The sequence below is a fragment of the Medicago sativa genome, chromosome 1 (assembly GCF_051527215.1).
Source record: "Medicago sativa cultivar Bolivia chromosome 1, Bolivia_mono, whole genome shotgun sequence".
NCBI lineage: Eukaryota > Viridiplantae > Streptophyta > Magnoliopsida > Fabales > Fabaceae > Medicago > Medicago sativa.
In genome coordinates, this window is record NC_140749.1 from 68,593,027 (window position 1) to 68,653,974 (window position 60,948).

Sequence of the window (60,948 nt, forward strand, 5' to 3'; positions counted from 1 at the left end):
CTGTGCTTGAATCGGAGATCGTCGTTCTGAAGACGGGAAGCTTCGAATCCACTTCGTCCTCCTTCGAATTCGGTTCTGGCTTGTTTGTGCCGCGCTTGCGTTCCTGTCATGAATCGAACCAGCAACGTTGTTGTTTCTTGCAACTTCAAATCCTTTCCTTCTCTGTTCTGTACTATCCCGATCTGCAAGTTCGCGGTGGTTATTGACCTGTGCTCGGTTTCCTCCTCCTTACAATCTTCAGATTGGTTCGGTTATGATTATTGCCGCAGGGATTTGGAGCTTTTGAAATTGGTATTGAGGTGAACCGTTTCTCGAAATGATGTACGGATTGAAATTCTGTTGATACGTGTTTGTGAGTTTTTTGAGAATGAGGATGATGATTGCGGTAATGAGATGAATCCAGACGAATTTGGGATTGGATTTGGTTATGAATTGCTGGAATTTTGGTTGAATTCGAGAGGTTGATGGTGGAGGAAGTTGGTGGTTATGGGAGTTGAAAGATGAAGATGATGGTGGTTTGTGGTGGTTAGAGAGGTTGTTAGGGATGAAAGTGGAGGTGGAAAAAGTTTGTTAGGGTGGTGATGGAGGTGGAAAAAGTTTGTTAGGGTGGTGGAAAGTTGGTTAGAAGAGAGGGAAAATTGAGAGAGAATAATTATGAAGTTTATGATTTTTTTGTGGAGTTTTTGTGAAAATGATTGAATGTGAAATTTTGACTAAGGGTTTGACTTATATAGGTGATGTGGTGAGCCTTGGACCAATTGGAGTGGGACATGTGGCACTTGACTTATAACAAACTTTTGTGGACTAATAACATTTGGACACGTGGCACTTGGACTCTAACAAACTTAAAAGGGATTAAAACGTAAATAACAAAAGTGCGCGGACTAAAATGAAAATTAAAACTGAAATTGAATTGAAAAAGTAAATTGAAAATTAACGTAAAATGAGACGATTAAAAACAACAAAGCAGATTAAAACGAAACAGAGATATTATGTGAAATGGCCAAAATGCCCCTAGGGGCTAAAATGACTCGAAACGACTCAAATGCAATTTTAAAATGGTTTTTCTAACAAGGGACTTAAAGCAAGAGTTTATACAAGCGAATTAAAAGACTCAGAGACAATTTTTAGAATTTAAACAGGGTTTTGACACATGAAAAGACTAAAATGCCCCTAGGGGCAAAATTGACTCAAAATGACTTCAAATGCAATTTAAAAATGGATTTTGACATAGAATTGAAATGAAGACTTATTCAAACTATTTGAGAGGACTCAAACAATTTTTAAAGATTGAAAGAGATTTTATCATAGGAAATGACTAAAATGCCCCCTAGGGGCTAAACTGACTGAAAAAATGACTCAACTGATATTTTCTGAAATGAATTTAGACATGATATTAAAACAAGGATTTATACAAACCAATTTAAAAGACTCAAACAATTTTCAAGGATTAAAATGAGTTGAATGCAGGAAATGACTAAAATACCCTTTTTCATGAATTTTTGCAAATAACATTGAAATAAAATGCAGAGGAAAATGTAATTGACCAGAGACATATCAAATGACTTGTAATGCAAGAAAAGAAGAATTGAACAAGTATTTTTAGGTCCAAAATTAGGGTATAACAGCTGCCCCTATTTAAGTTTCTTTGTCCGGAGAGTCAAGAGACGAAGTCTTAGAATTGACGGGACGAAGATACTTAAATATTAACATTTGCACTGCTTTTGGACATAAAAATACGCTTTCAGATTTTCAAAAACATGAATGCCATGCAACATTTCATTTATGAATGCAAGACAATCGAACCGGAATCTACGGGCTGTGTCACACCACCAAGGGATTCATAGACATCAAGGTAGAAAGAACGGGCAAAAAATAGACAGGTACAAGCTGTTCTTTGGATCGAACTTGCCACTTGACCGAGAGATACAAACAAGAGACGGGTACAAGCTGTTCTTTGGATCGAACTTGCCACTTGACCGAGAGATACAAACAAGAGACGGGTACAAGCTGTTCTTTGGATCGAACTTGCCACTTGACCGAGGAAATACAAACAAGAAACGGGTACAAGCTGTTCTTTGGATCGAACTTGCCACTTGACCGAGAGAATACAAACAAAAGATAGGTACAAGCTGTTCTTTGGATCGAACTTGCCACTTGACCGGAAATATAGACAAAAGGTAGATACAAGCTGTTCTTTGGATCGAACTTGCCGCTTGATCAATATCACAACATGTAAGTTGGTGCAAACTGTTCTTTGGATCGAACTTGCCGTTTGACCGGAAACATAGACATATAAGCAGGTACCAGTGGTTCTTTTTGGATTGAACCTTGCACTTGACCAGTAACAAGATACAAATTGAAAGTCTGGTTTAACAAGATACCAATTGAGGGTAAATTGTCATTGACTTGATTTGAAAATAGACATGACCATTTTTGTTGGCCCAAAAGTAAATTGAGAGTGAATTGACATTGAATTGACATTGACATTTGACATTGACATTGACATTGGCTTGGAAATTGAAATTGACATTGACATTGACATTGGCATTGACATTGACATTGACATTGACATTGGCATTGGATATTGAAATTGACATTGCCATTGACATTGGATTGGCATTGACATTGACATTGACATTGGCATTTGACATTAACATTGACATTGACATTGACATTGACATTGGCATTTGACATTAACATTGACATTGACATTGACATTGGCATTTGACATTAACATTGACATTGGCATTTGACATTTGACATTGACATTTGATATTGGCATTTGACATTTGACATTGACATTGACAGTTGGATATGCAACATGTATGTATGGTATAGCAAGATTATTGGACGTGTGAGCACATAAAATGCATGACTATGCATGTATGAATGCTTGAAATGCATGATTGGTTGACAATTTGGCAGAGAAATTTCACAAAGGCAGACAAGACATTGGAAGATTGGGCACGTAGTGGCTCGTGCTGCGACATATTCACAGGGGAAAAAAACCTCTTTGGAGAGACCGTCGTTGCGAGACGTATCGAAACCATGGCTGAGGGCAGTAAACTTGTAGAGGAGGACCCTTGGAAAGTTCTTGGATACAGGTCGCCGTTGCTAGGCGTGTCAGTGCTGGGTAAACATTGGATGTTCGCGTCTGTGGTCAATGCTTTTCAATATTCTTTTCATTTTTCATTTTCAAATCCCACTTTTGCCTGAACCGCCCTTTCGGGTTTTCGATTCACCGGGGAATAATATTCTTTTCATTGCCCCATTTTTGCCTGAATTGCCTTCATAGGTTGTCATTCAGCGGGGTGCTCATTTTTGCCTAAGCCGCCCTTTCGGGTTTTCAACTTAGCGAGCTTTTCATTTTCATTTTTCAATTTTTCTTTTCATTTTCATTCTGTTTTTCATTCTTGCTATTGACCACAGATCATCCTGGGGGGTATCCTGCTTGTAGCATGTATTGAAATAGACATTGACACTCATTCATTCATGCATGTTTCATTGAAATGCACCCTATTGCTCAGGTTTGCTTTCAAAATAGACAGAAAAAGATTTTTCAATTTTCAAAAATGTTTGTTTCAGACATTGACATCATCAAATAGGAATAAAATGTTTTGTATATATAGCATTGAAAGTAGAAAGAAAGATAGAGTTTCAAACAATAGAAAGGCTCAAATTGATGTAAAAGAGTGAGAGTCAGCCAAAGGCATGACTTCACGGATTTACAAAGCTTGGAAAATGGTAATTTTATTGGTTGGTGATACATTGATCACGATGACCGCTACATTTCATAGAAATTTTGAATTCACAAGTACAAAAGCCTCTGATGAAGACGATCATTGACAGTTGCAGATGCCCCAAGGGGTGATGGTGATTTGCCAGATATAGTTACTTGTCTTTCATCAACCTCATTTTTGCATGAACCGCCCTTTCGGGTTTTCGGCTCATCGAGGCGCTCATTCTTGTCTGAGTTGCGTACAATCTCAGCGAGCTTTTTCATTTTCATTTTTTTTTGTCCCTAACTTTTGCCTGGATCGCCCTTTCGGGTTTTCGATCCACCGGGAAGCGCATTCTTGCCTAGGCCGCCCTTTCGGGTTTTCGACCTACCACGCTGTTCTTTTCTTTCTAGACAAAGTATTTCTTGACTATATCGGCATTAACAGGATTTGGAAGCTCAACACCATCCATGTGTGTAAGAATCAAAGCACCACCAGAGAAGGCCTTCTTGACAACATAAGGACCTTCATAGTTAGGTGTCCACTTGCCCCTGGGGTCGGGTTGCTGACTTATCCTTCTTTTCAGTACAAGTTCGCCTTCCTTGAATTCTCGAGGTCGGACTTTCTTGTCAAAAGCATTCTTCATTCGCACTTGATACAACTGTCCACGAGTCATAGCATCCATACGTTTCTCTTCAATCAGATTCAATTGATCATACCTACTTTGACACCATTCAGCCTCAGTTAATTTTGCTTCCATGATCACTCGAAGAGATGGAATCTCCACTTCCAGAGGGAGGACTGCTTCCATGCCATACACCAAAGAAAAAGGAGTTGCCCCGGTTGAACTGCGCACCGTAGTACGGTAACCATGCAAGGCAAAAGGTAGTATTTCATGCCAGTCTTTGTAGGTAGTGACCATCTTCTGAACAATCTTCTTGATGTTCTTGTTAGCGGCCTCAACTGCACCATTCATCTGAGGCCTATAAGGAGAAGAGTTGTGATGTTCAATTTTGAATTCTTCACATAAAGCTTGCATCATGCTATTGTTCAGATTGGAACCATTGTCAGTGATGATCTTGTTGGGAACACCATAACGACAGATGATGTTATTCTTGATAAACTTGACAACCACTTGCTTGGTCACATTTGCATAGGAAGCAGCTTCAACCCACTTGGTGAAATAGTCAATTGCCACTAGAATGAAACGATGTCCATTGGAAGCCTTTGGTTCAATCCTTCCGATCATATCAATGCCCCACATGGAGAAAGGCCATGGGGAAGATATAACATTGAGAGCATGTGGAGGCACATGAATCTTGTCAGCATAGATTTGACACTTGTGGCATCTTTTAGCATGTTTGTGGCAATCACGCTCCATAGTTATCCAGTAATAGCCGGCTCTTAACAGTTTCCTTGACATGGCATGGCCCGAAGCATGGGTCCCAAAGGTACCGTCATGCACATCATGCATCAACTTCTCAGCTTCTTGTTTATCAACACATCTCAACAAGACCATGTCATAGTTCCTCTTGTATAGGATTTCTCCGTCCGGAAGGAATCTGCTAGCCCATCGTCTCAAGGTCTTTTTATCCCTGTTGGAAGCACCAGGTGGATATTCACGATTCTGCAAGAATTGCTTGATGTTATAATACCAAGGCTTTTTATCATTCACATCTTCATCAGCTTGATCAGGCATGTTTTCAATAGTAAACACATGAGCGGGTCTATCAAGACGCTGCACTTTGATTACAGGCACATCGTTCCAGTGATTGACACGAAACATAGAAGACAAAGTAGCAAGGGCGTCAGCCATCTGATTTTCATCCCGAGGGATATGGTGTAGCTCGACCTTGGTAAAGTATGTCAACAGACGTCTTGCATAGTCACGGTATGGGATCAGCTTCTCATGATGAGTCTCCCATTCACCTTTTATCTGATTAATAACAAGTGCAGAATCTCCATAGATATCAAGGTGCTTAATTCTCAGGTCAAGAGCTTCTTCAATGCCCAAGATGCATGCTTCATATTCAGCTATGTTGTTTGTGCATTCAAAAGTTATTCGAGCGGTGAAAGGAATGTGGTGCCCCTGCGGAGTTACAATGATGGCTCCAATTCCTTTACCATAAACATTAACAGCACCATCAAACACCAATCCCCATTTGCTATTGGGATCTGGCCCTTCATTGATCAGTGGTTCTTCACAGTCTTTCGCTTTCAAATACATGATCTCTTCATCAGGGAAATCAAACTTAATTGGCTGGTAATCATCAAGAGGTTGACAAGCAAGATGCTCAGCAAGGATGCTTCCTTTGATTGCTTTCTGAGCTTTGTACACAATATCATATTCAGACAACAACATTTGCCAACGTGCGATCTTTCCAGTAACAGCAGGCTTTTCAAAGATGTACTTGATTGGATCCATTCGGGATATCAACCAAGTTGTATGATTCACCATATAATGACGCAGGCGTTTGGCGGCCCAAGCTAAAGCACAACAAGTCTTTTCAAGCATTGTATACCGAGTCTCACAGTCGGTGAATTTCTTGCTCAGATAGTAGATAGCATGCTCTTTCTTACCAGTCTCATCTTGTTGTCCGAGAACACAACCCACTGAATCATCTAACACTGACAGATACATAATCAATGGCCTTCCTTCCACTGGCGGGACAAGGATAGGTGGTTCCAACAGGTATTCTTTAATGCTATCAAAAGCTTCCTGACATTCATCATTCCATACAACAGGCTGATTCTTTCTGAGTAATTTGAAAATTGGACCAGTCATGTGAGATATGAATCTTGAAATATAATTCAGACGTCCGAGGAAACCTCTGACTTGCTTCTCAGTTTGAGGGGCTGGCATCTCTCTGATGGCTCGGACTTTGTTAGGATCAACTTCAATGCCTCTTTGACTGACAATGAAGCCTAGCAACTTTCCAGATCGTACACCGAATGTGCACTTGTTAGGATTCAACCGCAGCTTATACTTTCTCAATCTTTCAAACATCTTTTTCAAATACACAACATGCTGCTCTTCATCACTTGACTTCACAATCATATCATCAACATATACTTCAATCTCTTTGTGGATCATATCATGAAACAGAGTTGTCATACCCCTTTGATAGGTAGCACCGGCATTTATCAAGCCAAACGGCATTACTTTATAACAGAACGTTCCCCATGGAGTGATGAAGGACGTCTTTTCTCTATCCTCAGGAGACATTCGTATCTGATTATAACCAGAGAAACCATCCATGAAGGAGAACACTTTGGATTGAGCCGTACTGTCAACAAGCACATCTATATGAGGCAAAGGGAAGTTATCTTTTGGACTGGCTTTATTCAAATCTCTGTAATCAACACACATTCGAACTTTCCCATCTTTCTTTGGTACTGGTACGATGTTGGCAATCCACTCAGGATATTCAGCTGTCATGAGGAAACCCGCATCAATTTGCTTTTGTACTTCAGCCTTGATCTTAAGAGCCATGTCTGGACGAGACCTTCTCAATTTCTGTTTGACAGGAGGACATTCAGGCCTTGTCGGTATCCGATGCTCCACAATATTGGGATCTAGACCCGGCATATCTTCATAAGACCATGCAAAGATATCTGGATAATCGTGGAGAAGCTGAGTGATCTTCTTTTTCACTTCTGGCTCAAGTGCAGCACCAATCTTGATCTCTCGTTTGTTCTCTTCAGTACCCAGGTTGATGAGCTCAATCTCTTCCTGGTGAGGCTGAATGGCTCTTCTTTCTTGCTCAAGCAGTCGAGTGATCTCATACGGTATCTCTTCATTATCATCCTCATCCTCAGCTTCATATACAGGGAATTCAAAATTTGGAGGAACCATAGGGTCACTGTGTTCAACGGGTTTATTATGGTTCAATCTGCATAATATGATTGGGATGATTTTAGAAAAAGTTTTCTATGCAGATTTTTGAAATTAATAAGAAAAATACAGATGTTTTGGTTTTTTCTGGCATTACCCTTATTTCCAAGAAAAAGGCACTAAAAAGTAAAAAAACAAAGAGTCGTGAGAAAAACGACAACTTTGATTGATAACGGCAATGCCGAAACAAACACACCCTTACAATGATATCACTTTCGCCTTGGGCAGAGCGAAAGGATTGTTATTTTGAAAACAAAAAACATGAGCAACAAAACACATTACATGGAAGCATGCATGACTAAGGGAACATCAACGGCTTCCCAATTTCTCACAGTGCCTCCTGGTGTAACAAACGTAGGCACATGGCTTCTTTCAGCGGCATCTTCAGTAATAGCATTGATGAACCCAACACTGTAGAAGGTTCCCTTTGAAACAGCAGATGTCGGGGAGAATCCAAGGCCCTCTTTACGCTTGTTTTCCAGAATCTGAATTACCTTGCCCCAGCCAGCAGCTTGTCCTGCTTGAACAGCCTTCTGGGCGTCTTTCAATGAAGTCATGCTAGCACCAGCCCTCCGGGGTTCCGCACCCTCAACAGTCAATCCTTGAAATGATGTCCCTTCAGCGGACCCTGCTTCAACACAAGAGAACGATGATACTTGGCTAACTAGATATGCTTCCTCACCATGCACAGTGACAATCTTACCATTCCCCATGAACTTGAGCTTCTGATGCAAAGTGGACGTGACTGCTCCAGCGTCATGAATCCATGATCTTCCGAGGAGACAGCTGTAGGAAGCATTGATGTCCATGACTTGGAAGGTAATCTGAAATGTTTCGGGACCAATGGTAATTGGCAAGTCCACTTCCCCGAGAACATCTTTGCGGGATCCATCAAAAGCTTTAACCAGATAGCTGCTACCCCTCAGAGAAATACCATGATGACTCAATTGCCTTAGTGTGGACTCAGGCATTACATTCAATGATGATCCGGTGTCCACCAACACATTGGATATCATGTCGGACTTGCAGTGTACTGAGATATGCAGAGCCAAATTGTGGTGTTTCCCTGCTTCGGGGAGTTCATCATCACCAAACCCCAAGTTGTTGCAAGCAGTAGTGTTACCCACTATTCCGTTAAACTGATCCACAGAGACTTCATGATCAACATAAGCTTGCTCAAGTATCTTCATTAACACCTTCCTGTGAGCTTCTGAGCTCATGAGCAAAGACAAGATGGATATCTTTGACGGAGTCTGCAGCAGCTGGTCAACAATCTTATAATTGCTCTTCTTGATAAGCCTCAGAATTTCGTCCAGGTTAGATTCTTCGATGGGCTGGCCCGAGGGGCTGGCATTCTCTTCCTCAAGGTTAGCCATGTTTCTTCTCTTGTACCATCTTGTCTGATGAACTCTATCTGGTTGGTGAATCTTGCGAGCACGAGCCACTTTTCAGACTGCGGCAGAAGAACCAGAAGACAATGAGCACGGGAAGCCATTTGTGACCGATGAATGATGCATATGATGCATGATATGCAAATGCAAAAAGACTCTTTTTTTGTCAGAGGACTTGTCAAAGTGGTTGTGAACATCACAGAGAAACGCGGTTTTATTTGAAAATCTTGAGCAAAACTAAAAGTTTAGTTGAGATGATATCACTTGGCGTTCACATCCGTGATGTTCAAAAATGACTTGTCTAAGTCCTCCGATAACAATGCATGGAAAAGAGGTTTATGCATGTATGCATGTATGCATGAATGCATGATTATGTTCAAGTTCGGAGAAAACATGGTGGGTTTGAAGTTCAAAGTCGAGGAGTCATGGGTGGACACGGTGTCCGGTGAAACTAGGGCTTTAGGAAATAGTAACCGGGTTCTAAAAAAGGTTCCCAAGTTGCAACCTCTCCGACGTATATCACGGTGTCACGAGACAACACTCGCTCCATGATTATCCGTGGAAGGTCTAGCTTGAGTGTAGTATCGCGTGACGACTAAAACTCGAGACAACACTCGGTTTAGCCTCCGCACTACGTCCTAGAAAATGGCCATGGATGGGTTCGGTTATCTACGGTTCATAGCGTCATAGCACAATTAGAAGTAAAGTGCCTAAACGCGACAACACGCGCCGACAACATCACCCCCAAAATGCCTCAGCTATGTGGGATTGATCGCATAATCCAAAACACGAGGCAACCCCCGGAATGAATTGTCGATTATATCCCTCCTAAATCCTAAGTTCACTCAGCCCGGGTGCAGGACTTTTGATATTCTCACCCCACACGTTTGTAAAAGATTAAACATTTATTCACATAGGAAAGCAAGTAAAAGAAACAAGTAAAAACGAAGCGCAAGCGTGGAAATAAAGACTAGGCGTAACTCTCGAATCTCCCCAGTGAAGTCGCCAGCTGTTTTATCTTGGTTTTCGGGTGTCAAACATTGATTACGTTTGAACCTTTTAACCGGTGATATCTTATTTTTTTCTTGGGAAGGGAAAAAGTAAGCAAAACCCTTGAGAATCGAGGTCCGGGAGTTGTTTTCGCTACGGGAAGGTGTTAGGCACCCATAACGACTATAGTATCCTATAGGAACCGTCTTTAATTTCTACGCGCGCACTCTATTTTTAAATGCTATTTTGAAAGATGATATTAAACCTAAGAATTTTCTAAGTGAAGAATTGGAGGGAGAAAATGTTTTTTGGATTTTTATTTTAGTTGAATTGAAGGAATTTTGTTCCTTGCCTACGTACCCGTTTAAGGGATCAAATCCACCGTAGTTCTCTTTCAAAAAATGTTTTTGTTTTTGTTGGTTGATTTTAAGTTTGAAAATGGAATTTGAAGAATAGAAAGGGGCCTCAAGGGCATGAGATTATGAAATGGTGAGGTGGAATTAGTCATTTGCAAAATATGGTCTAAGTATGATTATTTTCATTGGATTTTTGATTAAGAAAATAAAAGGCAAATTCAATGGGGTTTTGGACCCCAAGGTTTATTAAGAAAATGATTTTGAGTGATGTTGTTCACGTTTGTTTGGAAAATTGATTTTTTCTAACTATAAATCCTAGGCATTCATCTAAACATACAATCCTAAACATACATCTAAACATGCATATTCTAGCTATTTATCTAAAGTGGAGTGTGTGCATGTGTCGGTGCTTGTGTCGGTGTACATCATTAGAGTCCATTGTCCTTTACATCATTGGCCTAGATACATTCTATGGCCTCTTTGCCAAGAAATTAAAATTGCATAAGAAAAAATATTACAAAATTTCCTAAGTTTTACATTCTAAATCTTTGTACAAATTAAATTGCAAGAAAGTAAGGACTAAGAATATAAGAGGGAGATGAAATGCTCATGGATGAATGAAACATGAAATGAAAGAGTTAATAGCACAAATGATATAGAAACTAGTATTGAAAAGCATAGTAAAGCTATTTGTAATTTGCAAGAAAAGTAAACTAGCAATCTTAGCAAAAAAAGTGATAAAAGGACTTGAAATTCAATATAATCCTAAAGCAAACTCAAGCCCTAGATTCTCACAACATTGGAAATTTTAGGTGACTTATTTCAAGGAAAGAAATATGAGAATCAAGGAAAACCGACATGCCAAAGATTATAAAATTTTCAAATCCTTTATGCACTTTATTTCACAAGAGCATTTCACATTATTTACAACACAAAGTCCACAAAAATCTAACTCAAAACAGCAAGCATATACCACATTTAATAGACAAATTCACTCCAAGAAATCACATGTTCAAAGCCACAATTATGTAACAAAATTTCAAGTTCAAAATCACATCAAAACTTCACAAAAATGTTAATAAAAAAGTGAGCAACAAGAATATATCCTACATGTTTTTTGAAATGAATTTTTTTACATGTAATTTTATTCCAAAGGGCAGTCCTCAAACACCAAAATTGTTTACAAGAAAAGTCCACAAGGTCTTCGAGGATTTTTACAAGTTTTTTACAAGACTTTAACAAGAATTGAAAGGAAATGAATTCACAATCAAACAAATATTTTTCATACATTTTTCATAGTCTTTAATCATGCAATGAACCTCAAAAATATAGGGGAAAAAGTTGAAGCACATGTAGAAAATTATTTGAGACTTTTATCGTGAAAATATAGCACAGCAGGGGGTACGAACAGCAAAAATAGCAAGAAACACGCAGGGATGGGGGGCGCAAAGAGCAGCAGAAGACACAAAGAAAACAATTGGTTGGGCTTGGGTTAAAGGATTAGACATGGAGCGGTTCATGGGTCATGGATATGTTGAAATGGGTTAAGAGGAATAAAATTGAAGGAAGTATATACGTGTTTCTTCAAGGGAACAAACACATAATTGCTCCTTCTTCATTTTTCCAAAAAATTTAGCAGCGCCCCCATGCCCTTCTCCTCCGACCGGTTTCTGCTTTCCGGCACGGTGGCCGGTGATGCACCACCGTGCCGGAGTTCTAAAACTCCACCAAATCGAAACACCTTTACATCTTTAACCATCGTTTCCTTTCCTTAATCCAAATCTCAACTCAAAAATCTCAACTGACAAACACAGAAGCCCAAATCTGCGTATTTCTACTCGAAATTTTTCAGAAGAAAGAAAGAAAACGAAAGAAACAGAACGACAGAGAAATTACACCTGTGCTTGAATCGGAGATCGTCGTTCTGAAGACGGGAAGCTTCGAATCCACTTCGTCCTCCTTCGAATTCGGTTCTGGCTTGTTTGTGCCGCGCTTGCGTTCCTGTCATGAATCGAACCAGCAACGTTGTTGTTTCTTGCAACTTCAAATCCTTTCCTTCTCTGTTCTGTACTATCCCGATCTGCAAGTTCGCGGTGGTTATTGACCTGTGCTCGGTTTCCTCCTCCTTACAATCTTCAGATTGGTTCGGTTATGATTATTGCCGCAGGGATTTGGAGCTTTTGAAATTGGTATTGAGGTGAACCGTTTCTCGAAATGATGTACGGATTGAAATTCTGTTGATACGTGTTTGTGAGTTTTTTGAGAATGAGGATGATGATTGCGGTAATGAGATGAATCCAGACGAATTTGGGATTGGATTTGGTTATGAATTGCTGGAATTTTGGTTGAATTCGAGAGGTTGATGGTGGAGGAAGTTGGTGGTTATGGGAGTTGAAAGATGAAGATGATGGTGGTTTGTGGTGGTTAGAGAGGTTGTTAGGGATGAAAGTGGAGGTGGAAAAAGTTTGTTAGGGTGGTGATGGAGGTGGAAAAAGTTTGTTAGGGTGGTGGAAAGTTGGTTAGAAGAGAGGGAAAATTGAGAGAGAATAATTATGAAGTTTATGATTTTTTTGTGGAGTTTTTGTGAAAATGATTGAATGTGAAATTTTGACTAAGGGTTTGACTTATATAGGTGATGTGGTGAGCCTTGGACCAATTGGAGTGGGACATGTGGCACTTGACTTATAACAAACTTTTGTGGACTAATAACATTTGGACACGTGGCACTTGGACTCTAACAAACTTAAAAGGGATTAAAACGTAAATAACAAAAGTGCGCGGACTAAAATGAAAATTAAAACTGAAATTGAATTGAAAAAGTAAATTGAAAATTAACGTAAAATGAGACGATTAAAAACAACAAAGCAGATTAAAACGAAACAGAGATATTATGTGAAATGGCCAAAATGCCCCTAGGGGCTAAAATGACTCGAAACGACTCAAATGCAATTTTAAAATGGTTTTTCTAACAAGGGACTTAAAGCAAGAGTTTATACAAGCGAATTAAAAGACTCAGAGACAATTTTTAGAATTTAAACAGGGTTTTGACACATGAAAAGACTAAAATGCCCCTAGGGGCAAAATTGACTCAAAATGACTTCAAATGCAATTTAAAAATGGATTTTGACATAGAATTGAAATGAAGACTTATTCAAACTATTTGAGAGGACTCAAACAATTTTTAAAGATTGAAAGAGATTTTATCATAGGAAATGACTAAAATGCCCCCTAGGGGCTAAACTGACTGAAAAAATGACTCAACTGATATTTTCTGAAATGAATTTAGACATGATATTAAAACAAGGATTTATACAAACCAATTTAAAAGACTCAAACAATTTTCAAGGATTAAAATGAGTTGAATGCAGGAAATGACTAAAATACCCTTTTTCATGAATTTTTGCAAATAACATTGAAATAAAATGCAGAGGAAAATGTAATTGACCAGAGACATATCAAATGACTTGTAATGCAAGAAAAGAAGAATTGAACAAGTATTTTTAGGTCCAAAATTAGGGTATAACAGCTGCCCCTATTTAAGTTTCTTTGTCCGGAGAGTCAAGAGACGAAGTCTTAGAATTGACGGGACGAAGATACTTAAATATTAACATTTGCACTGCTTTTGGACATAAAAATACGCTTTCAGATTTTCAAAAACATGAATGCCATGCAACATTTCATTTATGAATGCAAGACAATCGAACCGGAATCTACGGGCTGTGTCACACCACCAAGGGATTCATAGACATCAAGGTAGAAAGAACGGGCAAAAAATAGACAGGTACAAGCTGTTCTTTGGATCGAACTTGCCACTTGACCGAGAGATACAAACAAGAGACGGGTACAAGCTGTTCTTTGGATCGAACTTGCCACTTGACCGAGAGATACAAACAAGAGACGGGTACAAGCTGTTCTTTGGATCGAACTTGCCACTTGACCGAGGAAATACAAACAAGAAACGGGTACAAGCTGTTCTTTGGATCGAACTTGCCACTTGACCGAGAGAATACAAACAAAAGATAGGTACAAGCTGTTCTTTGGATCGAACTTGCCACTTGACCGGAAATATAGACAAAAGGTAGATACAAGCTGTTCTTTGGATCGAACTTGCCGCTTGATCAATATCACAACATGTAAGTTGGTGCAAACTGTTCTTTGGATCGAACTTGCCGTTTGACCGGAAACATAGACATATAAGCAGGTACCAGTGGTTCTTTTTGGATTGAACCTTGCACTTGACCAGTAACAAGATACAAATTGAAAGTCTGGTTTAACAAGATACCAATTGAGGGTAAATTGTCATTGACTTGATTTGAAAATAGACATGACCATTTTTGTTGGCCCAAAAGTAAATTGAGAGTGAATTGACATTGAATTGACATTGACATTTGACATTGACATTGACATTGGCTTGGAAATTGAAATTGACATTGACATTGACATTGGCATTGACATTGACATTGACATTGACATTGGCATTGGATATTGAAATTGACATTGCCATTGACATTGGATTGGCATTGACATTGACATTGACATTGGCATTTGACATTAACATTGACATTGACATTGACATTGACATTGGCATTTGACATTAACATTGACATTGACATTGACATTGGCATTTGACATTAACATTGACATTGGCATTTGACATTTGACATTGACATTTGATATTGGCATTTGACATTTGACATTGACATTGACAGTTGGATATGCAACATGTATGTATGGTATAGCAAGATTATTGGACGTGTGAGCACATAAAATGCATGACTATGCATGTATGAATGCTTGAAATGCATGATTGGTTGACAATTTGGCAGAGAAATTTCACAAAGGCAGACAAGACATTGGAAGATTGGGCACGTAGTGGCTCGTGCTGCGACATATTCACAGGGGAAAAAAACCTCTTTGGAGAGACCGTCGTTGCGAGACGTATCGAAACCATGGCTGAGGGCAGTAAACTTGTAGAGGAGGACCCTTGGAAAGTTCTTGGATACAGGTCGCCGTTGCTAGGCGTGTCAGTGCTGGGTAAACATTGGATGTTCGCGTCTGTGGTCAATGCTTTTCAATATTCTTTTCATTTTTCATTTTCAAATCCCACTTTTGCCTGAACCGCCCTTTCGGGTTTTCGATTCACCGGGGAATAATATTCTTTTCATTGCCCCATTTTTGCCTGAATTGCCTTCATAGGTTGTCATTCAGCGGGGTGCTCATTTTTGCCTAAGCCGCCCTTTCGGGTTTTCAACTTAGCGAGCTTTTCATTTTCATTTTTCAATTTTTCTTTTCATTTTCATTCTGTTTTTCATTCTTGCTATTGACCACAGATCATCCTGGGGGGTATCCTGCTTGTAGCATGTATTGAAATAGACATTGACACTCATTCATTCATGCATGTTTCATTGAAATGCACCCTATTGCTCAGGTTTGCTTTCAAAATAGACAGAAAAAGATTTTTCAATTTTCAAAAATGTTTGTTTCAGACATTGACATCATCAAATAGGAATAAAATGTTTTGTATATATAGCATTGAAAGTAGAAAGAAAGATAGAGTTTCAAACAATAGAAAGGCTCAAATTGATGTAAAAGAGTGAGAGTCAGCCAAAGGCATGACTTCACGGATTTACAAAGCTTGGAAAATGGTAATTTTATTGGTTGGTGATACATTGATCACGATGACCGCTACATTTCATAGAAATTTTGAATTCACAAGTACAAAAGCCTCTGATGAAGACGATCATTGACAGTTGCAGATGCCCCAAGGGGTGATGGTGATTTGCCAGATATAGTTACTTGTCTTTCATCAACCTCATTTTTGCATGAACCGCCCTTTCGGGTTTTCGGCTCATCGAGGCGCTCATTCTTGTCTGAGTTGCGTACAATCTCAGCGAGCTTTTTCATTTTCATTTTTTTTTTGTCCCTAACTTTTGCCTGGATCGCCCTTTCGGGTTTTCGATCCACCGGGAAGCGCATTCTTGCCTAGGCCGCCCTTTCGGGTTTTCGACCTACCACGCTGTTCTTTTCTTTCTAGACAAAGTATTTCTTGACTATATCGGCATTAACAGGATTTGGAAGCTCAACACCATCCATGTGTGTAAGAATCAAAGCACCACCAGAGAAGGCCTTCTTGACAACATAAGGACCTTCATAGTTAGGTGTCCACTTGCCCCTGGGGTCGGGTTGCTGACTTATCCTTCTTTTCAGTACAAGTTCGCCTTCCTTGAATTCTCGAGGTCGGACTTTCTTGTCAAAAGCATTCTTCATTCGCACTTGATACAACTGTCCACGAGTCATAGCATCCATACGTTTCTCTTCAATCAGATTCAATTGATCATACCTACTTTGACACCATTCAGCCTCAGTTAATTTTGCTTCCATGATCACTCGAAGAGATGGAATCTCCACTTCCAGAGGGAGGACTGCTTCCATGCCATACACCAAAGAAAAAGGAGTTGCCCCGGTTGAACTGCGCACCGTAGTACGGTAACCATGCAAGGCAAAAGGTAGTATTTCATGCCAGTCTTTGTAGGTAGTGACCATCTTCTGAACAATCTTCTTGATGTTCTTGTTAGCGGCCTCAACTGCACCATTCATCTGAGGCCTATAAGGAGAAGAGTTGTGATGTTCAATTTTGAATTCTTCACATAAAGCTTGCATCATGCTATTGTTCAGATTGGAACCATTGTCAGTGATGATCTTGTTGGGAACACCATAACGACAGATGATGTTATTCTTGATAAACTTGACAACCACTTGCTTGGTCACATTTGCATAGGAAGCAGCTTCAACCCACTTGGTGAAATAGTCAATTGCCACTAGAATGAAACGATGTCCATTGGAAGCCTTTGGTTCAATCCTTCCGATCATATCAATGCCCCACATGGAGAAAGGCCATGGGGAAGATATAACATTGAGAGCATGTGGAGGCACATGAATCTTGTCAGCATAGATTTGACACTTGTGGCATCTTTTAGCATGTTTGTGGCAATCACGCTCCATAGTTATCCAGTAATAGCCGGCTCTTAACAGTTTCCTTGACATGGCATGGCCCGAAGCATGGGTCCCAAAGGTACCGTCATGCACATCATGCATCAACTTCTCAGCTTCTTGTTTATCAACACATCTCAACAAGACCATGTCATAGTTCCTCTTGTATAGGATTTCTCCGTCCGGAAGGAATCTGCTAGCCCATCGTCTCAAGGTCTTTTTATCCCTGTTGGAAGCACCAGGTGGATATTCACGATTCTGCAAGAATTGCTTGATGTTATAATACCAAGGCTTTTTATCATTCACATCTTCATCAGCTTGATCAGGCATGTTTTCAATAGTAAACACATGAGCGGGTCTATCAAGACGCTGCACTTTGATTACAGGCACATCGTTCCAGTGATTGACACGAAACATAGAAGACAAAGTAGCAAGGGCGTCAGCCATCTGATTTTCATCCCGAGGGATATGGTGTAGCTCGACCTTGGTAAAGTATGTCAACAGACGTCTTGCATAGTCACGGTATGGGATCAGCTTCTCATGATGAGTCTCCCATTCACCTTTTATCTGATTAATAACAAGTGCAGAATCTCCATAGATATCAAGGTGCTTAATTCTCAGGTCAAGAGCTTCTTCAATGCCCAAGATGCATGCTTCATATTCAGCTATGTTGTTTGTGCATTCAAAAGTTATTCGAGCGGTGAAAGGAATGTGGTGCCCCTGCGGAGTTACAATGATGGCTCCAATTCCTTTACCATAAACATTAACAGCACCATCAAACACCAATCCCCATTTGCTATTGGGATCTGGCCCTTCATTGATCAGTGGTTCTTCACAGTCTTTCGCTTTCAAATACATGATCTCTTCATCAGGGAAATCAAACTTAATTGGCTGGTAATCATCAAGAGGTTGACAAGCAAGATGCTCAGCAAGGATGCTTCCTTTGATTGCTTTCTGAGCTTTGTACACAATATCATATTCAGACAACAACATTTGCCAACGTGCGATCTTTCCAGTAACAGCAGGCTTTTCAAAGATGTACTTGATTGGATCCATTCGGGATATCAACCAAGTTGTATGATTCACCATATAATGACGCAGGCGTTTGGCGGCCCAAGCTAAAGCACAACAAGTCTTTTCAAGCATTGTATACCGAGTCTCACAGTCGGTGAATTTCTTGCTCAGATAGTAGATAGCATGCTCTTTCTTACCAGTCTCATCTTGTTGTCCGAGAACACAACCCACTGAATCATCTAACACTGACAGATACATAATCAATGGCCTTCCTTCCACTGGCGGGACAAGGATAGGTGGTTCCAACAGGTATTCTTTAATGCTATCAAAAGCTTCCTGACATTCATCATTCCATACAACAGGCTGATTCTTTCTGAGTAATTTGAAAATTGGACCAGTCATGTGAGATATGAATCTTGAAATATAATTCAGACGTCCGAGGAAACCTCTGACTTGCTTCTCAGTTTGAGGGGCTGGCATCTCTCTGATGGCTCGGACTTTGTTAGGATCAACTTCAATGCCTCTTTGACTGACAATGAAGCCTAGCAACTTTCCAGATCGTACACCGAATGTGCACTTGTTAGGATTCAACCGCAGCTTATACTTTCTCAATCTTTCAAACATCTTTTTCAAATACACAACATGCTGCTCTTCATCACTTGACTTCACAATCATATCATCAACATATACTTCAATCTCTTTGTGGATCATATCATGAAACAGAGTTGTCATACCCCTTTGATAGGTAGCACCGGCATTTATCAAGCCAAACGGCATTACTTTATAACAGAACGTTCCCCATGGAGTGATGAAGGACGTCTTTTCTCTATCCTCAGGAGACATTCGTATCTGATTATAACCAGAGAAACCATCCATGAAGGAGAACACTTTGGATTGAGCCGTACTGTCAACAAGCACATCTATATGAGGCAAAGGGAAGTTATCTTTTGGACTGGCTTTATTCAAATCTCTGTAATCAACACACATTCGAACTTTCCCATCTTTCTTTGGTACTGGTACGATGTTGGCAATCCACTCAGGATATTCAGCTGTCATGAGGAAACCCGCATCAATTTGCTTTTGTACTTCAGCCTTGATCTTAAGAGCCATGTCTGGACGAGACCTTCTCAATTTCTGTTTGACAGGAGGACATTCAGGCCTTGTCGGTATCCGATGCTCCACAATATTGGGATCTAGACCCGGCATATCTTCATAAGACCATGCAAAGATATCTGGATAATCGTGGAGAAGCTGAGTGATCTTCTTTTTCACTTCTGGCTCAAGTGCAGCACCAATCTTGATCTCTCGTTTGTTCTCTTCAGTACCCAGGTTGATGAGCTCAATCTCTTCCTGGTGAGGCTGAATGGCTCTTCTTTCTTGCTCAAGCAGTCGAGTGATCTCATACGGTATCTCTTCATTATCATCCTCATCCTCAGCTTCATATACAGGGAATTCAAAATTTGGAGGAACCATAGGGTCACTGTGTTCAACGGGTTTATTATGGTTCAATCTGCATAATATGATTGGGATGATTTTAGAAAAAGTTTTCTATGCAGATTTTTGAAATTAATAAGAAAAATACAGATGTTTTGGTTTTTTCTGGCATTACCCTTATTTCCAAGAAAAAGGCACTAAAAAGTAAAAAAACAAAGAGTCGTGAGAAAAACGACAACTTTGATTGATAACGGCAATGCCGAAACAAACACACCCTTACAATGATATCACTTTCGCCTTGGGCAGAGCGAAAGGATTGTTATTTTGAAAACAAAAAACATGAGCAACAAAACACATTACATGGAAGCATGCATGACTAAGGGAACATCAACGGCTTCCCAATTTCTCACAGTGCCTCCTGGTGTAACAAACGTAGGCACATGGCTTCTTTCAGCGGCATCTTCAGTAATAGCATTGATGAACCCAACACTGTAGAAGGTTCCCTTTGAAACAGCAGATGTCGGGGAGAATCCAAGGCCCTCTTTACGCTTGTTTTCCAGAATCTGAATTACCTTGCCCCAGCCAGCAGCTTGTCCTGCTTGAACAGCCTTCTGGGCGTCTTTCAATGAAGTCATGCTAGCACCAGCCCTCCGGGGTTCCGCACCCTCAACAGTCAATCCTTGAAATGATGTCCCTTCAGCGGACCCTGCTTCAACACAAGAGAACGATGATACTTGGCTAACTAGATATGCTTCCTCACCATGCACAGTGACAATCTTACCATTCCCCATGAACTTGAGCTTCTGATGCAAAGTGGACGTGACTGCTCCAGCGTCATGAATCCATGATCTTCCGAGGAGACAGCTGTAGGAAGCATTGATGTCCATGACTTGGAAGGTAATCTGAAATGTTTCGGGACCAATGGTAATTGGCAAGTCCACTTCCCCGAGAACATCTTTGCGGGATCCATCAAAAGCTTTAACCAGATAGCTGCTACCCCTCAGAGAAATACCATGATGACTCAATTGCCTTAGTGTGGACTCAGGCATTACATTCAATGATGATCCGGTGTCCACCAACACATTGGATATCATGTCGGACTTGCAGTGTACTGAGATATGCAGAGCCAAATTGTGGTGTTTCCCTGCTTCGGGGAGTTCATCATCACCAAACCCCAAGTTGTTGCAAGCAGTAGTGTTACCCACTATTCCGTTAAACTGATCCACAGAGACTTCATGATCAACATAAGCTTGCTCAAGTATCTTCATTAACACCTTCCTGTGAGCTTCTGAGCTCATGAGCAAAGACAAGATGGATATCTTTGACGGAGTCTGCAGCAGCTGGTCAACAATCTTATAATTGCTCTTCTTGATAAGCCTCAGAATTTCGTCCAGGTTAGATTCTTCGATGGGCTGGCCCGAGGGGCTGGCATTCTCTTCCTCAAGGTTAGCCATGTTTCTTCTCTTGTACCATCTTGTCTGATGAACTCTATCTGGTTGGTGAATCTTGCGAGCACGAGCCACTTTTCAGACTGCGGCAGAAGAACCAGAAGACAATGAGCACGGGAAGCCATTTGTGACCGATGAATGATGCATATGATGCATGATATGCAAATGCAAAAAGACTCTTTTTTTGTCAGAGGACTTGTCAAAGTGGTTGTGAACATCACAGAGAAACGCGGTTTTATTTGAAAATCTTGAGCAAAACTAAAAGTTTAGTTGAGATGATATCACTTGGCGTTCACATCCGTGATGTTCAAAAATGACTTGTCTAAGTCCTCCGATAACAATGCATGGAAAAGAGGTTTATGCATGTATGCATGTATGCATGAATGCATGATTATGTTCAAGTTCGGAGAAAACATGGTGGGTTTGAAGTTCAAAGTCGAGGAGTCATGGGTGGACACGGTGTCCGGTGAAACTAGGGCTTTAGGAAATAGTAACCGGGTTCTAAAAAAGGTTCCCAAGTTGCAACCTCTCCGACGTATATCACGGTGTCACGAGACAACACTCGCTCCATGATTATCCGTGGAAGGTCTAGCTTGAGTGTAGTATCGCGTGACGACTAAAACTCGAGACAACACTCGGTTTAGCCTCCGCACTACGTCCTAGAAAATGGCCATGGATGGGTTCGGTTATCTACGGTTCATAGCGTCATAGCACAATTAGAAGTAAAGTGCCTAAACGCGACAACACGCGCCGACAACATCACCCCCAAAATGCCTCAGCTATGTGGGATTGATCGCATAATCCAAAACACGAGGCAACCCCCGGAATGAATTGTCGATTATATCCCTCCTAAATCCTAAGTTCACTCAGCCCGGGTGCAGGACTTTTGATATTCTCACCCCACACGTTTGTAAAAGATTAAACATTTATTCACATAGGAAAGCAAGTAAAAGAAACAAGTAAAAACGAAGCGCAAGCGTGGAAATAAAGACTAGGCGTAACTCTCGAATCTCCCCAGTGAAGTCGCCAGCTGTTTTATCTTGGTTTTCGGGTGTCAAACATTGATTACGTTTGAACCTTTTAACCGGTGATATCTTATTTTTTTCTTGGGAAGGGAAAAAGTAAGCAAAACCCTTGAGAATCGAGGTCCGGGAGTTGTTTTCGCTACGGGAAGGTGTTAGGCACCCATAACGACTATAGTATCCTATAGGAACCGTCTTTAATTTCTACGCGCGCGCTCTATTTTTAAATGCTATTTTGAAAGATGATATTAAACCTAAGAATTTTCTAAGTGAAGAATTGGAGGGAGAAAATGTTTTTTGGATTTTTATTTTAGTTGAATTGAAGGAATTTTGTTCCTTGCCTACGTACCCGTTTAAGGGATCAAATCCACCGTAGTTCTCTTTCAAAAAATGTTTTTGTTTTTGTTGGTTGATTTTAAGTTTGAAAATGGAATTTGAAGAATAGAAAGGGGCCTCAAGGGCATGAGATTATGAAATGGTGAGGTGGAATTAGTCATTTGCAAAATATGGTCTAAGTATGATTATTTTCATTGGATTTTTGATTAAGAAAATAAAAGGCAAATTCAATGGGGTTTTGGACCCCAAGGTTTATTAAGAAAATGATTTTGAGTGATGTTGTTCACGTTTGTTTGGAAAATTGATTTTTTCTAACTATAAATCCTAGGCATTCATCTAAACATACAATCCTAAACATACATCTAAACATGCATATTCTAGCTATTTATCTAAAGTGGAGTGTGTGCATGTGTCGGTGCTTGTGTCGGTGTACATCATTAGAGTCCATTGTCCTTTACATCATTGGCCTAGATACATTCTATGGCCTCTTTGCCAAGAAATTAAAATTGCATAAGAAAAAATATTACAAAATTTCCTAAGTTTTACATTCTAAATCTTTGTACAAATTAAATTGCAAGAAAGTAAGGACTAAGAATATAAGAGGGAGATGAAATGCTCATGGATGAATGAAACATGAAATGAAAGAGTTAATAGCACAAATGATATAGAAACTAGTATTGAAAAGCATAGTAAAGCTATTTGTAATTTGCAAGAAAAGTAAACTAGCAATCTTAGCAAAAAAAGTGATAAAAGGACTTGAAATTCAATATAATCCTAAAGCAAACTCAAGCCCTAGATTCTCACAACATTGGAAATTTTAGGTGACTTATTTCAAGGAAAGAAATATGAGAATCAAGGAAAACCGACATGCCAAAGATTATAAAATTTTCAAATCCTTTATGCACTTTATTTCACAAGAGCATTTCACATTATTTACAACACAAAGTCCACAAAAATCTAACTCAAAACAGCAAGCATATACCACATTTAATAGACAAATTCACTCCAAGAAATCACATGTTCAAAGCCACAATTATGTAACAAAATTTCAAGTTCAAAATCACATCAAAACTTCACAAAAATGTTAATAAAAAAGTGAGCAACAAGAATATATCCTACATGTTTTTTGAAATGAATTTTTTTACATGTAATTTTATTCCAAAGGGCAGTCCTCAAACACCAAAATTGTTTACAAGAAAAGTCCACAAGGTCTTCGAGGATTTTTACAAGTTTTTTACAAGACTTTAACAAGAATTGAAAGGAAATGAATTCACAATCAAACAAATATTTTTCATACATTTTTCATAGTCTTTAATCATGCAATGAACCTCAAAAATATAGGGGAAAAAGTTGAAGCACATGTAGAAAATTATTTGAGACTTTTATCGTGAAAATATAGCACAGCAGGGGGTACGAACAGCAAAAATAGCAAGAAACACGCAGGGATGGGGGGCGCAAAGAGCAGCAGAAGACACAAAGAAAACAATTGGTTGGGCTTGGGTTAAAGGATTAGACATGGAGCGGTTCATGGGTCATGGATATGTTGAAATGGGTTAAGAGGAATAAAATTGAAGGAAGTATATACGTGTTTCTTCAAGGGAACAAACACATAATTGCTCCTTCTTCATTTTTCCAAAAAATTTAGCAGCGCCCCCATGCCCTTCTCCTCCGACCGGTTTCTGCTTTCCGGCACGGTGGCCGGTGATGCACCACCGTGCCGGAGTTCTAAAACTCCACCAAATCGAAACACCTTTACATCTTTAACCATCGTTTCCTTTCCTTAATCCAAATCTCAACTCAAAAATCTCAACTGACAAACACAGAAGCCCAAATCTGCGTATTTCTACTCGAAATTTTTCAGAAGAAAGAAAGAAAACGAAAGAAACAGAACGACAGAGAAATTACACCTGTGCTTGAATCGGAGATCGTCGTTCTGAAGACGTGAAGCTTCGAATCCACTTCGTCCTCCTTCGAATTCGGTTCTGGCTTGTTTGTGCCGCGCTTGCGTTCCTGTCATGAATCGAACCAGCAACGTTGTTGTTTCTTGCAACTTCAAATCCTTTCCTTCTCTGTTCTGTACTATCCCGATCTGCAAGTTCGCGGTGGTTATTGACCTGTGCTCGGTTTCCTCCTCCTTACAATCTTCAGATTGGTTCGGTTATGATTATTGCCGCAGGGATTTGGAGCTTTTGAAATTGGTATTGAGGTGAACCGTTTCTCGAAATGATGTACGGATTGAAATTCTGTTGATACGTGTTTGTGAGTTTTTTGAGAATGAGGATGATGATTGCGGTAATGAGATGAATCCAGACGAATTTGGGATTGGATTTGGTTATGAATTGCTGGAATTTTGGTTGAATTCGAGAGGTTGATGGTGGAGGAAGTTGGTGGTTATGGGAGTTGAAAGATGAAGATGATGGTGGTTTGTGGTGGTTAGAGAGGTTGTTAGGGATGAAAGTGGAGGTGGAAAAAGTTTGTTAGGGTGGTGATGGAGGTGGAAAAAGTTTGTTAGGGTGGTGGAAAGTTGGTTAGAAGAGAGGGAAAATTGAGAGAGAATAATTATGAAGTTTATGATTTTTTTGTGGAGTTTTTGTGAAAATGATTGAATGTGAAATTTTGACTAAGGGTTTGACTTATATAGGTGATGTGGTGAGCCTTGGACCAATTGGAGTGGGACATGTGGCACTTGACTTATAACAAACTTTTGTGGACCAATAACATTTGGACACGTGGCACTTGGACTCTAACAAACTTAAAAGGGATTAAAACGTAAATAACAAAAGTGCGCGGACTAAAATGAAAATTAAAACTGAAATTGAATTGAAAAAGTAAATTGAAAATTAACGTAAAATGAGACGATTAAAAACAACAAAGCAGATTAAAACGAAACAGAGATATTATGTGAAATGGCCAAAATGCCCCTAGGGGCTAAAATGACTCGAAACGACTCAAATGCAATTTTAAAATGGTTTTTCTAACAAGGGACTCAAAGCAAGAGTTTATACAAGCGAATTAAAAGACTCAGAGACAATTTTTAGAATTTAAACAGGGTTTTGACACATGAAAAGACTAAAATGCCCCTAGGGGCAAAATTGACTCAAAATGACTTCAAATGCAATTTAAAAATGGATTTTGACATAGAATTGAAATGAAGACTTATTCAAACTATTTGAGAGGACTCAAACAATTTTTAAAGATTGAAAGAGATTTTATCATAGGAAATGACTAAAATGCCCCCTAGGGGCTAAACTGACTGAAAAAATGACTCAACTGATATTTTCTGAAATGAATTTAGACATGATATTAAAACAAGGATTTATACAAACCAATTTAAAAGACTCAAACAATTTTCAAGGATTAAAATGAGTTGAATGCAGGAAATGACTAAAATACCCTTTTTCATGAATTTTTGCAAATAACATTGAAATAAAATGCAGAGGAAAATGTAATTGACCAGAGACATATCAAATGACTTGTAATGCAAGAAAAGAAGAATTGAACAAGTATTTTTAGGTCCAAAATTAGGGTATAACACCTGGAACATTCCGGATGAGGTGAGTTCTATTCCTGATGTGGCCTCTCGTCTAGCAGGTATTACTTTGCCTTCTTCTGCTCTTCCGGATTTATACTCTTGGTCCCATGCTTCGGATGGTAAGTTGTCTGCAAAGCTTGCTTTTTCTTTTTTGAGGCCGCAGGCTCCTATCTTGCCTTGGGCGTCCTCTATTTGGAATACTTGTATTCCACCTGCTCATTCCTTCATATTTTGGCGCCTTGTTCATGGTAAAATGCCCACGGATGACAATTTAGCTTCCCGTGGGTGTGCAATGGTCTCAATGTGTAGCTTTTGTCTGAAAAGTATTGAAACTTCGGACCATTTATTTTTTTATTGTGATTTTGCTGTATCGGTTTGGACTTGGCTTGGTCTCTTGTTGAATTTCGTGATTGATAACACTTCTGCCCTTGCCTTATTTATTAGCATTCCTCGGCCTTGTTCCTCTCAATTGCATATGATATCTTCTTGGCTGCTATTGTTCACTCGGTTCATGCTATCTGGTGGGCTAGAAATAATATTCGGTTTTCTTCCACAACTCATACTTTGCATGCGGTTCAGGTGAGAGTGCATGCGTTGATTAGCTTGAGTGGGGGTTTATCCTCTGGTAAATGTATTGCAGCAGATGCCCCTATTCTTGATTTGTTTCATGTCCCCCATCATCAAAGGAAGGTAAAAGAGGTAATGATGGTTTGTTGGAAGCCGCCATCAGCTCCTTGGGTGAAAGTTAACTCCGACGGTTCAGTTTTGGCTTCTAGTGGAGCTTGCGGTGGTTTGTTTCGGAATCATTTAGGTACTTTCCTGGGTGCTTTTACCTGTAATTTGGGCCCTTGTTCTGTTTTTAATGCAGAGATATTCGGTTATATTTTATCTATGGAGTTTGCGGCCCAACAGGGTTGGTCTAATATTTGGTTGGAAAGCGACTCTTCTAGTGCACTTCTAGCCTTCAAAAATGTGTCGTTGGTTCCTATTCGGCTCCGTAACCGCTGGCACAATGCTTGTGCGCTTAATATTCAGGTTATTTGTTCTCACATCTATCGTGAAGGCAACAGGTGCGCTGACAGGTTAGCTAACTTGGGTCATTCTGTTGTTGGGGAAGTGTGGCTGCCATCTTTGCCATCAGAGTTGCAGCAGGATTTCTTTGAGGATCGTTGTGGTTTACCTCGGCTTCGTTATCCGTAGGCGGCTGTTTTTTATTATTTTGTTGTCTTTTTCTTTGTATGTTTCTTTTCCTTTTTGTTTTTTTCGAGGGTTTTGGCCTAGTCCCCCCTCATGTATTTTTCCCCCTTTTTTTAATAAAATTTGAGATTGGCGGTATAGGATGGGAGTTCATCGGGGTGCCAACCTAGTTGGGATGTCGTTGCTTCTCCTTGATGCCTGTCCTTTCTCCTGGTTTACCGAAAAAAATATTACCCTATCTCGATATCTATTGTTTTGTCAAAAAAAAAAAAACAATGAAATTAAAAAGTTGTCGCAAAATAGATGTAGAAATAAAATTATTCAATATGTAATGGCATTCAATATATAAGTCATTTAAAACATGATTACTTTTTATAATAAAATGAAGCAACCACCCAATCGACACAAAACAAGCCACCACTAAACATGCTATTAACTTCTAATTAAGGTAAACAATGGATTTGGATCTTATCAAAATTCAGTGCTGTCACAATGTTGGCACTTAGAACTGCATATGAGTATCTACCTATATAGGTCTAAGCCTCATGAATCATGTTTCTCAGCAATATTAAAATAATTACTATAGGAATCTACACCAACTTGCATTACTATAATAGATGCAAATTTAGTCCAGTTTGTGAAGAGGATACATGCTTAAATTAATTTGTCATATTTAACTAATCAAAGAATATTCCACTAGATTAGGGCATGGGATTATGATGTTAAATGCTGGCCACTGAATGCAGTATCATGACACTCACTAGTCAATGCCTGCCCCTCAATGCAATATTATGATGTTAATTGATCACACACCAATTGTCATGTCCTTTACCATAGGGCACACAATTTAATACTATAATAGTAAATTACTCACGTATGGAGCAAATAAAAAAACATAGGAGAAGAAAAAATGGGAAAGGAATTAGTGGCTTACACTGTAGAATGCACTATAATAATATTTGATAATAATATAGTATACTTGATTGGAAAATGTGACCTATTGGAATTATTTCTTGTTGCTATAACAGATTGACAATGATCTTGGCTCCATTGTTGAAAAGTGAGCACTCAGAAAATAAACTGTTGAATCTCAATCGGAAAGGACATGGCCATTTTACTGTAGAATGGTCTAGATTTAAGAATATTTATATTTCTTTACCTAATAATATAATCTTACGAAATAATTAGTTAATAACATATAAAGTATGTACCAAAAAAAAAAAAAAAATAACATATAAAGTAGAACCTCTAAAATCAACTTATCTTGTTACTATTATCCTTTTAGAAGGTTCAAACTTCGATTGAGTAGTAAGCACTTATCAATGTAATAGTTATTCTCCTTTATTTAAGGATTATTTAGTTTTGCTTGGCATTTACTTTTAAAAAACAAATTGGAGAATAAGGAAATTATTATAAATTAAATTTGCGTGGTAAAGAAACAATTATACGAATTGTTTGACTCCTAATGTGAAAACTCCATGCAAGGAGATCCAGTTCCAGGCAAAAAGTTGCATGATAAATTGTACAAGCTATGCTAACATAGTGGGATACAATTAAGAAGGGATGAATTGGTTAAATGAAATTGCAAGTTATTTTATACGTAAAATGACTTTGTTGAAAATAAAGGAATAACTTAGCTAGGTACAAGAAACACTCAAGACAGTTAGAGACAAAGTAGAAAACCAATTCTCCAAAGTCAAGAAACACTAGCTTCTCTGGTCTAATTAACCATAATATTAGAACTATATAAAGGTTCACAAAAGCCAAAATAATCTACCGACTAACTTCCTAAATTGTTAATGCAGTTGGAAGTGGAGCACCACATGAAGGAAATATGAATGAATGGATAATTGATGGTGGACTCACGGTTTGATTTTAGTGAAGGTCGAAAACAGAAGTTTACTTGAGCCAAAATGAATTGTTTAGGCAAAAGAAACCTAATTTCAATCTATAAATTATGAACGGCCAACAACATGGACAGAAGAAGGCCCCACACATCTGGACTTGATATAGTCCATTAAACCCTAAACCAAAATTTTACAACACGCATGAATTAATTAAGGAATAATTTTATTACTTGTATATATGTTTTTACTTGTATTTTCATATACGAATGTCGATCGTTGGAATTGACCATGATGATGAAAGAGTGGACAACACAATTATCTTCTAGAAAAATCAAATATTTTGATATCCTTTTGAGGAGACTACATATTTTCATCAAAAATCTTAAATTATTAGGTATACCTGTCATCCTTTTCATATATAGTCTAACATTTAGTTCATATATAGTCGATGTAGACTAATCAGTCACATTTGAACCCAACAAGATAACAATAAGATAAACTCTCAATTCATTATTTGTTGGATATATAGAAAGTTAATTGAGAGAAAGTCTAAGTCGGCCACAAACATAAATAAAAATGACTTAGACACGCACACATAGATAAGAAAAATTTAAAGATAAAAGCAAATTATGACGTGATTAATTTATTTTTCTTTTAATTCTCTTCATTTATGTATGTGTGCCCAAATATTTTTGATTTAGGTTTGAGACTAGGTAAGAATTGCTCGTTAATTCAACTATCTTATACTCCCTCCAATCCTTTTCTTTTGATGTTTTAGAGTTTCAATTATATTCCAAAACTTTTGATGTTTTAGTGAATTTATTATTGTTTTCTCAAGTTTACCCTTGTTGAAAAACACCATAAACTATTAAAGTAGTTGTGACCTTTGGTTTGTCACATGTGAATTTATTGATAAATAAGGACATTTTAGTCAAAAACACATAAATATTTATATATTTTAATTACTCCTTAAAACTTGTGCCAAGAGCTAAAACATCAAAAGAAAAGGAATGGAGGGAGAAATATATTGTCTCCCTAGTTAAATTTGTATTGTATGAAAGCACTTTTATGACTAAACATACATACCCTCCCCAACAAGCCACCGATCATGATTGTATGTGTGCTGGAATAATTTCCAGGGTATGCCCTAAAAAGTTAAAACCCCATGGTATAATATCCTTAATCAAAAAGGACCAAAATCCAGCAGTAACCCACCCATTAAAATAAAGTATTATAACATTCAGCCCTAGGCAGCAATATTGGGTCCAACTATTGGTCTTTAAATTTGGCATTCACCAAAAGCCACCTTTGTACAATCGCATTAGCTTATGAAGAAAAATGAATTTGGGTGATACTGTCTTAGTGGAAGCAACATAATTTTGTAGTCTTCCAACGTCATCCACACTCAAAATTTAAAGTACTGTTGGATTAATTCCCTCCACGATTACAATCCCACTAACTAAAACAACTTCTCTTTCTCTCTGCTGCCACTGTATGAAACAACTACCCAATAGTTTATTTTTAGACACCATAATTTAATTTTCCTAGTTGCATTTTTGTGATCAATTTTCCTAGTTGCATTTTTTGCTAAATGGTGTATACTCTGCCAAGGAATCTTTACACGTGGAGAGTCACCACTACTAGTGGTTTGGTTTTGCTTACCATGTTATTGTTAGGTTTTGATTTGTTAATTACTGTTACATGTGTAAATATTTAACCAAAAATTATATTATACCCTCTAACATTATTTTATCATCTTTTTTACTCTTTAAACTTTAGCTGAGGTTGTCCCCACCAATATACAAAATAAATTGGTGTTGCCTGCTCTAGTAGGGATGAAATAAACAAGTATTGTAAATCACACAAAATAGGATTTGAAGAGAAATATAGCACAAAAATACTTAATGTAGTGTTTTGAAAAGGTTTGCTTAAAGCACACTATGATTTGAAATGAAAAACATGTACGTGATGGTGATGTGATAATGACAGCTGCATTTTATCTACACAAGAAGATAACTTTCTAAAAAGTAAAAATTCTGGTTTGTATATTTTTAGGTGTCGATGTGAAAAATATTCTTCAGCAATGGATTATCCTTCATGAAATGGTTTATACATATGTGTGTGTGTATATTGTTGTGAATTTAGAGTCACAATAATACTTGATGCCTAGAGTAAATCTATGGCAACTGAAATCAAAGGAATACGATAATAATCCTAAACAAAAATAAACAGCAGTATAAAGTAAGAAGAAGAGAAAAAAAAAACATAATATTTGTTTACCCAGTTCGATTCAATAATGACATTCTATAGAGGATATAATGCTTCTCTGTTTCACTAATCAAGAGAGTAACTTTACACAAAAATTTTAAAAGAAATTATAAGAAATAGTCTTCAAACCTAATTCTAACCCTTTTTCTGGATCTCTACCGGTGATCAAAAGACACAATGTTTTAGTATTGTTCAAGGTGAATCCATTGATGATTCCCCCAGATTTTATAGACCAGGTTGGTTTGCATTGCCTGGGTTCAAGTCAATCTACACACACACACAAAACACACCTTCTTAAAAACCAGTGGGTGTCTTCTAGCAACTTTTATAGACATTTTCTAAAATGCACCCACTAGCTTTTACAAAGGAGTGTTTTAGCAAATTATAACTAAACATTATATTAATTATGTTCTTCCGTTGCATGTTTGACTAACCATAATGTAACGTATGGACTTAATTAATTTTTTTTTATTAGTTCTAGGATCTAATTACAATTTTTTAGTTTTTTTGTCAAGTGTTTGGTGGTTAGAAATTCTCTTTTTAAGATGAATAAGTGTGGTGTTCGGAATTTGAACCCCGGTCATTACATATATTATTCAATGTTTATATTAAATGAGCTAATTTCATGAGAACTATATTTTTAGTTTTGAAACCCTTTTTTTTTTTACAAAAGTTTTGAAACCTATTTAAAATTTTCCAAATAATTTATGGGCCTATATTATTTTAGGTATTTCTCAAATATATCGTATATATTTCAGGTATATCTCAAGTATCTTGAGTTACGTTTCTTATTCATCTCAATTTTTCTATCATATATATAGAAGTCCAATTATTTTATTTTAAACAGCACATTTTATTAAGCAAGCCACACCCATATATAGAACTATAGAAGTCCAATTATTCCACCTCTTTTATATAATCAAATCAACAAACCTTTTACTTACATATCAAGCACCAACAATAACTTGTGCCAATATTTTTTTGAACAAAACTTACTTCTTGAACTTGTTCGTTGACAAAGTGTTTTGCAATCATTATCTATATTGCAAAGATAAAGATGCAAGTTATCGTGTAGAAACCATATTCTGAACATTAAATATAGTGAATTGAATCAAATTGAATTCGATAAGATATACCAACCCAAAAAGTTCTCCTGACTTAAATATAATTGAAACCAGCGATTGAAGAAAGTTTCGCAATAGTCAACGACACATATTATTTTCCAGATACAAAATAAAAACATTACTCAAGGCATCCTAGATTTAATATTTAGGGCAAGCCAGGCTGCCATTATACTTACACTGAAGACCCACGCTTCAAGGATTAGAACTTAGAAGCATCACATTGTACAAGTCAGCATTACAAAGCATGAGACCCATTAGATCAACATGAAAATTGCAATTAGTTTTCAAACGTACAAAATTTATATAAAACAGTAAATGTCATCCAATATAAATTAAGGAATAAAACCTTTTAATTTTTAAATTAGATTAAGTTTTACATGCTTTCGGTGTAAAACCATTTAATACAAACGTCAAATTAAAATATATCTGATAAATATTTATAGAGATATTTTATAAATTAAATCTAAAAAATGGTATTACAGCATGGTTATTTGACTAAATGCTTATTTATAAAAGTTTAAGCTATATAAAATAAACCATTTTTATTTTATTTTTTTTGGTGTGAATACAAGCAATGGATATTGAATGAATGAGGATCATCTTACTCGAGTAACTTTTGCTAGAAATATTCGTTTAGGTACTCAAAAAAGAATATTAAATTTCATCGACCCAACAGTAAAATTAATAGCTCTTGTTGAGTAAATCGAATATGTAAATGTTTATAAAATTTTAAAAGTGTATTTGATACGTTAGCGAGTAAATTTAATTCAATTTAAAAATACAACTAAAATCCTCTAAAAAATACAAATAAAATATTGACTACAAATCCGAAAGTTACATACAATCAGTTTCTGTAATTTTTGGTTTGTATGGTCATTAAAATAATATATAATATATATTTGTTTGTCAAATATAATATAAAATATAAAATATTTAACAGTTGGGTCAGTGAATATAATAGTTACAAAAAATGAATAGACGAGATAACTCGAGAAAGAACCTAGAATAAATTGGAGAATACTTCGGTGCCATTAATGGCACCGTGACATTGCATCCTGTCCACACAAACAAAGCATCCTGCACATGTGTCAGAAAATGGATGGTATGGATGGGGTTGGGCAGCTATGGCACGGTGACATTAAGTCACTGAAGTGCTGCCCGAATAAATTGATCCCCCTCGAACTTTACATCATTGAATAGAATGAAATGACACTTATTTTTTGTTAAAGATATAACAATAAAATAACAACTTTCTAACAAAGAAAAACACCTATATTCTGATCAATGATACGTTGAATATATATGGGAGAATTTTCACAAAATGATGCGCAAGATGATGTAATTAGGTCATCACATGCTTCGCATCATGCTTTTGCTCGTCGGAACGTTACATCATGTTGCATCGTCCAAGTCTGATACGATCATTGTGTAGTTTATCATATGTTTATTTTTAGAACTGACTTTGATTTTTTGAAAAATCTAATATGTTTTTTTTTTTTCTTCTGTTAACCTTCTCTGGTTCAAATGGGAAGGATCATGATAATATAGAGTTTTGCTGCAAGATCAATAAAATTTTTGTCAAGAATTATTTTACCTAAAAATCTAACATGTGTTCTCACGAACAATTCGTTCTAGAGCAAACACATCAATCTCTTGAACCCTACCTACACTCTCGAAGTTTTTCTACGATTAAAAAATTCAAGTGAGATTTTTTTTCTTTCTTGAACGCATTAAAGGGGATGTGTTGGCCATAAATTTTTTGGAAGATGAATATAGGCTTGGGTTAGAAGGTTGTAAGAATCATTTTTATTGGTGTTTGAATACTTTAAGGGTGATAATCCTTTAAAAGTTGATGAATTGCATGTCAAATTGGTTATCATTTTTATTGGTGTTTGAATACTTTAAGGGTGATAATCCTTTAAAAGTTGATGAATTGCATGTCAAATTGGTTATCATTTTTATTGGTGTTTGAATACTTTAAGGGTGATAATCCTTTAAAAGTTGATGAATTGCATGTCAAATTGGTTTCTATTTGGAAATTGAGTAGTTCTTGGATTTTGATTTTATTGGTAAAATATATCATGAGTTTCTTTCTTTTCAAAAGAATATCTTATGAGGATTTGGTCTCATATAGATCTTGATCTTTGAAGTCGTGTATTTTATATCTTTCTAAATGGATGTGAATTTTTAACCCTAATAGGCAACAACAAACTTATACTCAATGTTGAGTTATGACTTTCTACAAGAATATATGTGTCCCAAAATTCTGATCTATATTGTTAGAGCAGGTGAAGTTTTGATCTCCTTAGATGAATCTACAAATAAACGTTCTTTTGGTAATTTTGTTTATGTTATTGTAGAGATTGATCTATCTAAACAACAATTATATGATTAAGGGTGGAAAGATAAGTTTTTTATTTTTTTATTTTTTTTGTTGATTTAGAATTTGAAAAATTGTTTTTTTTTTCTTTATACAAATGCATTATTGGTCACAGTCTAGAAGATTGTACAGTGAGGGGAATGACTTCTTTAAATGAATCTTTTAAGCAAAATAAATAAAAGTAAAAATCACTCAATGTGATGCCCTTAGCTCGCAAACTCATTTATGTTTCGAAGTATAAGATTTTAACTTCTAGTGGTGATCAAGGCAAAAACAGTTTGAAACATAAGCGAGCTTGCGAGCTAAGGACATCGCATATTTTAAGGAAATAGAAAAGTTTGTTCAGACGAAAAAACTTAATGAGAAAGATAAAGCATTACTATTTTTTTAATAGCGATGCAATAGCGGAGAATGAAGTTTTCAAAGTTCATCTCTCTTCCCCTTCTCTCTTGTAAGCCATCGCCAAAACCCTAGTTTATTCTCCTTCACCTATCAAAAAGGGGTGATTTATGGTCAACTTTTGACCCAAAATCACTCCTCTAACTCGCTTTTCCCTTTCCCTTTTGTTGAAATAAGTGATTTTCACATCTATTTCGTTTTTTCTCTTGTGATTTCGTCGTCTTAGTGCGACGTTGTTTTGTTCGTCGTCTTTGTGCGGCGTTGTTTGTCTTTTTTGTTTCGTTCGGGTATTTTTTCGGTTCAGGTTGCCAGATCAGTTTCAATCCAGTGCAGATTTAATTAATGACTGTTGCGTCGTCAACGTTGCAGATCCAGAGATATGGATATTTCGGAGACTTAAATATAATCATATGTGTAAGCTTTTGGACTTTGCTGTTTTATGCTGTTAACATGAATGTTGTGAGTTTGTTCGCAGATTCATCCCTTTTATTTTTAGCGAATTCGCATTGTATCGATATACTCTATCAATTTGAATGAATGAATATCATTTATTTTTTGTAAGAAAAAAAAAAGTTCATCAATTGCACACACTGATTGGACAGATTCGTAGCTCAAATGTTACTCATGATATGTGTTTCTTGGACAAACTCGATCTAGGGTTGATTTTCGTGACTCTCTTTGATTTAAGTATTTTGTTAGTTTTGCATTTTTTTCCCTTCTTATTATTGGGTTGTCCCAATTTTTCTTTTTCTTTAATCAATTTTTGATTTATATATAAAAAGAGACAATACTTGTATTTGTGGCAAATGATGTGTAAGAAGAAGCATATCTGTATAACAAAGTCTACTAGTATTTTAATTTGGAACTGTATTCAAATAGTTGGCTCTTGCTTCTAATTTTGTTAAGGAGTAAGCCGCCTCTAATTTGCTTTCTATCCGTATCAACGTATAATCAATTGGTCTTTCACTTTGATAGAAGTGACTATCATAGTACCATCATTCAAAAAAAAAATAAGAATTTGAACCACGATTTTGATTATTAAATGAAAGAAATATATTCAAATTAGAAAGAGATATTTTTTTTTTGTTGTAAATGAAGTGACAAAAACCGTTCAAAATTCACACACAACTGTGAAATCTTGTGTTCAAATTCAGGTAAAAATGGATAATCTAATAATATCGACGTTGTCAAATGAACTACTAAAACTTATGAGAAAAGAAAATGAACCAACTAATCTTGGCAAATATAGATGACGATTATTGATAAAAAAATAATATAAGAGAAAATTAGCTTGACGGAAATGGAGAATCCATCTCACATTCCATACCTTTAATTATAGAGCATGTATGGGAAAAAAGATAAATAACTTTTTGTAAAGGTTACCATTTTACATAATATGTTGAATAAAAATACGATTAATCTCCTTTAAGCTAACTTTTTTTTTTTTTTTTATAGATTCATTTTATCCAACTTCATTATATGTTAACACAAATTTATGGTAATTTTTTTTATAAAATAATAAAAATTAACACAAGTTATTTTTTTCTTTCTATCATAAATTAACACATATTATATGAACATAGTCAAAATATTTAGTAAAACAAAATTAAAAATACAAATTATATTCTAAGATTTTTTTGACCAAAATAATAACTTTAAGATGATAACCAATGATGTACATTTCTTCACAACTAATCTATCTACATTAATCAGGTGATTAGACGTAAGTAATTAATGAGCTATAGATGTAGAAAAATCATTTGAAAATACCCGAATTTAAAATCTGGACATAAATAATTTTTGATCATATTACTTTATTCTCTTTACTAAACCTCTCGACCCAGCTCCAAATGAATTAGCAGGTCTCATTCTCCTATTATAAGATAAATAAATAAAAACATCTGGTACTAGATTAATGTTCACCACACGGCTCTTACTTTCTCTATATAAAATAATCTCTATAAGATTCTATCGTATCAAATTACATCCACTTCATATAACCTCATTCCCACTTTTCTTCTCTCTATATATATACAACTCCTTCCTTCACAATATAGAAAAAGAAATGGTGAAATTCTCAAAGGAGCTAGAAGCTCAACTCATACCAGAATGGAAGGAGGCAGTCGTGAACTATTGGCAGCTGAAGAAGCAGATAAAGAGAATCAAGCTCTCAAAAATTCCAAAGCAAAACCATAACCACGCCGACGGAGGAGGGTCCATTTTCAATTCTCTTTGCTTTCTTGTCAAGAAAATCTCCCTCAAGCTCTCACCTGAATCTGATCATGATAACACAAATATCATTAAGGTATTGTATAGATTAAGATTTTTTTTGTTATTGAGAAATATTAATTTCTGGTATGTCCAAAATATTATGCACACGGTGAAAGCATGGTGCGGTTATTGCGTGTGTCTTTTAGTTTTCTATATTTTATCACATAATGGAATTAGTGTTTCATCATTTTCATTACTCCTTCTTTGTTAGTGCGTATCTTTTTTACTCCATAGATTTCTTCCACGTCCATATATATAGCATTATCATACACTAAATGTGGCCTTATCCTCTGACTAATGAAATTTGAATCATGGTTGGCCATATAGAAACACAAATAGTAGAAACATAACTTTAGAATGGTTGAGGTTATATAACTTGATAATCCCTAGTGATGTGAAATGATATTATTTGCATCTATTATTGAAATGTAATATCTATACACAATAATTTACAATGAATGCATTTAGACAAGATCACTATGATTGTGGAGTGATTCAAGGAGGTATGTATGCGGCAGTATTATCCATACATACGTAATTATATTGTGAGAGACTATAATCTTTTATGCTACAGACTCAATTTCTTACAGCTTCAAACGTGAACAAAGAATAAACATCATTTTGTTTTTACAATAATAAACATCATTAATTTTAATTAGACAAGGATTATTTTCAATTCATTCACATAGCCACCAATTATTATCGTTTTTTTTACGCACATCAATTATTATCATGGATTTTTTTTCTTCTTCTATCATGGATATATAATAGTTAATAATAATATGTAGTCAATATAAATTGCAAACTAAATAACAAAAACAACAAATATAGATAAATCTTTGTAAAAAAACAAATATAAATCATTTACTAATGGGATTGCTATGGTTGCCAAAATTATAATATAGTATAGGTTCGTTTGTATTTCATTTTTTGCCTAATACAGATTTTGTTCATCACCTTATACATACAACCAATCGTATTAACATAATATCATTGTGTCATATTGACCAAGAATGAAGAAATAATTTTTTTAAGAAGTTAAAATGAAACTATATTAAATTAAACAAAGCACCATGTCCTCTAAGAATGAAGATATAATTTGATTATATTTCATTGTGGTGATATACACAATAATACAAGTCAATGAGGTGTCATCTTAATGGTAATTAGATCTAACTCTAGAGTTTTGATATCAATTCAATTTATATTAAAAAATTATCATTAAAACCATTTTAATTATTGTCGAAAATTAGTACCATTTTAAAGAATAATAATGTCTCATTTCCTACTTTAAAAAAAATGTAATATGAGTATTATTTATTTAAATAATTATACATCATGTGTATATTGATTAATATTTTTATCAAGTGGGGTTAAGGCCTCTAATTAAAGTGGGTTTAGTGGCCTCCCTTTTTAAAGCCTTTTTTTCCTTACTTTTTTTGTGGGTTTTTCAATAGGGTTAATTATGTTTCTAGTCCCTATAAAATAGCGACCTTGTAAGTTTAGTCCCTGCTTAATTTTAATAGCATTTTTAGTCCCTATAAAAAAAAATTTACTTATAATTTTAGTCCCTGCTAAAACAAAGTTTGATTAATTATCCTTAAACTCTTAAATTTTTGAACGATTTTTTTGAGACAAGATTAGAACACTATGAAAGGTTCGTTTACTAAAATTTAGAATTTTCTGACATGAAATGAATTAAATATGAATTTTTTAAAACGACAAAAGTTAAAGATAAAAAGTAATAAAATCTGGATGTAGAAATCAAATTTTGCGATAATTTTTTGTGGACGAACTTTTAGTAATGTTCTAAACATGTCTGCAAAAAATTGTTCAAAAATTTAAGAGTTTAAGCATAAATTAAACAAATTTGAATTGAGTAGGGACTAATACTCAGTGCAGAAAAACAAAATTAGGGACTAAAAATGCTATTAAAATTAAGTAGGGACTAAACTTACAAGGTCGCTATTTTATAGGGACTAGAAACATAATTAACCCTTTTCAATATCTTACGAAAGCAAGCAAATTAAAATAGCTGTGTCATTTGTGATTGTCTCTCTATTAGCACGTGAAATGGTGTACATATATAATTCTAAAGTAAGCAGCATAATTTTTATTTTTGAAGAATGAGCAGCACAAAATTAAAAATAACTAAAAGTTAAAAACACACACAAAAATTAATTTAAATAGAACAACTAAAAAATAAAATAAATATGGATATTTAAAAAAAATATGAATATCAGAATATGGATACTTTATCTCAAAAGAAAATAATACAAATATGAATATTTTTCTAATTGGTGTAGGTGAGGAAGAAAACCATAAAAGGCAGTGGAGAAGAAATATACCAAACAGAGCTTGTACAATTATTTTCGGAAGAGGATGAGGTAGGGTTCATAACTTGATGTCTTCTAGCTTAAATACTATGCATTTTTGGACTTACATCAATATGTATGTATGTGTGTGTGAAATATCCTTTTTACTGTTCACAGGTCCGTGTGTTTTTTGGGATGCTTGATGATGAGCTAAACAAGGTGAACCAATTTTATATTAAACAAGAGAATGAATTCATTGAGAGAGGAGAAGCTTTGAACAAACAGCTTCAGATTTTGCAAGACCTAAAGCAAATTATAAATGATAGACGAAGGAAAAAATATCCGCCAACAAAGGCAAATAATACAGAGACTTTCCCGCGTTTTCCAGCACGAGATTCTGATTATTCATTAGGTCAGTTTTCTACGACAAAGTTTAAATCCTTTGTAGACAATAGTAAATTCAATTTAACGTACTTTCTCTCTTTTTCAATCTTTTTATAAAATCAATATGTTAAGTTAAAAAATGTTAAGTTAAAAATTTCAAACAAATAAATCTTATATATATGAGATTATATATATAAATTTCCAAAATTATTCAATATATTTTAATGATATCTCTTTACTTTGATGTGTATAATATGATAAGTGCTAAAAGAATTTTTAGTTTTCTTGTATGAAAAGTCATAGACTTCTTTTGATTGAGAATATTTTTCTCATAAGCTAAAAAAGTCAATAGCCTTTTTTGATTTCCATATTATTAAAGTATGAATGAGTTGCTTAATTTGCAGAATGTTTAGGAGATTCGGACGAAACAAATTCAGAAATTTCACATACAGAAGAGGTAATAGCAAGTTTAGAGAAAAATGGTGTAAATTTTGTGAATTCAGCAATGAGGACAAAAACAAAGAAAGGAAAGCCTAGAATGGCAATGAGAATTGATGTCCCAGGAACAAATGCAACTCGAGCAATTACAGCTATTACTAGCATGCTTTGGGAGGATTTAGTGAACAATCCAACAGGAGATTTCATTCACAAGAAAAAAAATTCAATGTGCTGAAAAAATGATTAGAAGTGCTTTTGTGGAGCTCTATAGAGGCCTTGGCTTGCTCAAAACTTATAGGTTTTAATTTTTTTTCCTTAAGATTTAATGTTTTGTCAATATTTATTTTTCACTAATCTTCCTTTTCTAGGTGATTAATAATTCATGAGTAAAAAAATAATAATGTTGCATAGAATTTCTAAAAATAGCATGTGGTGTGTTTATACTTTATATGCCTTATCTATTCCTAAACTATAAACAACTGTTTCATGACTATGCAAATTCTAATTACATTCTCTCACTTTGGCAGCTCACTGAATATGGTAGCATTTTCAAAGATATTGAAGAAATTCGATAAGGTAAAAGGCCTAAAATATCGCATCTTCTTTATTTTTGGCACACTATAAGTACATGTCTGCATAGGCAAACACACATAGAGGGATGAGTTATTGTTTTTCATTCATTTGAGTGGATAGGGCCAAATTGGTACTCGATATTGTGTATATATTATGAATATCGGTTAAAATGGTCCCCGTTTTTTATCTTCTAAAGTTCTAATTGATAAATACATCTAAATATGTTAAGTGCTGGTGATTAATCTCTTTTGTAAATTTTGCTATTTGAATGTGACATCTCCTTAACGGTGATCCCAACTCAATGTCAACACAGTAGAGACTAATTTTCCTATAAAATTTAGGTTTTTCTTAAACTAATTTTCCGAATATTAGTTCTTGCAAAATTACAATCTCATATGACATTGTAATTTTATAGTCAACATGCAATATGACATATCATGTTAACATGTCTCATCATAACCTCTAACGAGATAAATTAACATAGTGAGTTAGTGACCAATTTCAAAGGACATTTTACAATATCAATGATGTATTTGTAAATTTTTTAAAATGATGAACTATTTTGACATGTTGTTAAAATTCATAGATCAATTTGCCTATTCCAACTTTTTATTTATTAAGAGATGCAATTTTTGCTATATTTGCATGAAAAATCTCGTGTTCATTTATCATTTGTTAGAGTAACCATAATTCTTAACATCTATATCCATAATTGAGAAAAGAGAAATGATATTCTAACAACCATTTTGTGACAACCTATGTGACAACTTTATCTCTCATACTCACACTATCTTTTTACTTTCTCTCTCTATTGCTTTCGTTTCCGTGTTACTATCTACTTTTCCTTTGAAAATTGGTGGTTGTCACAAAAGTTGTTAATTTTTGGTTGTTAGAATATCATTGCTCTTGAGAAAAATATACCTAATTTCCAAATTAAGTCGCGTATACTTGAGAGACGCAATACAGATAAGGCGCCTTCTACCGTGGGATAGGAGAACAAGTCCCCTACGGTACGTTAGTTTTGTTGTACTGGTGGTAGCAAGTTAGTGAAGGTATTTTCATTTAATTTAATACTCCCTCCGTTCCTTTTTAAGTTTCTTTTTAGGGTGAATTTTTCGTTCCTATTTAAGTGTTTTTTTGGTATTTTAAGGATACAATTTGTCAATTATACCCTTTGTCAATTACTCTTATCTTTTTCAATAAAACTAATTACTGTTATCTATTTGAAAAACTAAAGTTTGTTTTTTTAAAACAAAGTTTGTTTCTTGTTATCTTCAAATTTAAACAAAATTTTGTTACAAATAATGGTTCAAAGACGAGTTAAAATTCTATAAGTATGATGAGTAACAATTGTTAAAAATTGCAAGTGCAAAGTAAAAGAACAAATTTGAGAGAAGAAAAATAAAAGACTCCATGGATGTTCAAAAGAAGAAAAAGTGGAAGACTCATTGGAACTGCTTATGAGAGGTGAAGATGGAGCAATAGTTGAAGACTCATTTGACAAGATACAAGAACAAGATGACAATGAAGAAGTTTCATCAATATAATTTTTATATTGACTTAAAATAATTAAAAAGATATGCACAATATTTAAAAAATTTGACAATTGTTTGTTATGAGAGAGAGTGCGCAAAAAAATAGGAATTTGTTGAAGAAAAAGATAATAACTGACAATTGTTTGTTACGAGAGAAAGAAAACATATTAAATTTATTGGAAAGATAAAGTAAGTGTGTGCAAAAAAATAGGAATTTAGTGGTGGATTAAAATGAGGGTATAATAGGAAGAAAATGTGCAAAATTACACATCGCTAATTTGGTGCTAATTTTCTAAAAAGAAACCTAAAAAGGAACGGAGGGAGTAACTTATAATAAATGTTTTCCCATTTTTTCTTGTTATATTTGTTATGTAATGAAACTTAAAATTAATACTTAAAAAACCTAACCAAACCAAACTGAACCAAAAATCTAAATATTTATAATTATTTATTCTTTTATTATTATTATTATTATTATTATTATTATTATTATTATTATTATTATTATTATTATTATTATTATTATTATTATTATTATTATTATTATTATTATTATTATATATTGCATTATTATGTTGCTAGTTGGTTTTTAATCTTATATATTGCACTAATTTAATCTATATTATTATTACTTAATATATTTTAAAAATAATCGATAATTTTCATACTATTATTTTAAATTTTTTTAATATATTTTGCATCAAACCTATTATTTTACCTTGTTTGCGTAATATTAATATTAATAAAAAAATTATATTCTTAAAAAAAGTAAATAAAAAAATATATTTTACATTTTGGATATAAAAAAACCGATCCAAATTAACCGCATATATTTGGATCGGATCGGTTCAATTTTTTTTTTTTTGGAATAGTCATCCAAACTGAACCGAACCGCATGTCAATTTTATTTTGGATCGGATGACACTTTACCTCAAACCGATCCAAATCGCACCGCAAACACCCCTAACAACAATTTCATTTTAAAATATAAGAAATACTTAATTTTTTTCTAAACTAAACAAGACAAGAATTTTTTGGCTATATTAATAAATAACTGAAAATTATAATCTACTAACTAGTAGCAAAATAATAAAAATCATATAATGGTTGTTCAATTTAATATTTAAATTTAATAGGAAAAGTATTAAATTAATAGGAATAACTTTTTTATCAATTATGAAACATGAAAAAAAAATCAAATTTTCAATGGAGAGAACAGTGTTAAGATTATAATTTATGTGCTGTTCCTTCAAAAAATAATTTATGGGCTGCAAACGTTTTCGAACATCTACTTGCACAAAATATTCGATATTATTTTTTTGAAGGAAAAATATTCGATATTTATTATCAAACAAACAAATCCAGTATTTAACTATTAACATGGTATTCTCTCAAAAAAAAAAAAAAACTATTAACATGGTAATTTTGTCAACAAAAAAAAACTATTAACATGGTAATAACCTTATAATGTGATAAAAACCGTCTAATACTGTTCAAATAAGTTTCCCTTCTCAAATCTGGTACATTGAATTAAAAATGAATAAATCTTATGGTAGAATAAAGCTCTCTCACGAGAGGAGACTTGTTTTGCTCTCTCACCGAAGCCTTCGCCTACAGATAATTAACTAATTAAATTAAAGAACGTAACAAACTAATCAATGTTTTATTGTTCCCATTCCCCTTTTTGAGTGATAAAGTCATATTTTGTATTTAAATAGCAGTTTGCTTTATATACTTTTTTTTTTTGAATGTAGTTTGCTTTATATACAGTTCTTGTATATAAAATTTAATTAAGCATTGGTGCATCTATTTAGTTAATTTTAAATAATAATGGGGAATACAGCTATTGACACGGTTTATATATTTGCTTAATATATACTTTAATCTATATTGGGGTGAGTCATGACATGAGTGTATGAGAAAAGTAACTTTTTTAAGATAATACTTATGACCATATTCATAGAAAGCTTAGATTTCAATGCTTAGTTGCTTACAAGCTAATGCGTGCCAAGGAAGCTTTTATCCCATTTATACAAATATATTATGGAATTATTATATTTAGGCATGGTGTTTGTGCTTTTCTTGTATATATAGCATGCCCATTTCAATTTTTGTGTGTCTTAAAGCTATGATAATTTTTCAATTACATTTTAAAGAAGAAGAATAACATTCTAGATTTATACTTTTACATAATTAGACCTAATTTGGTTATGTCATAAACCCTTCAATATTTAGCTTAAATGGACGATATAGTAATCTAGAATTAGATATGACTTTCTAGCTAATGATTGTTAAATCAGAATGGAATTACTCGGATGCTCCCAATCAAGTCAACTTTAGTCCAAGCTAATTAACCACCATTGAATCGAATCACTTGATTGTTATCTTTTTTATTCACAAGGGCTTAACCCCTTAGCCCCTAGAGAAGAAAGCCCAAATTATTCAAGTAAACATAACGTTTATTATTGATGTTCAATATAAGTTGAAACAAGTTCAAGTGAACATTGACTATCATATAGTATTGATGCTAGCTAAACAATGAACGACTATATTAGCTAATAAAACTAACCCGTAGTTTGGACAATATCTCGTTCGTTACAAATGAATAAAGTAAACTATAACTCAGTTTATTACCGCCCTTATACTTGATTTTTTTTTCTTTTTTGGGTCTAGTAGCCTGGTGGCTAGAGCTCACACAATTAATTGTGGAGAAGTTGGGTGTCCGGGGTTCGAACCCCGACCATGCATAAATTATGTAATGTCCCTACCAACTGAGTTAAGCTCACAAGGACGATTATTATTTAATTTGTGAAAATAATAATCGTGATTATTATTTTCACAAATTAAATAATAATCACACATGAATGTACTATAATTGTTCACTTGCTTGGCATTGGTAGATTATTTCTATAACTAACTTTTATTTTATTAAGTTAGTATCTCTAATTTTTACAAGTTTAAACATAACTTCCAATAATATGAACTAAATCATATTGCCATGTGATCAAGCAGGTGTCTTGCCAAAAAGCTTCTTCAAGTTATTTAAAAGAAGTGAAGAAATCCCATTTCGTTAGTTCTGATAAGGTATATCCGAATATTCCCTTCAATATTTTCAAAGCTGCATGGGGGTAAAGAAAAAGTGAAGACAAATAATATGGCATTCATTATAATCACAAAAATGTTTTATATAATCGCAACATCCGGTTAATCACGTGCAAAAATATGGTTGGTCAAACTCACATCGAAAAGTAATTCATATAGTCGAACTAACCATATTTTTTGCGGCAGATTAAATTAACCAAAAATTTTGTCGTTAAATGAATTAATCATATACTCAATTAAATTTACCATGGTTTAAAACCTGATTTAATCAAGTGTCATTCGGGTGTAAGAAAAATGTGGGTGTTCGTGTATCATTATAGTTTTAATAACTTTTTGGTTTTGGTCTTCACAAATTCTTTAATAATGTGCATAATGGGTTATATTATATGATAATCTAATATGTTGCTATCGTTATATATAATACTTGTTAATTTATATTATTAGGTTCTTAGACTAATGGACGAAGTGGAATCCATATTCACAAAGCACTTCGCCAACAATGACAGGAAAAAGGCAATGAAGTTTTTAAGACCCCAACAACATAAAGATTCTCATATGGTCACTTTTCTTGTCGGTAAATATAATGCTTCTCTCATTGTCTCTCCTTAATTAAGGGCACTTTTAATTCAGTAACATTAGTATATATAGTATAGTATTTTATTTTATACATAACGACAACACCCTCAGTTCAACTTGCAATGCAATATATGAGGTGCACACTACATGTACCAACTAGGCAACCATGAAACAGTTAGACGAATATAGAACACAACACATTGACACCGATATTAATTTAAGAACATAAAAATGATCGAAGGTAACTACGTGTGTGTTAATATCGTGTCGAACATTAGACAGATCTTCAATTTAAAGTATCAGTAACAAATAGTTATACAACGTCGACTAGCCACTAATTACTAGTATGGTTTGGACCCACTAAGCTAATGGGTCATACTTGAAATATTTTTTTTTGTTGGAAATCTGATATGCAAAACAATGTTTTTACTTCACATATTAAAATATCTCACCTATGTATTTTAATTTCCTTTGCAGGGTTGTCTACAGGTTGTTTTGTGTCATTGTTTTGTGTATACGCAATATTGGCTCATTTGTGTGCTATATTCTCTCCTAGCAATGAGTCAGCTTATATGCAAAATGTCTATCCTGTTTTCAGGTACAAAATTATGTTTAACATCTTATTATAGATTACTATAAATATTTATCTTTCTAACTAATGAGCATTTACAATTATAAACCATGATTGTAAGAACTTACCTAAAAAAAATAATTGCGGAAATTTCTATGCCAAAATATTTACATCATAAATGTGCTAATGGTTACATTGATTATATGCAGTGTGTTTGCATTGCTAAGCCTGCACTTATTTATGTATGGATGTAACCTATATATGTGGAAGAGAACAAGAATCAATTACAACTTCATTTTTGAATTCTCCCCAAGGACATCACTTAAGCATAGAGATGCATTTTTGATATGCACTACCTTAATGACAACAGTGGTTGCAGCAATGGTTATGCACCTTCTTTTAAGGGCTGCAGGATTTTCTCCTAGCCAAATTGATGCACTTCCTGCAATATTACTTCTGGTTAGTATAATGACTTATATATTTTGAATAAATAAGCTAGATTTAGGTTGCTTGAAAATAAATAATTTATCATATCATCCCTAGTATTTATCTTTTAAACCATTTTTGGACACATTTGTGCTAACTATGAACTGCAATTTTCAGTCTTTTATAGCTCTGCTCATTTGTCCATTCGACCTTTTTTATCGCCCGACCCGCTACTGTTTCATCCGTGTCATTCGCAACATAATCTGCTCACCATTTTATAAGGTAAACTTCAACTTCAATTATCTTCTAACAAGTTGGATACATTGTAATAACACAGAAAATTGAGCTTAGCATTATTAATTTCATTTTAATTTGTCATTTCAACAGGTTCTGCTAGTAGACTTTTTTATGGCTGATCAACTAACTAGCCAGGTGATTATATTTATGCACATGAGTTGATTTTTGTTTTTGTGGTCATTTTTCACCTACACTTTATTATTCATCCTAACTATATTAACATGAAATTTTATGTTATGGTTGATGAATACAGATTCCATTGCTAAGGCATTTGGAAACTACTAGTTGTAACCTATTGGCTAAAGTTTTCAAAACTCACCACCCTGAGACTTGTCACTCTGGAAGACTGTATATGGAAATAACTTATATCATATCCTTTATGCCATATTATTGGCGTGCTATGCAAGTAAGCCTCTACAAGATTCAGAAAATGTTACATTGCTAATTAAACTTTTTTATGTTACTGACTAATAGTACACATGCTTGTTGAATTTTGTTACAAGTGTGCGAGACGGTGGTTTGATGACGGTGATGTGAACCATTTAGCTAACATGGGAAAGTATGTTTCGGCGATGGTAGCAGCCGGGGCGAGAGTAACATACAGCAGACAAAGTGATCAGCTATGGTTCGCAATAGTCTTAATCACTTCTGTAGTGGCAACCACTTATCAACTCTATTGGGATTTTATCAAGGATTGGGGTTTTTTAAATCCTAACTCCAGAAATCCATGGCTTAGAGATGACTTAGTTCTTAAGAAAAAAAGCATATACTATTTGTCTATTGTAAGTTCTCTATCTCTTAATGGTCTGAATGAATATAATATAAAACAGTTATAAGTTTTTAATATCAGAGTGATATTGGATTGCAGGCCTTAAACGTTGTTTTGAGGGTGACATGGGTTGAGACTATCATGCATTTCAAAGTCGGACATGTTCAATCGCGACTGCTAGAATTTTTGTTGGCTGCACTTGAAGTTATTCGAAGAGGGCATTGGAATTTCTACAGGTGCATTTTATTATCCTCTTAAAACCTTTTAGATTCTTAGAGATTGGTCCTTAAAATTTGTTAAATAGTGAACAAAATCACAGAATGACTCAAGAACTTTGTTATTTTCTGAACAGGTTGGAAAATGAGCATCTAAATAATGTCGGTCATTACCGAGCAGTGAAGACAGTTCCGTTACCATTTCGAGAGACAGATTCTGACTATTAAGAGTTCCATTCCAATAACATGTGTTATCATCTATTTCTATTATGTTAAACTAGTTTCAGCAATTACAAGCTTGATTTTGTTTAATCTATTGTAAAATGTAATCAACAAGGAAAGAAATAAGTGTCAATTGAACTAGTTGAATGAGAACAAATGAGAGAATATACCACATTTTTTTCCTAATATATTTCTAGTGTAAATGACTATCATAATGGAAAATCAAGAATGTTAACTCAAAAAAGGGAAAACCACCATAATGTTGGTTTTTTCTAGATTACCTTCTCTTGTTTAGAGGGTATTTAACCCCTCATGATATCAACCAATCAAAATGCAATATACATTGGCAACATTAAATGTCAAATAAATGAGTAAATTTTTTCTATAAAAAAAAAAAAATTAATTTTAGGTAACTTTTAATACTTTTAATTTTTATTTAATTATAGACAAAATTACATTATAGGTCCTTTATCTTATTTATTTGTAACACTTTGGTTCTTTATCTTTATTTTTTTCCGTTTAGGTCTTTTATCTCTCATAAAAGCACATATACATCCTTTTTCTCATTTTTTTTATTAAAAAAATACATAATTTTATTTTTTTTAAATATATTTTTATTAAAAATGAAAAAAAATCCAGAAATATGATGAAGATGTTCATCATCTCCATCTTCTTTCTTTGAATCTTCATCATCTTCATTGAATCAGAAAAAATTCTACACAAATATATAAATAATTATTTTTTTTTGTGATGAAACTAAATCTCTTTTCTATAGGGTTTTGATTTTTGTGTTTAAAAGAAGATTTGAGGTGAATATAACATTAATTCACGATATTTAGAGATATATTTTAGTAGAATTTTTATTTATTTAAAGAAGATGATGAAGATTCAAAGGAAGAAGATGAAGATGATGAACATCTTCATCATATTTTTGGATTTTTTTTTCATTTTTAATAAAAATATATTTTTAAAAATAAAATTATGTATTTTATAATAAAAAATAAGAAAAAAGATGTATATGTGCTTTTAAGAGAGATAAAGGACCTAAACGGGAAAAAATAAAGATAAATGACCAAATTGTTACAAAAAAAAAAAGATAAAGGACCCCTAATGTAATCTTGCCTTAATTATATTTAGGTGTTCAATCTTAATTAATTTACACTACAAGACTGGCTTAGAACAATTAAAATTTCACATCAAATTTCTTTCATCTGAATGTCCTTAAATTTATCGGTTACATTCATAAAGTTTCTTCTTCCCATTTTGATTGTTCAATTTTGTCGTTCTAAACTGCCGCATTTTTCAATTTTCGTGAGAATCGTCGTCGTTCGTTTGATTCTAAATATCGTGAGAATTACCGTTATTTTCAGAACCACGTCAGGTATGGTGAGTTGATTTTTCTTTTTGATTTGATTTTTCTTGGTTGTGAGGTAGTTAATTATAACAATTGAGTAAGTCATCCGTTATACTTTAAGGATTGCTAGCAGGTGTTGCCACTGTGATGTTTTGGGAGTTTGCTAGCATTTTTTTCGGTTGCTGCTGAAATGGTTATGTCATGAGGCTTTTGTTCTTTTGTTTGGACTTAAAGGCTTTGGCTGATAGTGAGGCAGTTCTATGCGTGTTAGCAGATTTTATTAGGTTGGCTGCTTAAATTAAAAAAAAAGTCACGATACCTGAAGCGGTTCTAGAAACAACGACAATTCTCACTAAAATTTGAAACTGCAGCAGTTTGGAACGACAAAATTGAATAATCAAAATGGGAAGAAAACGAAAAAGAAACAAGAATTGATCAATAGGGAAGAATAAAAAAGAAATTTGAATGAAGGAGATGTTTTTGTTCTCACATTCGGGGTTGTGGAATGGAAGAAATTTTATGAATGTAAGTGATGAATTTAAGGACATCCAGATGAATGAAATTTGATGTAAAAAATTTATTTGTTATAAGTCTTGTAGTGTAAATTAATTAAGATTGAACACTGTAACACCCCAATATTTTTAACTATCAATTTTATTATTTTATTAATTGGTCATTTATTTATTTAATAATTTATGTGAAGATTATTATTATTCATTAATACTTTCATATATTTAATTGATAATATTTGATGTGATCTAACCTCTATTTTGCTACTGACTTGGTCCAATTCCACTACGCAAGTTTGTTCCTATTATTTCTCCATGCATTCTTTTATTTTTATTTTATTTCAATTTAGTCATCAGTTAGTAACTCCTTGAATCATTCCACTAATACTTATCTATAATATCCACGTGTAATTGGAGGTTGAGAGAAACATGCATAGTTGATTTTAACTTGGCTGCATAAGGATTAACCTCTTATGCCTCTTAATAGAACAGTTACCTAAATTGAGTGCCTGGCCTCTCTCTCTTCCCCATTATCTTTCACGGTATCTCTTGGTGGCCTCTTGATTATTGTATTGTGCATACTAACATCCCTTCCTATAGGCTTCCTTGTCTAAAGAAGTGGAACAACCGACTTTATTTTCCATCATATTACACCACCAAACGAGTGCATATTCTATACTCCCTGGATCACGAATTTTCTCTTGGGTTTCTTTATATATGTTCTCACGACATCACATGGTCAGTCCTCAACCATGCTCATTCCCAAACTACATAATCATTAGTCTAACAATTCTCTTTCATGCTCAAACTTTTGGAGTTCACGACATCACTTTCGAACCAAATTCTACCTTATAAATTAGAGTTCTTTTCCCGGTATATTTGTGAAGGCTTTGGATCATCCACATCACAATCTTTTTCTTGCTTTGTACAACGAAAACCAAGTATAGATTTAACGGAGTAGAGACCGGTATGCTTTGCTTTAGAGTTGTTCTACTAGGAAGGAAAACTCTTCAGGTAAGGGCTCTAGTCTTGACCATGATCTAAATGAAAATAATAGGTTATGATGTTGAATTTGATATGCTTCTTGATTCGATGGTTGAGTGAAAAGATTTATTATGTTTTTATTAATTTCCTTGTAGTTGATTGTTATAAGAATTGATGAGTTGCAATTTTGTTAAAGTATGTGTTTTGATGAATGTGTAAATATTGATGATTGCTTATTTGTGAAATGAAAAATGTTGTTGAGTTATAGAATGATTCTCTGTTGTGTATGTGATTTAGAAGTTGTGTGTAAGTTATTATTTTATGTGGTTTACGTGTCAAAAGAATAAAGAAAGAAAGAGTGCATAGCATGCATATCATTGCATTTGATGGATTCTTAAGTGCCAAATGGGGCGATTCGATTCAATGGAATATTAAGTGCCAAAAAGGGCGATTATCAAGTGCCAAATGGGGCGATTCAATGGAATATTAAGTGCCAAAAAGGGCGATTATCAAGTGCCAAATGGGGCGATTCAATGGAATATTAAGTGCCAAAAAGGGTGATTATTATATTATTTTATCAAGTGCCAAATGGGGCGATTCAATGGATTTTTAAGTGCCAAATGGGGCGATTATTATTATTTCAATGGACTTTAAGTGCCAAATGGGGCGATTATTATTATATGCCAAATGGGGCGATTCTTTATTATATGCCAAATGGGGCAATTAAAACTGTTATGCCAATTGGGGCGATATCCGGATCATTGTCTATTTGCATTTCATGCATCTGCATCGACGTCTTGAGTCTTGTGTTTGTTCTTATTATATTTTTGAGTGATGAATATTTTAAACTAAAAAGAAATGATTTTAGCACAATTCCTTGATGATGGTTGTATACTCTTATTTGATGTTATAATTTATTGTTGATTTTATTTCATGGGTGTTGAAGACTAACCCTTACAATCAACATTTTAGGTACCAAAGAAGAGATGATGTGTGCTTGATGTTTTCTTGAAGCGTGTTCGCGGGGAAATAAATTTGGGTTTTTCTGAATTGTAATTTAAATTAGTTTAACTATTTTTGTAAAAGAAAGAAATAGACGTAATGTCTTGGATCAAAAATCCAGGACGTTACATTATGGTATCAGAGCAATAATCCTCGGACAAATATTTTTGGGGTGGGACGACTTTGAATGACGCATGTTTTGATTGATGTATGTTTTGATTCTTTGTTGTTAGTCTTGCCCTTTTTATGTTGCTATGCTGATTAATTTAGTGACCGAATGTTCTTGTATTTTATGTTAAAGTGATAACTCTCTATATATATTGTTCCCTCAAAAAAAAAACTCTCTATATATATTGCCTTTAAACCTAAACTATTAAGTGTAGTTGACACACTAGTTTTCACATTATCGTGCTATTTTGCTCCGAATCAGTGCAATTCTCTTGGCAACACAATATGCAATAGACTGAATAGTTATCATGGGATTGATACCTATTGCAGTTGGAAACAAACTTGCATCACACACAAATAGTCCTTCAGCTTCCCAACTTTGTCCATTTTCATCAACCGCGCCTTCTTTGTCAGTGATTCCTATCCTACAACTCCCCATCTGGTGAGCAGATGCATACATATTCCAAGTTTCTTGATGTGACATTGGTCCTTCTGCTGCGCAAACCGATTCCACGAACTTATTCAATTCCATTTCATTAGTTCCACTACAAACAATTCTCTGTCCATCACTTCTGTGAGTACCTACCTCAACCGCTCCAGCTGCTATTAGTATCCTCAGCGCCCGCTGCAGTCCATGCTTCATGTTCTCTTTGTCAAATTCTTCATCTAACTCATACTTGATCCTACCCTCGCTCTTCACCTCTCCACAGCCTTTGTCCTGAATAATTGTGATGAAATGAACAGTTCTTGAATATCTTAGCATTCTTTCTTTGAAGTCGAATCCGGATTCCCAAGGAATCACGGTAGAAAATGCTCCTGGTCCTAGTGAAGGAGTTTCAATTATAGCTTTTACTTTGGAGTCTTCATCTGATAACACTTTGTGTACAGAAGTTATTATTCCTCCCTCATAGCTTTTACCCTTGAGATCAGACATTGTGTCCGGAAAATGTCCCCACGTCATTAGCACGGGATGAAGATGAAGGTGTCGGCCGATATTCTTATTCTTTAATCCACTAGAGATCATTAAAGGTGGCGTGGAAAGTGCTCCACATGATGAGATTGTTGCTTTGGCCTCAACTTGAATTTTCAATGTGATGTTTTCTGTTAAAACATTTGCCATAACTCCTAAACATTTCTTTCTTCTCACACATCCTTCCTTGTTATTCTCCAAAATAAACTTTTCAGCTTTGCATCTTGTTAGTATTACAGCACCGTGTTCCACAGCATCGACAAGCCATGTAACATCGGTCCCTTGTTTATTTCCTTTTCTACAACCATAGTTACAAGAACCACAGTAATGATGCTCTGATGAATTTCTCGGCACATAATCTACTTGAAGACCAAGTTCGTTACAACCTTTTCGGAGAACTTGATTCTGAAGTCCTTCAACCACACAAGTATCGGTTACACCGATCCTTTCACACACTGTGTCCATAGCAGAAAGATATTCCTGGCTTGAAAAGAGTGGTAGATTATGATTCTCTGACCAATCTGTTAGCACATAATCCGGTGTTTTAATCGATGCTGACCAATTAATAGCGGAACCACCACCAACTGTTGAACCTGCAAGAAGAACTATTTTTCCATCCGATGTTGCAAAAGTTCCTCCTAGTTCATAAAGCTCATTCAAAGAGGGACCTTCAAGAGAAGAAAAATCTCTCGGAGTAAAATAGTTACCCTTTTCAAGAACAAGTACTTTGAGGCCTGAACTTGCAAGAACAGCAGCTGCAACTCCTCCACCGCAACCGGAACCGACAATTACCACATCACATTTCACTTTGAGGATGTTGTTATTAGCATCTATATCAATTTCAAGACCTTTATTGGAAAGAGATTGTGGCAGACTCAAATCATCCTCATTCATAGCTTCCACTGTTCCCCTTTCAAGAGGCCTCTCTTTTTGAATATTACTTGTGTTCTCATCATTGTCAACATGATAACCAATGGCTTCCCATGCTTGGTTTTCACCATTCTCATCACACTGCATGCATACAAGTAATGTGAATATTCCATCACAAACACAATATAAAGAAATAAAGGACTAATAGGTGAATGAAGAACGTAGCATTACCTGAGAGAAGAATACAATAAGGCAAAGGATTTTGACGTAAAGAAATGCAAGTCTAATAGGTGTGAGGAACCGATGCTTGAACCATTTTTGAAGAACCTTTTCTCTGTTTTGCAAAGAAATATTTGAGAAGTTGTTGATGAAAGGCCATTTCATAGTCAGACAGAGAGATCCACACAGCAACAAAGTTCCCAACCTTGTTGATAGTATCCATAGAATCACTCTAAGGAGTATAACTACTTCTGGCAGTGCTCTTTCAATTATTATCTCTGCAACCTATGCACATTTTCATATTAATTATTAGAAAATATCAGAACCATATATGCATGCTGATATTTTATTGACTTTGGCTTGTGTAGATAAACAATTTAATTAAGCATTTATTTATTATCATTGAGAGGTTAAGGAAGTAAACTTAAAAAACTTACAAACATATTATAAGTTGTTTCCATAAGCTTTCTCAAACAATCTCATATATTTTAAATAAAAAACTATTTTGTCAAAAGACATGCACATAATAGAAATCAACACCTTGATGTCAAACTTAATATATGACACCTCCTAATTCTCTACTAGATAACTATTTTACAAAATCGACCATATGGATTATTTTTTATTTATTTTTAATTTGGGCAGCAATTTAGGGGTGGGAATGAGCCGGGCCGAGCCGAGCTTTGCTTAAATAGGCTAGGCCTAGTTGAAAAAACTAAGGCCTAAGCCTTAGCCTTTTATCTGTCAAAGGCTTTATTTTAAGCACGGCTTGGCCTTTTTAAAAGCCTGGTCTGGCCTATTAGTCTGTTTAAAAGTCTAGCTTGTGTTACAAATTTCAAACAGAGTCTGTTCATCAATTTTTTTTCTTTCAATTTGTGCAACGTACTTAATATAGAGATAAAACATTAATTAGATACAGATTAAACTAATGAAACACAATTGTAAAATTTATAGATGGATAGAAACTCAAGAATAATCATGTCTGATAACAGCAAAGATTTCAATTTCAAACTTAATCTAATACCTATATTGACCTTAGGCATATTAGTAGCAAGCCTTAATAGTCACACAAATATATATATATATATATATATATATATATATATATATATATATATATATATATATAAATATATCAATAGCAATGTCATACAAAATAATAATTGTGGTATGAGAATTTGAATGATCAGTAATTCTTTATATATTCTGAAAGAATTTGAACTAATTGTGCCACAGTTGAGCGTTTCTGTCCAATCGCTACATAGACACAATACAATTGGCTTCGGCTGGATGTGTTCATCGCCACTGGCATCATGTGGTTTACGTCACTAGATCCTTCTCTTTCTTTTTAAACCCCTTCGTACTGCAATCCAATCAATCGATCGATCAAGAGGCTAATCTCTTTTGTTTGGGCCGGTAGCTAAAAGAAAGTCCTCGCGAGCAAGGGAAATTTTTTTCCCCAAGGCTCAAAGCGATTGAGTGCTTGACTATAACAGCTTTTATGCCTATAAAACTAGAAAGGCAGGGCAGGAAAGGCTTCAGTCCGTCCTTAATTGAAACTGAAAGGGAGGGCTCACCCACTTATAGAAGAGTATGGGTCGACCCCAGTTTCCGGTCCTATTCTGACTGACTTTCTCCTCGCCCGAAGGTCATTATAGCAAAAGACACAAGAAAGCAACCTATTTTAGTCACCATTTTCTAACTCCAATATGGAGTAGCTCCCGTGGCCTAACCCGTCTGTGGATTTCTAACAAAGGAAAGCCCCCCCTTTCTTTATGCCATTTGATTAATGAAAGTTCCGTGCTGCTCGCCACTCCCCGAGATGTAGAAGCCCAACTTCCTCACAGACATAGTAGGCATAGGTCCAACCACCATTTTTTAGTATAAGTCTGAGCGGAGCTACCCACTGGACGAAAGGTGGTCTGCGAGTCCTTCAGTTTAAGTGGGCCCTTGGTCAAGGAGCTTTTCTGAATAGCCACTCTACTTCCACCAGCTGAGATCAAAGCACGAAAGAAAGTATTTAGTCTGTATCTGAACCATAGCCATATGCTGAAACCATAAAATGAGATGACCGAATTGGCCGTTGACCTTTGATTCTCTTCTCTGAACAGCTCTTAGGCTAAGATTGAGTTGAATCTGCTTCTCTTCCGTATTCCTCAGCTCGACTTATATATATATATATATATATATATATATATATATATATATATATATGGAAAAATGTACTATACTCGTATACGGGCCGGCCTGGTAGGCTTGATAGGCTTTTTTATAAGCCTAAGTCTGACCTAATTAAATTAAGAATAATGCTAGTTTTCCCGAATTTCAATTTCGGGAGTTATCCCGACAGTGTTATCCACATAGCCATTTTTGTTGACTTTCAGTTTTGTTACCCCACCACCCCTTTTTGGTGGGCCAGCATGAGTTGTTATGAATTGTGATTGGTTCGGGACAAATTCTGGACAAAAAATTTCGGGACAAATAGCACTGCTGTTAAATTAATAGGCTTTTTAAAAAGCTCAAACTTGATCCATTTATTAAAGGAGTTAGGCCGAGCCGAGCTTTTAGTAGGCCAAGCCATAGGCCCCTGACGAGCGGTCTGGCCTATTCCCACCCCTAGGCAGCATCATCATTATATTATAATTTTGGCATCCGCTATTTTCAAACTCACGTTCAAAATACAAACAGACAAACACACGCGCTCACCACACAGAAGAAAAATGAAAAAAAAAAATTCCAGAAATTCAAATTAAAATTTTCAAAAAAAAAAAAGTTTCTTATTTTTTTTTCGTTTTCTAATTTTTAGTTTCGAAAAACAATTGTCAAAATTTTTAATTTGTTTTTCAAAATTTTTAATTAATATAAATGACACCTCATCACCATGTGGCAAAGTTGCAGAGTCTTCAACTGCAACGTAAACACCAAACTGCCACATAACCCTTTAATTTAAGAGAAATGTTACTTGAACATCCATTTTTCAGCAATTTTTGTGACAACTCTCTCTCATACTCTCATTGTACTTTTATTCTCTCTCTTCCTTTTTCTCTCTCTATTGTTATTGTCCAATAGAAAGAGAGGAAAAAGGTTGTCACCAAAAATTGTTGAAAATTGGTTGTCAAAATATCATTCCTCTTAATTTAAATGGGATCAGGGACTTTTTTAAATGACATAATTTTTTTGTAAGGGTGTTATAAAAAAAGTTACATGGACAAAAATCTAAATAGGTCATAATTTCAAGAACTTTTGACATATTTAATCCTTAAAAAAAACTATTCTAACACAATGTGCATAGAAGAATCATTACTCTTCTGCTACATTCTACGGCAAAAAAATTACTTTTCTACTGCAAATTTCAATCTCATATTTAGGGTTGAAAATGAGTCGAGTCAAACTGAACTCACATGAGCTCGACGCGATAAAAATTGGTTCGGATTGAAACTCAATTCGAGTTTGACACGAACTTTTTTTTAGCTCGATTCAACTCATTTAAAGTTCACGAACAACTCGGTTTGACTTGTTATTTTATCATCTTAATTCAAATAATTTAAGTCAATTTTTTTTAATATAAAACGATAGAATATTTAGATCATTTGACCCTTTAATTTTTTCTAAAAGGCAAATCCATTGAAATCAAATAAACTCAAAATGTCATAGATAAAATCACAAAAATTATTACTATAAACTCAAAATAATGAATCCTTTTCAGAAAACGCTTATTCAAAGATTGTTATTCTTAATTTATTGAGAAAAAAATTAATTCGGAAAACGCTTATTTAATTTGATTTTTTTTAAATGTATTTAATTTGATTTTTAAAAGGTAATGTTGAGTGTTGACTACCAGTATTAAGTATAGAAATTTTTTTGGCGCAAATAAAGTCATCCATATATGTTGTGCCAATAATAATATTACTCAATGATAATTATTTTGGTATTATAATTCACATGTCCTTAATGTTGACTACTGGTATGGAAAAAAATTTGCCGCAAAAAAAGTCATCCATATATTTTTTTTTTTTGAGGGAAAAGTCATCCATATATGTTGTGCTAATAATAAAATTAATCAATGATTCTTTCAAAAAAATAATATTAATCAATGATAATTATTTTGGTATTATAATTCTTATGTCATTAATATAAGATCGTTAATGAAATTATAACAGTTAAGAAAATTGATACTAATTATTAAATTTATGAATTTGTTTGTCAAAAAAAAATTTATTAATTTGTTCAAACTCTCTCAAAATATGTTTGGTCCTTACCATATTTATTTTATAATACAGTGTCTTTTTTCATTTAAAGTCAAGATATGTCACAATTCAAATGTGAAATTATCTCTTTGTTGTTTCTGACATCCCTACTCTTTCTTATTCCTTGTGAAATTTGAAATTCTTTTGTATCAAAATAAGGTTCAAAGGTGTGCACTTCTTCCTTGTTGTTTTTGCTAAACTCATTGATTTTTTTTGTGGGAATTTATTTTTTGTATCCAGATCTGGTGAGTTTTCATGAAGATCTTGCTCTTTATTTTTCTTGTGTTATTTTTTCCTATTTTTTGTTATTGTTGAGTTTTTTATTTGTTGAAGCAATTTTTCAGTTTGGAATGAAAAAAAAAAAAAAAAAACTCCTTAGACCAAGGTATTGTTTACATTAAACGGTGATGAAGATCTAACAAAAAACCAACCTTGATCACGGTTTTTGTTTGAAGATGGAAAAACTAATGAATAGTAAATCATATATTTTTTTTTTTATTATTAAATGATAGTTGACAAATCAACTAAATTTTGCATCGTCCTTTAAAAAAAAATTGCATCGGAATTTAGTTTTTGTAGAAAACAAAGAAATAAGTCAGTAAGTAGAACATATTGACAAATGATAAGGAAATAATTTTCTTTTGAAGGAATATGGAAATAAACAATGGATTAATTATCTTTGAATGATTTTGGTTAAACAATAAATAAATTTAATTGTCATATTAATTGTGATACTGAAAAAATAGAGAATGGTGGTTACTTGATGAGGGATGGAGAAATCAGAGCCAGAAGCATTCCAGAAGAACTGCATATCCTTGTTTGTTTGTTTAATTCCTTTTTTGTTCAAAAATTCTGAGCCAAAAGATGGCAACACAGTTTCACATATTTTTGTGATTGATTCTATCTGAGATGAAGAAAAAGCATTTGAATATTTTACTTTGGCTTTTCTTCTTCCACCTCTCAATAGAGGATGACAATCTCTGCCTCTCTCCATTTCTCAATTTCTCTCCTTCAACAATAGTACTATAAGCTTCTTAAAAAAAAGTAGCACAATAAATCTATGCATGTAATTTACTTGTATTTATAATCAAATTAAAGACAGGTGTGCAAAAGTTGGGTATTCCTCAGTGCACATACATAGGGTAGAAATTACACTTAATAGTCTTTGTTTTTTTGAGCCAAGGGTGGATGATGATCCCACTATAAACAAAAACATCATATGGAAATATACTTTAATTAGGGGTGAGCAAGGGCAGGTTGGAAAAAGTTATAAGTACATGTCTATGTCCTAATGTCCTAATTTTTGATCTGGATATTAATAATAATAATGTTTCTTGCACATTTATGTACATGTGTTTCTTGTGTTGCAAATTAAGGTTTGAAATTTTAAACCAATCAACTAAGACCATTTCAATGATTAGTACATTTTAACAAGACTTGGTACCTAATCGATACCACCATTAAAAAGAAATTTTTTTGTTAGTTAATGGGTTAAAAGTCTCAACTAAAGACCATCTTCAAATGTATTTGTAACATTGTCTTTTATATCTCCTCAAAAAACATTGGCTTTCATATAGTATAGTTTA

At 34.6% G+C, this 60,948-nt stretch overlaps 2 protein-coding genes, 1 long non-coding RNA gene and 1 pseudogene across 3 annotated transcripts; 3 read left to right on the forward strand and 1 right to left on the reverse strand.

Moving 5' to 3' along the window:
- Positions 1–37,402: 37,402 nt before the first annotated feature.
- LOC146956737 (phosphate transporter PHO1-like) lies at positions 37,403–49,227 on the forward strand. Its single transcript, XM_085731218.1, has 15 exons — positions 37,403–37,650; positions 39,923–40,003; positions 40,109–40,343; positions 40,720–41,051; positions 41,281–41,329; positions 45,874–45,945; positions 46,408–46,537; positions 47,017–47,137; positions 47,320–47,569; positions 47,714–47,818; positions 47,924–47,968; positions 48,087–48,239; positions 48,337–48,615; positions 48,702–48,838; positions 48,955–49,227. Exons 4-15 carry the CDS (start codon positions 40,993–40,995, stop codon positions 49,043–49,045), a joined length of 1,491 nt encoding a protein of 496 aa, XP_085587344.1. The 5' UTR covers positions 37,403–37,650; positions 39,923–40,003; positions 40,109–40,343; positions 40,720–40,992; the 3' UTR covers positions 49,046–49,227.
- Positions 37,411–40,988, forward strand: LOC146956738 (phosphate transporter PHO1-like). Its single transcript, XM_085749644.1, has 4 exons — positions 37,411–37,650; positions 39,923–40,003; positions 40,109–40,343; positions 40,720–40,988. Exons 1-4 carry the CDS (start codon positions 37,411–37,413, stop codon positions 40,986–40,988), a joined length of 825 nt encoding a protein of 274 aa, XP_085605770.1.
- Positions 49,228–51,021: 1,794 nt separating the features above from the next.
- Positions 51,022–53,018, forward strand: LOC146956739 (uncharacterized). Its single transcript, XR_015020839.1, has 2 exons — positions 51,022–51,916; positions 52,859–53,018. It is a non-coding gene; the product is annotated as an uncharacterized LOC146956739 (long non-coding RNA).
- Positions 53,019–53,291: 273 nt separating this feature from the next.
- LOC146956740 (long-chain-alcohol oxidase FAO1 pseudogene) lies at positions 53,292–60,584 on the reverse strand (annotated as a pseudogene).
- Between the last annotated feature and the right edge of the window lie 364 nt (positions 60,585–60,948).

What these genes read in the sequence shown, in the direction of transcription:
- LOC146956738 (XM_085749644.1), top strand. Translation starts at nt 37,411, where the DNA reads ATGGTGAAATTCTCAAAGGAGCTAGAAGCTCAACTCATACCAGAATGG. An exon ending in ATAACACAAATATCATTAAG is followed by an intron (nt 37,651 to 39,922) that starts GTATTGTATAGA and finishes TAATTGGTGTAG; the next exon opens with GTGAGGAAGAAAACCATAAA. An exon ending in AGATTCTGATTATTCATTAG is followed by an intron (nt 40,344 to 40,719) that starts GTCAGTTTTCTA and finishes CTTAATTTGCAG; the next exon opens with AATGTTTAGGAGATTCGGAC.
- LOC146956737 (XM_085731218.1), top strand. Translation starts at nt 40,993, where the DNA reads ATGATTAGAAGTGCTTTTGTGGAGCTCTATAGAGGCCTTGGCTTGCTC. An exon ending in TTCCTGCAATATTACTTCTG is followed by an intron (nt 47,570 to 47,713) that starts GTTAGTATAATG and finishes TGCAATTTTCAG; the next exon opens with TCTTTTATAGCTCTGCTCAT. An exon ending in TCTGCTCACCATTTTATAAG is followed by an intron (nt 47,819 to 47,923) that starts GTAAACTTCAAC and finishes TCATTTCAACAG; the next exon opens with GTTCTGCTAGTAGACTTTTT.